A 72,089-nucleotide genomic window follows, 5' to 3' on the forward strand; every position below is an offset into this window, starting at 1 on the left:
CACGAATTCCCTTTCCTACGGACCATGGCCAATAGTTTGCATCGATTAATCGCAGAATTATTTGTCTATATGCAATTGGAACTCATACTATTTTCACATATTTTTCTTGGAGTTGGGCAATTGGGGATTGGGATCGATCCTCGTCGGCAAGGGGCTCGCAAGCATTTGGCATGACATTTTTGCATTATGCTCAACTTGCGCAAATTATTTTGCGTGCAGGTACCTAGTTTTGAATGGTGCATCATGCTACTAGTGTAATCTCTAGGCATATGTCGTCGTTTGACAGAACTCGTATATATGGTTTGCGTAAATCCAGGAAGTAGTCCACCTCTTTTGTAGAATTATTATAATTATACTATGTACAACTGATCGAGACCTTTTTGACAAACGTTGGTAGAAATTAAGGGTGGCAACTGGTCGGGTTGGGGTCAGGTGGAGCAAGAATGCACCTGATCTGAAACCCAAGACATCAAATCCAACCTGGTCCCAAAATTCTTACCAGGTGCAAAATCAACCCTGACTCTAGCCCTAACGAGGACCCAACATCCGATGGGGGACCTGAAACCCAGGGAGGAATGGTCTAGATTTGTCTTTCCCAACCTCCATTGCCTCGCAGCTCCTGACAAAGGCTGGTCATCCCTGAGACGACGAGACCCCAACCTCGCACGAATATGCGGAGGGCCGTGCACCCACAGGGCAAGCACGAATCCGCGTGGCGCGGTGATGCGAAAACCCTAGCCGAGCTGCACCTCGTGTCGGCGCAAGAGAAAGCGACGGGGCAAGGCAGGCAGGGGTGAAGGGGGATCACAGGCCTAGGCGGGTAGCGGGACCCAGAACGTGAGAGACCGAGAATGGGAACACGTGGAACACAGCGAGCTTGAGCACGTCGTGACCACTACCGAGGGAGACATAGGAGAGCACTACAGTGAAGATCTTGGAAACCGGGGAGGATGGTGAGGCCGAAGAGGGGTTGGTGGCATCGATGTCGCTGAGGAGCAGTGACGGACCCAGAACAAAAATGATCGGGTGTCCCACTTATTAGGCTAGAGGCTCGTATGTCCCACTTGTTAGGCTAAGGGTGTCATATGAGCCTGGTATATATGATGTATCATTGAAAAACAAAAAATTACTTGGTGTCTTGTGCACCCCTAGTCTTGAATGTGGGTCTGCCTTGCCGAGGAGGAGGCGCAGGGAGAGTAGGACGTTGATGCACTCGAGCGCGGCGCGGGCTCAACCACCTTGGGAGAGGCCGGGTCGAGCACAGGGAGGAGCATGGAGACCAGAGAGGGCGGCTTTGGCGGCGAGCGCGGGGATGCCAGGGATGGGGGAAGGCAAGGTCTCAATCAATATGGGCTAGATCCAGGTCCAATGACTTCGATTTTGAGTGTGGGCTAGTGGAACTGGGCTGGGTTTGGGCTATATCTAGGACCTATGGGTGCAAAAGCTACCCTCGGACCCACTTGGAACCAGGGCCCCGACCCGATAGCCCCACATATCAAATTTCACATATAAACGCACCCTTGCCAAATCTGAAACCCACGGGCTCCGATCTAACCCAGTCTACTGCCACCCTCAGGAGAAATCCACCCCTAGGACGTCCCTTTTAAGCCTAGCAATGATGAACACTCCCCCGGAAGCTGAATCCCTTCTGGCCAACCTCTCTGGAGTTCATTGATTGTGAAATCACGTTTTTCAGTCGCGTGTAGTATAGGAACCTCACTGGAGTTCATAGATTGTTAAATCACCATTTTCAGTCGCTTGTAGTGTAGGAAAACTTTATTCAGAAGTCAAGCTGGAACTGAACTTTCTGCTTGTGAGCCTAACAATCGACCCGACATTCTTAACGAGATTGTGCTAACCAAGCCAATAACAAGCCGACTTCTGCTTGCCAGCCCTGTTACACGAAACAACAATCTTTTGCTAAGAAAACTAATTCCAAATCGTTTCCCTTTTGTCAAAAAAGGGATACAATTTAGGTACTTCGTAATTGTGACACCGAACCGAACACACGTAAAACAAGAAACAAAACGAAAAAATGGGAGCAAAACACCGATCACTCAGGCCAGATGACATCGACTGCGAACGGCGTCCGCACCGAGTGCGCGGCATCCGACCAGGTGACGGCGCCGTGCGCGTACCCCCTTGCTCGCGCCCGCGCCGACGACGTCGAAGCTCACCTCGTACCTCGCCGTCGTCCACCTCCTCGAGAACACCAGCCGGTCCGGGGACACCCGCACCGTCAGGCCGGCGGGTGCCTCGAGGGCCGCCACGTACGTCGCGTTCGACGGCCCCACGTTCATGGCGGTGCGCGACACGGTGACGGGCTTCCCCCTGAGGAGCCGCGGCACGGAGATGGACGGGTAGTTGACGCCCGCCGCGATGAGGTCCGGCGAGGGCGCGCCCGCGGGGCAGGCGAAGCGCGCGGATCCGGACACCTTGCGGACGAGCTGCTCCTTGTAGCCGTAGAAGCAGAGGAAGTCGAGGTAGTCCTGCGTGGTGATGTCGAACACCAGGCCTGGGCTGAGCGCACGCAGCGGGCTCATCTCTCCAGCGCCCATGTCGTGCCCCGTCGCCGCCGCGCCCGTGCTGCTCGCCAGCGGCCGCCCGAGGTTGTTCGTAGTCGCTGCGTTTGCGCCGACCAAGGTCATTTAAATTCGAAACGCGAACGCGAATGCTCCGCCAAGATTCCTTACCTGTGGTCATGAGAGCTGATCTGATCATGGACGGCGTTCAGCCCGGGTACGCCGACTTGACGAAGGCGGCGGCGCCGGCGACGTGCGGGCAGGCCATCGAGGTGCCGGCCTTGATGGCGAAGGCAGAGGGCTTCTTGCCTGGCGGGACATCGCCGTTGTCCGCGGACGGGATCGTTGCGGCGAGGATGCTGACACCGGGCGCCATCAGATCAGGCTGCCGCCCAAGATTAGAAGCGTGGCACAACGCGTCAGAACACGATCAAAATGCAAATCGCTCCAAGAATCTAATCACAATTTATGCTACTCAAATGATTCACTAGCATTACAAAACCGCGAAAACTAACTCGATAATTAAAGCAAGAAATTGAATGGATAAATTAGACCTTAAGGATGGACTCTGTGAGGCCGGAGCCACGCGCCGAGAATGACGCCACCACCGGCGCAGGCTTGAAATCCTTGACGTCCTCGGTCGGGAGGATCACAGCCGTCGGATTCCTGCGCCAGCACAAGATAAACGGTCACTCAGTCAGACTCCTCTCAGCGATAAAAAAAACAAATCGTTGCGCGGCTGGCTGGCTCACTTTGTGGAGTCGATGTACTCGAGGATCTGCGCGCCGGCGTCGGTGCTCACTTGGGAGAAGGCGAAGCCGCCGGCGACGAACGGGATGTCCTTCTCGGCGTCGTCGATGAGCACCAGCCCCCTGGCGCCCGACCCCTCGGCGACCAGCTTCTTCACCCGCCGCGACACCATCGGGTCCGTGCCGACGCACGCCACGATCTTCCCGGCCACCTTCTGCGCGTCCAGCGATCCAGGGTAGCGGTTGCTACGTGCCAATTCGCAGCCGCGGTCAGATGGATCAGCCTGCAACCGTGCGAAATGTGGCGCATTGCATCGGTAGTCGTGGCGTGTACCTTGCCTCGGCGACCGGTGCATAGTAGGCTGCCGCCTGGGGCCCAAACACCAGAGAGTACTGGCCGCCGCTCAGGCTATGGTTGGAGAAGTTCATTGCTACTCCCTGACACGAACCAAACGACCAAGCGATAAGCATGGTAGTGGCAATGCGATGGCGATGACAGTGTGGTTACCTTCACGACGGTGCCGTTGCCGAGTGCGATCCTGGACTGGAAGGTGCGGTCGATGGAGGAGGCAGCGACGGTGAGGATCCACGGCACGGAGTTGACGACGGTGTAGGGGTTGGGCCCGTCGTTGCCGCCAGAGCAGACCACCAGCACGCCGCGCTGGTGCGCGTGGAACGCGCCCAGCGCGATGGGGTCGCTGAGGAAGTCCAACTGGAACGCGGAGGTCATGCCGACGGAGATGGAGATCACGTCCACGCCGTCGCCCACCGCATCGTCGATGGCCTTGAGCACGGCCGACGCCGAGCAACCGCCCAGCGAGCACGCACGGTACACCGCCACCCGGCTCGCGGGCGCGCCGCCCTTGGCCGCGCCCCGGGCGAGCCCGTAGAAGTCCGCGTCCGCCACGACCGCCCCGGCCGCCGTCGACGCGGTGTGCGTGCCGTGGCCCACGGTGTCCCGCCGCGATCCGGTCTTGGCCGGCGCCTCCCCGGCGCGGCGGGAGGCGTTCGACACCGACTAGAGTTGGACGCCGTAGTACCGGGCGCCTATGAGCTTCCTGTGACGGCGGCACACGGCACGACACAATTTATGTGTTACAGAAGTTTCTTTACAAAGACAGAGCACAACGCAATCATTATTACTTGTTGCAATTGCTCTTCTGAAGTCTGGGCCTTCCATGCACACGCCGCGCCACCGCGCTGGCACCTCCCGCATCCCGGCGTCGTTGAAGCTTGGAGACTCCGGCCAGACACCTGACGGTGGCACGAGAACAAATGGCGCGCGTCACAACAGGTGCAGGTGTGTCAGTGTCACTGCCTCGTCGTTTTAATTCATAACGTGACACACCTGTATCGACGATGCCGATGATGGCATCGCCGGACGCCCGGCGGCCGGAGCGGAGCCCGGACTGCACCTCGAGGAAGTCCCACGAGCGCGTCGTGTGCAGCTGCAGCGCGCGGTCCCGGAACACCGACACCACTGTTAGAATCTCACCGGAGAGATGACGCTCACGTCGCCGGAGAGATCACGGCCAAGAACACACAACTCACGCGAAGCACAGAGGACACGATCTTGATTTTTTGCTGCTTAACTTGGCTGCTTTTCCAGGGACTATTGTATTGCTTAAATAACCGATTACAAGGAAAGAAATCAAGGCCTCAATCAGGCCAGCATGCACACCAACCACACAACGATCATGTACCTAAAATAAGCTAGCAACTAAGGAAAGCAAATGCTAATTCTAGGCACACAAGGATTATTCTCAACAATCTCCTCCTAAGCCTTGTTGTGCTCACTATTGATATTGATCAGGCCGATCTTAGTGCGAAGCTCGTGAAACCTGACTCTGCCGAGTGGCTTTGTCAGAATATCACCCAGTTGCTCTTCGCTCCTGATGAACTCCACCTCGATCAGGCCATTTTCTGCGGACTCCCGGACTAGATGATACTTCACTTCGATGTGCTTGCTCTGTCCGTGGAGTACCGGGTTCTTGATCAACGCAATGGCGGACTTGTTGTTCACCCTCAGCATTGGCACGCTCGGCGCAGACCCCTGCACCTCGGCTAGCACTCGAGCGAGCCACAACTCCTGACAAGCTGCATTCGCCGCCGCGATATACTCCGCCTCGCAGCTGGATTGAGCCACCACTCTCTGCTTCATGGACTGCCAGGTGATTGGACTGCTGGCCAAGAAGAAGATGACTCTGGTTGTGCTTTTCCTAGCATCAACATCTCCTGCGAAGTCAGCATCACTGAAGCCTGTCAACAACGCCTCATTCCCCTTCTTCCTGCCGAACAAGAGTCCCCAATTGCTGGTTCCCGCCACATAACGAAGAATCTGCTTCACAGCTGCGAGATGATCCTCCCGTGGCTCCTCCAAGAAACGGCTCACGTATCCAACAGAGAATGCAAGGTCGGGGCAAGTATTCACCAGATACCTCAAGCTCTCGACGATGCTCCGGTATGCGGTGGCGTCCACCAGCAGCTCTGTGCTCAGCTTGGTCAGCGTCAGGCGTGCTTCCATGGGTACGTGGCCGGGATTGCATCCCGCCATGCCGCTCCTCTCCAGGATCTTGGCGGCGTAGGCTCCTTGACTGAGCAAAATCCCGCTCGCGCTCTACTTCACCTCAATGCCGAGGTAGTAGTGCAGCAGGCCGAGGTCGCTCATCTTGAACGCGGCCGCCATCTCCTCCTTGAACGCCTTGAGGTCGCCGCAGCTCGAGTCGGTGATCACAAGGTCATCGACGTAGACCCCGACCACCAGCTGCGCGTCCCTGCTCTGCCTGACGTAGATGGCATACTCCGACGGGCTCCGTCTGAAACCGAGCGACAGCAGCGTCGAGTCCAGCTTCGCATTCCAGGCGCGCTGCGCTTGATGCAGCCTGTACAACGCCTTTCGCAGCTTGAGTACCTTGTGCTCCTTGCCAGTGATGACGAAGCCGGCCGGCTGCTCGATGTAGACCTCCTCCTGCAGGTCACCGTTGAGGAACGCCGATTTGACGTCCATGTGGTGCACCTCCCACCCCTCGTGCGTCGCGAGGGCGATGAGCAGGCGCACCGAGTCCAACCTGGCCACCGGCGCGAACACTTCGTCGTAGTCGATGCCGTGCCGCTGCGCGTAGCCCTTCACCACGAGGCGCGCCTTGAGCTTGGCCACCGCCCTGTGCTCGTCCCTCTTCACCTTGAAAACCCATTTCACTCCGATTGCTTTGCGACCAGGTGGGAGGTCGGCGAGGCACCAAGTGCCATTCTCCTCGATCGATTTCATCTCCTCCATCATCGCCTTCCTCCAGCTTGGATGGCGCTCGGCCTCGGCGAAGGAGGTGGGCTCATCGGAGCTCACCGCATGCAGCTCCTTTGCAACCAGTGCGCGCGGTGCGAAGCAGCGCGGCGAGGCCGATCCGATGATGTCGTTGATGTCGCGGTACCGGAGTGACGCGTCATCATCGTGGTTGGCATCCAAATTGTTGTCGTCGATACCGTGCGGTGAGCCGGGTTCCACCTTCGCGCCACCAGCCCCGCCGGGAAGCGGCGACTGCTCTCCCGGCGGTCCTCCTCCAGGCGCCTCAACAGCGTCATCAGCCTCTGGCGTGGCCTGGCCCGTGGTGGTGTACTCCACCGTGAAGATGTCGTCGCTGCCGGCCCGCTCGCCGTCGTCGCCACCACTGCCCCAGTCCCACTGGGCTTGCTCGTCGAACACCACGTCGCGCGTCACGTGGACACGCTTTGTGACTGGGTCGTAGGCGCGGTACGCCTTGGAGCCGTGCTCGTAACCGATGAAGATCATTTTCCGGCCACGATCCTCCAACTTCTTCAGGTGCGGCGCTGTGTTCCGGACGTAGACGATGCAGCCGAACGTCTTCAGGTGGTGCACCGCCGGCTTCTTCCCGTGCCACGCCTCGAACGGTGTCATGCCGTCCACGCTCTTTGTCGGGCACCTGTTCAGCACATACACGGCGGTGCTCACCGCCTCGCCCCAGAACCATCCGGGGAGCCCCTTCGCCTTGAGCATGCTCCTCGCCGTCACCACCACCGTGCCATTTCGGCGCTCGACGACGCGTTTTGCTGCGGGCTGTAACGCGCGGTGTGCTGACGGTGCACAGCCTCAGCCGCACAATACTCCGCGAACTCAGTCGCGGTGAACTCGCCTCCACGATCGGTGCGGAGCGCCTTCAGCTTGAGGCCGGACTCGTCTTCCGCCCGTGACTGGATCTCCTTGATGGCAGCCGCTGCACGATCCTTTGAAGGAATCGCGGCCACCCACATATATCTGCTGAGGTCGTCAACCAACAACAGGAAGTACCTGTTGCCTCTGGGTGTCGCCGGAGAAATTGGACCACACAGGTCGCCGTGCACCAGCTCCAGGAGCTGCCGCGCACGGTATTCCGCCTGTGCCAGGAAAGAGGTGCACCGCTGCTTTCCGGCCTGGCAAGCCTCGCATAGCTGCTCCACTTGCCCTACCTCCGGCAGTCCACGCACCAGCTCCTCCCGAGCTAGCTTCCGCAGCGCTGCCATGTTGACATGGCCGAAGCGCTCGTGCCAGCGCCATGCCACCTCGTCGCCGCGCCCTTGCATCGCCAGGCATGACGGCTGCGCCAACTTGATGCGGAGCATGTACAGCTGGTTGGCCGCACGCGTCACCTTTGCCAGCAGTTGACCGCCGGGCTCCCGGATCTTCATCACCCTGGCGTCGATGTCGATCTTGTAGCCGACCTCGTCGAGCTGCCCGATGCTCACGATGTTGGTCGTCAGCCGCGGGATGAAGTAGACCCCGGAGAACGACTGGATCTCGCCGGTCTTGCACATGAACACGACGGTCCCGCGGCCCTCGATCCGTGCCATCGAGTCGTCGCCGAACCGCACAGTGCCGAGCACCGCCGTGTCCAGCTTCGAGAACGCGGCCCTGGACCCGGACATGTGGTTGGTGGCTCCGGTGTCCAGGATCCAGGTCTCGGCCTCCCGCTCCTTCTCTTCTCCAAGGTGGGCGAACACCTTCTCCTCCCGAATCTTGATCTGGGCGCTCAATTTCGCCGTCGCCGCCTCAGATCCGCCGACGCCATGCTGCTGTCCCGCTCCCCGCGGCACCGGATCAGCTTGCTGAAGCAGGACGACAGTCGATGGGGGAGGCGCCGGCGACCCTGTCGGCGATGCGCTTGTGGATTGCGGCGGCAGCGGAGTGGATAGAATGGGCGAGGCTGTCACGAGATGGAGCAAGGCCTCCTCTTCATCCTGGACCACGTGGGCCTATTCCCGTTTGGGCTTCGATCGGCACTCACGGGCCCAATGGCCCAATTTCCCGCATCGCCTACATTCGTCGCCGTTGGGCTTGTTTGAATTCGACGGCCCGCTCGATGACGAGCCTCCGCGTCCACGGCCACGCCCGCGCCTGCCTCCGCCTCGGCGTGCGCCGCCGCCACTCGTGCCGCCGCCAGAGTGGTTCTTCGCCTTGCGCTTCTTCCGCCGCGCGTCCCACTCTTCCACCGTGAGGTACAACTTGCCCTCGTGCTGCATCACCGCCGCCGGCTCCTCGTCGGCATCCTCCGCCGCCCTCAGTCGCCCGGTGAGCCCTTCGACGGTGAGTGTCGACACGTCGAGCAGAGTCGTGATCGCAACCACGATCTGCTTGAGGCGCTTCGGCACACTGCGGATGATCTTGTTCACGATCGTGACCTCCTCCAGCTTTTCGCCCAGGGTAGCCAGAGTCGCGGCCATGCCGTTGAGGCGCAGCACAAAGTCCTCGATGGACTCGCCGTCGTTGAACGTCGCCAGATCGAATTGGCGTCGAAGGTTCTGCGCCGCCGTCTTCTTCACGCGGTCATCCCCGACCCGCATGGTCTTGATGGCCTCCCACTCCTCCTTCGCCGTATCCTTGTCAGCGATCGTGGACACCATCTCCGGTGGCACCGCACCACACAGAGCGTCGAGCGCCATCATCTCCTCTTGCGGATCAGCGCCACCATCCTCGATGACACTCCAGAGCGCCCTGGCCTTCAACTTTACCTTCATCAGGAGCGCCCAATCGGAGTAATTTGTCTTGGTGAGGACGGGGTAGCTACTCCCGCCGCCCACCTCACGAATCACCCGCTAGATCACGTCGTCGTCCTTCGAGGTGCCGTCGTCGGGCTTCTTTCCCGTCATCTTCGATCCCAGGCCCGTACTAGTCGCTCTGATACCAATTGTTAGAATCTCGCTGGAGAGACGACGCTCACGTCGCCGGAGAGATCACGGCCAAGAACACAAAACTCACGCGAAGCACAGAGGACACGATCTTGATTTTTTGCTGCTTAACTTGGCTGCTTTTCCAGGGACTATTGCATTGCTTAAATAGCCGATTACAAGGAAAGAAATCAAGGCCTCAATCAGACCAGCATGCACACCAACCACACAACGATCATGTACTAAAATAAGCTAGCAACTAAGGAAAGCAAATGCTAATTCTAGGCACACAAGGATTATTCTCTACAACCACCCTCTCGTGCCCTGCCAAGAACGAAACAGAGGACAAGTGGACATCACGTCGCCATCGATGCTTCGCTCGAACGATCAGTGCAAGGCAAAGAGTAATTCAACAGGCAGGCAATGAATGGACCGGGAACTGAACCGGAGAGCGCGGCGGCCTCCTCCTCGGTGAGGTCGGCGGCGAAGCCCTCGAACGCCTGGTGGTAGCTATGCCTCAGCGCCACCCTCCCCTGCTCGTCGCGGGACGATGGACGTCAGCATCTGCAGGTGAGCCGCCTGGACGCCTCCGGGTCTCCGCCACCGCAGCCGCCGGACGGGCTCCCCGTGTAGACGACATACGACTGAATTGCCAACACCATCGATCAGCAAGCATAATTCAAGAACTCTCATGGTGGAAACAAGCAATCATAATCCTAAGCTATTTGCGGCTTCAGTTCTTGCAGCTCAGCTGCCAAGTGCAGCAACCCAACAGTAGTACTACCTCTTTGATGTGGTCCGGTACAGCTGAGAGGAGCGGTACCAGGAGGCAGTAGGCGAGGACGAGCATGACGAAACGCGCGGTGTTCGCCATTGATGCCCACACGATCAGCTCGGCAACGAGACCGGTATTCGTGTGCAAAGCTGAAGTGGACGGTGACCACTCGGAGCGGTAGAATTGCAGTAGCAGGGACTGGCACAATTTGTAGCTGGATCTGTGCCTCGCTTTTGACAGAAATCGGATTCACCTGAGCTCTAACTGGTCTCTTTTTGGTTCTTTGGTGGAGTGGCTTTCGATGGGATCGTGTTGGATGGAAGCTTCGCTCGTGGGGATACCGGATACATTCGCCGTCGTCTCCGTGCGGCCTGATCGACCGCGTGTCTGGCTGAAACGATGTCCATATGCCGCGGAAATTTGCTTTCTGGAAGAGATTGCTTGGCGCCGAGGAATGGAATATGTGCAGCGCAGTGCGATCTGACGCTCTTTCACTGGTGGAGATGGAGCCTTGGTTTCACTTTCCTCCTGCACTAGGCTTCAGTGATTTTGCTTTGCCGGTAAACATTTCGATTCATTTTCTCTCTTCTTTATCGAAGATTTACTTAGTTTATGTTTAGAAGCGAACATTTGCTGTGTACAATTTCGTTGCCTCTCTCACTTGAAAAAAAAGAAAATCATTGCCTCTCGGTGAGTGTACTGAATATCTTGAAGTGGTTGCTGATAGGGAAGATATCTAAATGATACAGTAGAAATATTGCAAGGAAAGTGATGGATCGATCATAAAGCCAAGGACCTGTGCCGTGTCATGCATTCCTGCCTTTAACCACATGTGTGTTTTTGTCGAAAAAAAGAAAATAAAAAAATGCAGCCAAAGGCCGGGCAAGTCATTTTCAAGCAACGTATCATATATCCCTGCCTTGAGTTAGTGAACTTCATTTTCTGGTAGCTGAACTTTCATATCCCCCAGCATGAGAACACATTTCACAACAATGGCATTGCCCCCAGCACATTTCTTCTTTCTTTCACACCGATCATGATGTTTTATAAATCTTACATTATACCAGGATCGAGTGCGATGATTGTTTCTCTTTTCACTGGGTTGGATCCGAGGTTGCGATAAGATCATACCGATCATGATGAAATGGTGGGGGGCAAAGCAAGAAAGTAACACCAGAGATGTGAATTACACTAATAAGCACATGAGCAAAAGCGTTTCCACAGACAGAGCCCCTATAATTTGCTCCCATCACGAACACAGCGTCTCGAGTCTTCTGTTTTCAATTGCCATCTTGTTGCCACGGATCAGACCATGATCCGGTCACCTTGAGGGGAAGCAAGCCCGATTCGATCAGCGACGCTCAGTAACCAAGCAGATGAAGTATCTGATTCTCTTCCGTCCAAAAACTGAGACCAACAGCATCTTGTCTTCTAATTTTGAGTCAATCAAATAGAAACTTTCCTCTTCTTTAGTTATGTCAGTGCAAAGCAGATAGATTACAGATTGGTGATGCTCTGATGGAGATGGCATGAGTTTCGAATATACTAGTTAAAATGGCCTTTTCATTTCAGATAATGAAGAGGCAAAGCTTCCTTGCAAAAGAAGAAGAAATAAATGTAAAACACTGAACAATCTGGGATCATACAATGATTGTTCTTTTCTCGAGTATCAAGGGCCATAAAGAGAAGCATGGGGGCAGGGTCACATACCATGAACATGTACTGTAGCCAACTGAGTAAGCAAACAAAGATTCCTCTTATCACCTTTGCTTGCATAGCCAACGGAATCCACCCTTGTGAGGCTGAGACTGCTGAAACATGGTCAGTTATTGCAGGTAAGTTTGGTAATTATCTTCAGAATCTCAGTACAGGTAACGCAGATTCTGATATTTCACTGTGTGTCTGACTAGAATCGAACAGATTCTGAAAACTGCAAACACATTGCATAGCTCCCGACAATACATCTCCAGAGGACTCAGGAAAGGTAATTTCACAAGAGGGTTTATAACAAAATATCGACGAAAATGGCTCCTTTGGATCATTCATGTTGTGCCTGTCGATGATAAAAATTAGATTTAACTTCAGCTGTTTTGTTTCTAAGCCAATGCATGCACCTTTGTACACCTTCCTGTATCATATAGCTGAAGTTTTCGGAAACCCAACAAAATACAGTAGGAAAGAGCACAAGCTGTATAACATATGCAGGAAAGCAGAGGAGAATTGCTGATGAGTGATGAGCAGCGGTTTCTTATCCTAAACCAATGTGCCCTCAAGTCAGAACCTACTGTGTATTTCAGGACAGGCAATGTTCAAGCCTTCAAGGACCATCTGGTTGGCATTCCAATGGCATTTATCATGATGTTTGACAAGTGACAGCTACAAGAGATACCCCTAACTTGCTCATGAAAGAACAGATAGTTATGCAGCATAGACTTAGAGATAGTTCTGGTCCTGAACCACATCTAAAGCACATCAATCTTATAAGCATCCAGGAAAAAAATTAGAGACAATGATAACACTAGACTGTATGAAGATTCAATTATGGGAAAACAGAATCACATTTTACAGGCATCGTGTTTCAGATTCTGAACAGCAAAATTGGGGAAAAGGGGCAAGCACAGTGTATCGATAAAGTAAAGGCAGAGTGGTGTCCGATATCGATGCCACTCATACATTCTTGAGCTTCTTCATCTTGGACGGTGGCCACCTGCCTTTTTTCCTCAGCCGCCTCTTGCGGACAAGCCGCTTGCGTCGCTGCCTCAGCTTCTTGGCCAGCTTCATCCGGGCCCTCTGCTCCATGATCATCTTTTGTTTCGACTCGAGTGGCATTTCCTCGATCTTAGTCGCCGGTTTTGGCTCTTCTGGTTGCTCTGCATTAGCCTCACTGGCCTCCGTGGCGGCATGAACAAGAACTGGCCTCTTCTCAGTGAAAGAAGAATGGGCAGCAATCACATTCAGAGGACTCTGCAGGGAGGTGAGATTCTTGCATTGCAACCTTGGGGCTGCAGCAACAGTAGTGACAAAGGGTAAACCACTTGATAGGATCTAATGCATTTTCAAACATGGCAATTCTGAGCACAAGTGTGCCTCATGGGCTCATGGCCCATAGACGATCATAGCATATGTGATACAAAGTGCAAGTGTAGTGTTCTTACTAGTATCACGAGATGAATCAGGTGGAGAGGCAGCGTGGATCTATACTCATCTTATCATCTATAGCATGTAACAACTGATTGTGCTTAGTTTCTTACTAATATCATCAAATGTGGCTTACACTCATAAAGTAACCAGTGATTTCGCGGTAGCATAAATTAGGAAAGGAACAAACTTTGTGATTCTACTGATTCTTTTAAGGCACAATTGATATAACGTCCAGCATATTTAGAGCGTAATGCACAGAAACCCCCGAGATATTGCTACAGACCAATTGCTCAAAGACATTCCCGATTGAGACAAGAACATCGCTGAGACGGAGAAATGCCACGGATCAAATGCCGCACACGCATACTAATACACCCCCACCAATTTCGCCACCATAGTATCACCAGATGAGTCTGACAGAGAAAGATTTTGGACATATACTCATCTCTAGCAACTAGTAAGTGTAATGTGCTTCGTTGCTTCCTAATATCAGCTGACCGTGTCCTACAATGAAAAAGAAAGTGGTGGTAGAACAAAATCGGAAAGAAGCAAACTTTGCTAGTATACTGATTTTTTAAGACCCAGTTGATATAATCTCCAGCATACTTAGAGAGCAATGCGAGAGTGCACAGAAGGACCAAACACTCCGCTGCAGACCGAGTGTTCGAAGAAATCCCCCAACGATCCAAGAACATGACAGAGACGCAAAAACGCCAGCGGCGCGAACGGCGCACACTCAGAACCAATACTAGACCACCAAACTCACCACCACAGTTTTCAGTAGGGGACTACAGCTACACACACAAGCCACCGTCCCAAGAATCAGCCCCAACCAGCATACGGGACGTTGGACTCGGACAAGACGCCGGGGATCGAGGAGGCGTTAACGGAGCTTACCGGGGTTTGAGACATTTCCAGCGGCGGTTAAGAGAGTCCGGGAGCGAGGAGGGGAAGGGGAGGCGAGGAAGGAGACGGTAGGGGAGAGGAGGAGCGCCATGGGTGTGGATGTGGCCTTCTTGGCCTATGAATGCTATTGCACCTGGGAGTGTGAGGGATAATAACCGGATAAGCCTGAGCGGGAAGAGACCAGGCAGCCGTCTGATCCCGAATGGACGGTAAGATTTAATAATGCTTGACAAAGGGCGAGAAGCCCCTTGTTTCCGCGCTCCGTGAGTGTGGCCCACATGTCATTGAGAGAGAAAGAGCATGCAAAAGGAATTCGGGCAGGTCATGTACGGTTGCCAAGTCACAGTGAGCAAATTTTGGTCGTCATTCGAACAACAGACATATGTACGTAACTTAAGCATGCTATGAACCATAAAAATGTAAACCTCCTCGCTACCAAAAAGGGATCAACTGCAGTTGCTATTATCGCTAGGGCAATATTCAGACCCGCCCGAGTGTCACTACTGCCATACAAGCAGCTATGGTCCAATGGCACCATGTTAGCAATGTCTTTTGTTGTCATCACGAGGGAGAGGAAGAGGAGCACAACGAGGAGGAGGATAAGGCCGATCTTGAAATTTTAACATGTTGTTCTGCACACGTGGTTTATCAAAACTATTTATGTATATTGAGATTTATACTGGAAAGATAACTGAAAGAATTAAGAGAATCAATGAATGAATGTATATTAGGCTGGAGAGATGAACGACTGAGATAAATCGTGTGTGCATATATGCGTGCGAAATCAAATTTTCTAGATAAGGCTGAAGCATTGTTAAAAAAGAACATAGATGGGATTATACCATACTTGCTCCTTGCAAGCGAAGATCACAACTCACGACGAGGAGTCTAAAAAAGGGCAATCTAGGCTAACACTCCATGCACACTTGTTTTATTATAGTTACTAATGAGGATTTAATAATTAATAATTAAAGATTTACGAGAAATTACTACTAAAGAATTCATTTGTATAGACGGTTGGTAACACCTGTGCAGGACGTTTTTCAAACCGTCTATAGAAAAAATTCTATACAAATCAAGTTTGTACGGACGAGTTTTAAACTGTTTGTACAAAGATTTGTATAGACGGCTCGTAACTGAAGCCATCTGTACTGTTCCTATATTACAGATGGCTCGAACCATCTGTGATATATGAACAGTACATACGCCTTCAATAACGAGCCATTTGTACTAGAGATTATCACAGACGGCTCTAAGTTTCGAGCCGTCTGTAAATATTGTTCAGTACAGACAGCTTCAGTTTTGAGTTGTCTGTACTGTACATTTGTACAGATTATTGTAGGCGTAAAACCGTATATACTATGCATTTATATATTACTGCATTAATATATTCCTGAATATAAATTGACACATCAACAACAAATCATTCACAGATCATTTGCATTCAAACAATAACAGATCGAACAACATACACATATCATACACGCAGCAATCGAACATCTTCATTCAATGTCATAAAGTTGTACACCTAAACAGAAGTAAAATTTCAATATTATAAATCCTCACAACATTGCAAAACATTCTTCATTCTTGAGTTAACACCATACCTGACAATATATGAACCAACAAATTAGCTTTAGCACACTAAATTAAAAAGAAGTAATGAGTTCATTTGCTTTATTTTCTATATCATTAGCCATAAAAGGTATAATACATCAATAGACTGCAAGATCCAAGCATTTTTAATATATTGAAATGACCAGCTTCTGTTAAGATTACAAACCTTAGCTCCTAAAGTTGTTGCGATCATGAAATTCACCGCTCTCCTTTATGATCTCCGCAAGTATGAAATGGATGAGCCGTTTTTGAATATACATGAGACTGTCCTTCACGAAATTATTTATAGGAAATTTATATGTCTGTAGAAGGAAATTAAAATAGTTAGGCACAACAATGAAAATTGTATTTTAATATACTATAATTACACTAACCGGCGGATATACTAGTGGACTAGAGCCAACGATTTGCAGCATATACTGGACAACATAGAGCCCACAGAGGTTGGTGCCCTGCGACTGCCTATGACACTGCAGAAATTTGTGCATGGTACATTTAGTTCTATATAATGCATATTATAATGGTAAATTGATGTGCGACAGAGGAATTATTACCGGAAACTTATGTTGGTGGGTCGTCGATGGTTTATCTCTCTTTACAATCTTGCCCATCAAAACATACTTCACGAACGCGCTTGTTAACAAATCAGTCAGATCTGAATACCTATATGGGCCATAGTACATCGTGTCACAGTATATACAGTGTTGATTGTGTGTATAGATGCAAACTAGTATTTAATGGTCTCGGTAGTTGTACGGTAGAAAAATAAGGTCCTTCGATCCATAGAGAGCAACCATGGCCTCCGCGACGTATTTTTCAGCCTCCCCCAGAGACCAAGTGATTGTTGACCCACATACAACATGTGGGTCAAGAAATCCAATTCTCGGATTCTCTCTCCTGACTTCTTGAATTATAAGTCTACACATAAGAGTAATATAGATGAATGAGCATATCAATGAGTTAGACGGTTCATTAAGTATAAACCACGATTAGTAACACTTACAGTGTCCATCATCTCACTAGACCGACGTCCAGCTTGTCAAGATGGTAGAGGAGGAATAAACATAGGGCACGCCTAAGCTTGCTGAGGCTGCGTTGGCATGCCTACTTCATTGACGTGAGCTATGGTGTAGTGACCCGTGGGAATTTAGTTTTTGCCATGCACACCTCGCTTTCACTTCTGCACCTGAGTTTCTTCTGTTTGCTCCTGAGAAGTGGCCTCTACATCTTGTTAAGCAGTGACCACCTCTTGTTGTCGAGGAGAAGAGGCTGGAGGCAGTTCGCGTTCATCTCTAGACGCTATCTTCAAAATAGGAAATCACATGCTTATTGGGAACTTATTATAATGGTAGAAGTTTGTTATTGCTATTGCCACTCTTCTAGAAAATAAATCACTTAGCTCAAGCTAACTATCACTTAGCTCAAGAACGAGGAAAGATTCAGTAGAAGGATTTTGCTAACTATCACTTAGCTCAAGCTAGTTTCAAAGAAGAACAGCATGGAGAAGTATCCTGAGAACAGCAGGGAAGTTGTAATATGTGCCATAATAAGAGCATGAATAACCATATTCCATAAAAAGCATAACAAGAACAGAACTGATCAAACTTGATATATATGAACTTGAAAGAAAGAGTCATCAGAGTATAATCAAAGATGCCAACCATCATGTATATAAAACAGTACTGAACAACAAGCTGAAGGGTTAAAATGTGCTCTCAGATAGTTCTAAAATTCTGCTCCCTAGCGGATCATAATACACATCACAACTGGGCATTTAGCTAAGGTCACACCTAGAAAAAGAATCTGCCATTCATTCTCTGAAACTAAACAAACTTATTGGACAAAGCTACTAAACAGGTTCAAAAAAGTAGAATGTAACAAAAACTGCAAAAACCAAGCTGTAGAGCAATAGATGGAACTGAATAGACCAACAATTCTACAGCTCCACCAATCTAGTAGCAATTTATCCAGAATTTCAGGTTACCAGAAAGTGCACAGAGAAGCAACCGAGCTGCAAAACTCGGTATATAGGGGTTACTCAAAGATTCCCATGTCACAACTTTCACAACTAGCTTAAGCAAAATAGTAACAGAGAAGTTTACAGGCTCAATCTATTGTACTTAGCCTAAATGCCCAATTTCAGTAAACATTAACATCATCGAGCATACATACGCAGATAACCATGCTATTCAGGACAAAGAGATTAAAAAGTAACAATGAAAATTCATGAAAGGAGTGGGTGAGAGAGGTAAGGTAAGTAGGTAAACTAAAAATAAAACAATTTGATGCCGAGATCCCAATGAAATCATTTAACTGGACGACAAATCACCTTTCTCACAGCAAAAAAAAAAAGCATAAATGTTATATTAGTCCTAGACTAGAACGAGTGATTAACTGAATTTCGTAACATTAGCACATACTGGATTCCATAAAAACGAAACCATATGTACATAAAACAATGTATAATTGTAAGTTTGAGCTATTTTCGCTCAATCATCCAAAAAGTAAAAAAAGAAGAAGGCATATATGTGATGAGCCTTGTCATGTTGAAACATCATTTGATAGGATTCAAATCAAGCTAAAACATTTCAATCAATTCTTTAAAGGCTGGGGTTATAATGTATACAAGAAACTTATGATACTAGAACAGTTAGAGAAGGATAATGTGTTATCAACTAACTAAATGTGTATAAAAATATTTTACATAGTGAGTTGCTAGAAATTTTAGAGGATGAGGAATTATATTAGCTTAAAAGGATCATTAGACTCCTCCACAACAGTCTATGACAAAGCTTAAAGCCAATCTCATATAAACTATACAATTTAGTAATTATAAATGCTTCATTATGTGTACTACTTAATTATCAAAAACTCAAACTGGTCATTTATTTGAACATTCAAACTTAGAAATGTAGACACCACAGAGAAAGGAACCGATAACCTGTATGATCCAAAACTGTCATACTGCATGAAAGTTCCATAGGCCAAAAAATATGCAAGGGATGTAATTTTTGCAATTTTTTAAAGGAAAAATTGCTCTCAGATAATAAGAAACAATTGTCCCCAGGACTTTGAAAGTCATGCTTCCTAATTGTCCTAGTGAATTCATCATCAATTGGGGAATGTTCCTAAGCATCAACTAGTAAAAAGACCTGGACTTAGAATAGTAGTAGCAAACCACTACCGAGTCAAAACTGAAATTGATTCGAGCCGTACAAGACAGTGATAACAACTTAGACTTAGCAATTCATCCAGTACCAAAAAAAATGTGAAGCATATACAGAGATCACTACAATACCGAAAAAATTACCAGGTGTATCTCAATGCATAGAACAGAGTCGAAACTAGAGAATTCACAGGTATATACTAGATTACTCAGAGAACATGCCCAATTTCAGTAATCCTAATCATCATCGAGTAAATACCATACAAGGCTTGCACTGTCTAGAGTATCATCTAGCATAATCAGGCATCACAGAGCATAATCATGCATATAACAAAGAAGAGAGGACCACAGCTCGGTCGGAGCATCGGCTATGACAGCTCGACCGGGAGGGAATGGCTGCTCACCATCGTGGATGGATGGAGCATGGTCGCTGGGGGCAGGGAGGTCGCTGGGAGGAGCACAATTGCTGGGGAGCACTGATGCTGGGGAGAGGGAGGTCGCCAGGAGGAGCATGGTCGCCGGGGAGCACAGTCGCCGGTGTAGGGGGGAGGGACGTATATCTTTATCTCTCTCACGAGGTGAACGATAACATGTACCATTATATCAAAAAAAGATGGAGGAAAGTACATCTCAAGATGACATAGTGTCTTCACCACATCGGCCTGTAAAATATCAAGTACTTCGAGATCGATGACCTTCTGAGAGATTGTGTTGAAGAAGTAACACAGCTTGGTGATTGTGTCTCGAAGATAAGTCGGTTGGATATTTTGGATTGCAACAGAAAATATCTGTGTCATCAACATGTGGCAATCATGGGACTTTATGCCAACTAATTTCAAATCTTGCATCGAAACAAGTTTTGAGATGTTGGCGGAGTAACTGGATGGATCTTTCACACCATGCAAGCACTAGCACAGTAATATGAGATTCATTGATCATGCATAAAAAAAGGGCGGGTAGCGTGAAATTCTCTCTTTTGTACGCATCCCATACTTGCGCCCCTTCATTCCACAATATTTTTAGATCTTCCACTAATGGTCTTAGGTATACATCAATATCATTCCCAGGTTGTTTCGAGCCTTGGATAAGCCGTGACATTATCATGTACTTTCACTTCATACACAACAAATGAGGTAGGTTGTAAATATTGAGAACAACTGGCCAAGTGTTGTGCCTGCTGCTCATGTTCCCAAAAGGATTCATCCCGTCCGTGCTCAAAGCAAACCTTATATTCCTCAGCTTTGCACCAAAATCATTAAATATTGTGTCGATGTTTCTCCACTAGGGAGAATCGGTAGGGTGCCTTAGCTTTCCATCTAGCTTGCGGCCCTCCTAGTGCCATCACAATAATTTGATCTCTTTTCGATTAGCAAACAAACGCTTAAGATGCGGAATTATAGGCAGATACCACACCACCTTAGCAGGAATTCCTTTCCCCACCTCGCCATCGTCTGATTGACTCTTACGCTTGTATCGAGATGCTTTGCACACAAGACATGAATGTAAGTCTGATAGATGTTTATGGTAGAGGATACAGTCGTTCGCACATGCATGTATCTTTCTACATCCATCCCTAATGGACAAAGAACCTACTTTGCTTCGTATGTGCTTTTGGGAAACTCGTTTCCATATGGAAGCATGTTCGATAAGAATTCTAATAGCGCCGTGAAACTCTTGTCCTACCAACCATCCCTTGCTTTCAATTTAAGTAGTTCAAGCACAGATGACAACTTTGTGTATTCCGATTTGCATCTAGGGAACAACGGCTTCTCCGAGTCCTCAATCAAGCACATGAATTTGTTAAAGTCTCTCTAAGTACTCAAGTTCACGTCTGCATCGTACAACATCTGATCCAACCTATCATCGTCACCTGCAGCACCATAATCATCATCATTTGCACCAAATTCCTCGTCATCTTCTCTTCTTACGTCGATTTTAGGTTCTTCAACGATACCAACGTCTTCATGTAACACATTCTGCTCTTCACCATGTTTGGTCCAACGCGTGTAGTCCGGTTTGAAGCCCCCGATAATCAAGTGTGCTTGGATTTGTAGGGCTGCGTTCTGTCTAAGAAAATATCTTTCATTTCTACAATCGCAACAAGGACAATATATAAATTCAACACCCTTCTCCAATCGATCCTCCTCGGTAGCTCCCAGAAAAGCTGTCACACCATCAAGGTATCCATGGTTCATACAAGAAACATAATCCAACCACGATCCATCTACAATGTACGAAGTAAATTAATGTCAAATCAACCTAATAAAGAGAACAACCAAATTTTTCGTCAAAAAAATGGAGCTACCATGCATGCATGCATGAATGAACCATACAAATGACAATTAATTTGAAAATAATTAATGATTACCGTTATATTATATACATGAATACCTAAAAATAAGGGCAAACATTAATTCAAAACTTGTCATTAAATACTATAGTTATTGATAATTTTATGTTTATATACCAAAAATCCAAAATTTATCTACAATACTAGATTAAAGCTAGCCATTTATAGTAACACATAATTAAACCTTCATCTATACTTTGAGCTTCAAATATACCTAGAACAACTAATATATTCTAGATCATCATGAAAAAAAATCTAAATCTAGATATAGATATAGTTGATCTCTCAAGACTAAATTAGAACACAAATCTACATCATCCAGTGAATATAAAAAACTATGTCATTATGGAAAAAATCTAGATCTAGATCAAGATCTAGCTAGCTCTTCAAACCAAAATCTAGACCATCTAAACCCAAATAGAACGTAATGCTTACCTTGGAGTAACAAATGATAATGAATCTTCAAGTTTTCACCGAAATCTAACAAAATTTTTGGTCAAAATCGTCCTCTCCCTCCAAAAGTTACGCACTGTTCGGCCACCATTGTTCTGCTTCGATCTGGAGGTAGGAGATGATGTACTGTTCTAATAGTACAAACAACTTCATGTTTGGAGCTGTCTATACTAAAGTGTCCCACCTCTCCCCGGCTATTTTCTCAGGCGACTCGTGTTTGAAGTTGTCTGTATTAAACCCTAAACTCTAAACCCTAAAGATTATCACATAAGACTTTAAATACGGGGGCCAAACATGAGCCATCCGTAAAATTAATACGAGCCATCTGTATTAATATTACACATAACTCGTATTTGGAGCCATCAGTGATATTGGTTTTACTACAGATGACTCTAATTACAAGCTGTTTGCAATACTAATACAGATGGTTCCCAATAGAAACCGTCTGTAATAAAAGTGTCCCACCACCTCCAGAGGGGTCTCGTCATTATCACAGACGGTTCTTATTTAAAATCTTCTGTGATAATATTTACACAGATGACTCCACATACCCGTCTATACAAGGGCGTCCTACTAAATCATTTATGTATTAGTGAATATGGTATATCCTAAGAATAGAGTATCATCATACATGTATCTGCTACCTTATATGACAGGTTTAATAATCACCTTAAGGTAAACAAGCCATGTGTGAATATTTCAGGTAGTTTATTGTATTCTACATGAAAAATAACCTTGGATTTGAAAAAATCCTCCAGATAACACAATTCGGGAAGGTTACGCTTGAGACTCCGAGTATGGTATGTCTCCCTTTCCCGACTATATAATGAGGGGAGGGGTACATCGAGAAAAGGGGAAAAAAGCCGAATGGAAGCCATGACAAGCCAGAATGAGAGCTAAACAAAAGCAATACGAGGTCAAATAGAAGTAGAAACAACCCATTGAGATCCACAACAAATTCAAGCCATGATCAGATTTATCTAACAAGAGCTTTAGAATTTAGAACATGAGAAAATTTGCCAAGATTAATAGGAATAGATCAAAATACACCCCATCATTGTAATTGTCTTCTCCTAAGATTAATCAAGGCATAGGTATCCTCCCCCACCCCTTCTATCTCCTCACTGCATGTTCCCCGTAATCTCTCACGTTGTCCACTGCCCCGCCTAATGAAATGCACAAATCGTAGTGCCCGAGCTCGATGACTTCATGGTGTGGTCTGGCCTGCCCTACCCGCCAGGCTCCAGCCCGCCATAGAGGCTCCCCAAGACGGTGTGTAATGCCACCACCTTCTCCGCTGACAACACCCACCTCCTGGCCACGGTGGCGTTGCCCTCAGCCACCATCTACAACTACCACATGCTTGTCGTCATCAGGTGCTTTGAGCTCTCGAGCCTCCTTGCCGCCACGTTGTTGCCCACAGGGCCCTACCTGCAAACCTTCCAGAAGTCATCCTCACCACAGGAGAAGAATGTCATGGTCTGGCACGTTGACACGGCCACCACCCTCTACCAGCACTACCAGAAGAGCATGTCCAAGGCCACATGGTTCGTGTTACTTGAGCTTTGGTCACACTGATAAAGTTATGCTGCTTGAACTTTGATGCTTAATTATGCATGTAGAGCCATGCCAAATAAATACATAATTAAATTAAATTATGCTTGTATATCTGTTAATGTATACCTAGCTATTTAATAGCTTGTAGTGTCATATCACTCATTTAGTAGGTAAACACTTTGTCGAAAGGAGTGAAAGGCATTTGCTTGTTAACAACACCCACCATGTTTTCTCTTGCAATCCTTTATTAGCGGTGAACTGGCAATCATTGATTTGATATGTTAGCTATGTATGAACTCTTGCACATTTGCGTATACATCCTTTTTTATTGATGTTCCTATCGGTGCTTCTTTTTGGAGACTAAAAAAATAATGTTGTCACTCAACAGAAGAGATATTTCCTAGCACCCAGGCCTTAGTGATTTCATTGGCTACTAATTTAGCTTTTTATCATCATTCCAGTAGTATTACTTTTTTTTCTATCGTTCTATATGGAATCTTCATTATCTGCACACACGAGTTTTTTTTGTTTTTTTTAAAAATGGAAAGCAATCTGGGAGAACTTGTATCTATAAATTCAATTTAACCTCAATTTGAGATGGGGTACCATGAGGTTCATTTCAGTTCTTATGGTACATGACATGTTGATTGAACTTGTAGGCCAATAGTTCAGTTTTCCACAAATGAGTCAGTTGCTTGCCGGATGATGCCTAATGAGATACAATTCCTTGATCCAAAAGATTTCACAAAAGGGATTTTGTCTAGGATAAGAATGCCTAGCATAGCTACAATGCAGCTAGCAACTGCGCCAGGATATCATGTTGCTAGATTTGTACCAGAGACAAAGGTCCATATTTTTACTTAGTTTGATTGTGTTTCCACAAACTAGTTTAAGAACCTTAGTGATCTTACCTTTTTTATTTTGGATTTCAAGTAGGGTGTTCTAGCCATACTTCAGATTTTCTCTTGCAATAAGGATGCACAAAATCAAGCTGTTACTCGTAGGAGCTTTTTTCGCTGTTCCACTTTTCAATTGCATTGGAACAAGGGGTCTACTGGGATTCTTGTTCGTGCTCAAGCTGATATGGATAAAACCAACCAGATTTACTATGGTGAAACAAAGTTGAACTACTTGACAACTGACTGGGCCTTTTAAGGAATTGTTCCTTAATAAGTTCTTAGATTTTGATAAGACTATTTCTTTAATTTTTTGTCACTGACCCTATCATGAATTCACAGGAAATGATGGGCCGATGCATGATGTGCAGTGTGGTCTTCTTCGGGTTCTGAATTTGTTGTGGTTTACGGATGTATCGTTACATTTATAGTTTTTACATGTAATGTAGTATTTCAGGTCCTATGTTTACTATTTTCTACTCCCTTTGTCCTTTAAAGTGTTCCTTAACTTTATCTCAGTTATGCCAGCCAGGGCAACAATATTCAACAAAAAAAATGCAACTCTCTTCTTGATCTTGCTTAATGCCTTTACAATATGATAAGATGGAACCCCAAAGGACGATATATCCTCTAGAATAATTTTCAGTCAGTCTTGTTATGTGGTCTGGTTTGAATGTATATGAGCAATTTAGACTTAATTATCGAAGTTGAGCTATCTAAATAAGCTATATACATTTTACAAACCTCATGTTTTGACGTTATCCTTGATCTCATTTTCTCGACCAATTATCGTATCAGCAGGCTTTGGTAATTTGCTTGGTGATATGGTATGTTTCTACGCAAACAAAATTTCTGTTAAACAATATCCTTGGCCCTGAGAATCGGTATATTTTCTGAATGAAGAAATATTACTCTTTTCATTTGTTTAATTGTATGTATGCAGCGAGCATAATGAGACTAGTAGTAGCAGCAGCAAGGGGACATGGATCAAGGATCAAGGGGACGTTCCAAATGCGATCAAAGTAGTTTTTGAAGTCTTAGATGAGTGCATGGTTCAGGTCAATCATGTTTTCATTAGAACATGTCACAAAGGACATTTTGAAGTAGGTGATGACTCTATGCATGTCAAGATGTAGACATGTTTATATTTTGCATATGTGAACTTGACTTGTGTTGTCTATATTTTTATGAAAGATTATATGACTTGATGTAATGAGATGGTCCAAATGTTCAGATTGTTTTATAATGTGTTTCTATATTGCTAATATTCTCATAGGATGTGTGATGATATAGAGAGAACTATATATATATATGATGATTTCTTTATTTCATCACATATAAGAAGTGGCTGTGGAAATTTCAGTGACAAAACATGAGCCAATAATAACATTTAATCTCACATTGTATGATAAATAAAATATCATCGAATAGTCTATCTTCCACGACGATAGTATAATCGTCATAAAATGCAAGACGTTTTATGATGATTTCGTGGATTTTGTCACTAAGTATATTCTATAACGTTGATTCTGTGACGAAGTGAGTGACGTGAGAAATACGTCATTATTATTATTCTGTGATAAAAATATCGTTATACCGTGACAATAACCTATCATCATCGATAGCCATATTTTTTGTAATGGCAACACAATACGTATGATTATTATCCTAAGAAAGACTAAAATCTATATAAAATTACGTGTCCTTCTCTTCAATACGTACAATTAATAATCATATATCCATACATAAAATAAGTATTTGTATAATCAACTTCCGATTACACCACGCTTCCAATCTCAGTAAACCATGACAGATCAAGCAATAGTATTGGGCACTAAGAGCTCGAGAAAGTGAGAGAAGAGAGGTCATGCGAGCTCGAGAACTGAGAAGAATTCTTTTTTTCTTTTGGGAGATCACCGTTCATTATTTAACCTTTTCTGTTGATGTTGAGATGGGCTGGGCCACAAAACTAAAGGAGAAAGGAAGTAAAGCCGGTTGGATTTTGGACTTGGCCCAGTTTACATCTTAAAAAAAAAACAAGCTTTTACAAGTGAAGAAAATTACATCTGAATATCTGATTACACATCTAAACGTAAGATGAAAATTATTTGCTGATATAATATGTGAATTCTTTCAGTTTTAAATCAGGCCTGCGTTAGGAGATCAGAAAATAAAAAGATGACAAATCTCATTTCCATTTTATCATATCAATGAAGCATCTGGTGCTTTGGAATCTACACAAAATTCAGAGAATCCTTTACATCTTATTACATGACCGAACAAAAAACAGAAGGTATGGACTGATACAGTTCATGAATTCTTGAAGTTTTAAACCCAAGCCCGCAATCTGGCAGTGCTCCTGATTTAACTCGCAAGTAACAAACTATATGTACACACATTTACAAACGCCCCATTGCATTGGGCAGGGAGAAAAATGGCTTGAACGTCAGTACTAGCCCAATTACCGACACCAAGTTTAGCATCAGGAACAAGATCTGATCACCTGCATGTTGCATAAATGAAACAAGAACATGCACTTAGTAATTTGTATTTAGCTGCCTAACATCCTAGGCATCATAAGTAATGCAATTAGCAAGCGTGGAAGAGCCATGTATTTGTCGTTTGTATACCTGGTAAGAACAACCCACTTATGTGCTTCTGAGCCAAAGAAAACCTGTAAAAAGGCAAGAAATGAAGTTAAGCGATTGGAATTGCTTGCTTGCAAGCCAAACAAATGTTGATCATATTATTCTGGGAAACAAACATCAGATTTCTAGCCATAGAAAAGAAAAAAAAGTACTTACAGAATTCCTGCTGCTGCTGGAGCTACAGCTTTGAACATTGACATCAGAGTCACAGAGATGCCATTTGCAACACCTCTTTGTTCTTGTGTCTGCACATGTTTCATCAAACAAGTTAGAATCTAGGCAAATGATAGAGCAAATTTATTGAGATAAATGAGCCTATTGGACAGGATTGATGCGTACCACTGCGGTGTTTTGCAGAATATTGCACGCAATAGTAATCGTAGCCTGTTTCATTCAAATAACACATTAGAATCTGTTCATGATAAAATTTCCTTGTAAAATTACTGAGCTTATTTTCTCTAACAAGATTGCTATACAGTTTTATTTGTACTCTTTCTCTTCATAGGAGGCAGAAAAACAATAACATTATCAGCAATTTTGCTAAACTAGAATTAAAAAATGTGGAATTATGTCAACACAGATGAGATTCAAATTTTCCCTATTCTAGCTAGTTGCTGATGGCGATAAAAGAGATCGAAGAAACTGACTCACAGCGAACATATTCTTCAAAAGCGAAGCTATGTTGATAAGTATTTTGAGCTCCGGCCCATGTAGGTTGGCCATGAAGGGATATGTTGCGAGGAGAAGTATCGACAAGATCTACAAATCGAACAACCATTGGAATTTGGTACTTGAAAGGATAAATCAGATTAAAGAATTATCTTAACAAAGATAGGGATTTGCTTCAATACACCTCTTTTAGAAATATTTGTGGGTAACACACCCACAGTTTCCATAAAAAAAATCAATGAATATTCTCTCCTCCACCTAATATTCATATTCACACACACACACAGATATATATATATAACCATCACTTTTTCTTTTTTATATAATGAAATAATGAAAATACAACTCTAGACCTCTGCACCTTCAACTAAACTTAGGTTATTAGGTTGATGCATATTTGTTTCCCCACGTAATATAAACTATTTATTTAGATTCTTAATTTATTTTTTTTACAAGAGGTGTATTGATGCAAACTTCACAAAGATGTATTTCTCACATACCGCCGCGGGACGGAATGGCTTAATTGGTCCAAAATGCTTGGCAAGGAAAGGATAAATAGCAAGTTGATATACCAGAACACCAAAACCTACAAAAATCAAATGAAATTGTTATCAGGTAAATAATTCAACGGCAATGCTTCCACGAAGTGGTAAAGATGCATGCTATTTATGTGCTAATTTAATTCATTTTGGAGATTATGTCTCTCTAACTCTCTTTTTGGCAAGGGATTGTGTAATAATTCTTAGCTTAAAAACTTGGAAAAATATCACATACCTGAGAAGGCTAGCACAGTACCAACATCCTGGGATGTCAAACTCAGGCCTCGGAATTTTCTGCTGCTCACTGCCCAGAGTGAAAATATCTGAAGATGATATTTCAAGAACATATTAGCATTCTCCATGTGCAGCTTATCAGCTATTTCAAGGGATACAATGCTATACTGGCATTCTGTTATATTCAGTTGTTAAATAAGTTACTCTCAATCTCTCATGGTTCAGGGTATGTTTGGTTTCTTTATCCAGCCTTGCCTAGCAAGACTAGAGGACAAGCAAGCAAGGACGGAGCCAGAAAAAAAAATCACTCGGGAGGCCAAATAGGAAGAGCTGAATATTAGGGATGCCAAATACATTTTTTTTATTTTACATGAAAAAATCTAGTAGCATATAGAAGAAATCATCAACCATAGGGGATGCTAGGGCTCCCCTTAGCCCCTCCCTGCTCCGTCCTTGCAAGCAAGCATATTTGTTCCTTTGCTTGGTTTGAATTTGGGCAAGGTGGGCAAGGATTTCCTTGCTTTTGAGAGAGAGAGAGCAAAATTGACTCTCCTCTTCTAGCAAGGTTTGCATTGACTAACCTTGCCAAGTAAAGCTAGCGGGCAAGGGTGGGCAAAGAAATTAAACATACCCTTAAAACTTAGAAATATAGAATAGAAATCACCTCAAGATAAGCTGTGTCATGGAGAGAAAAGATACAGTAGAGGATTACTGCTGACATCAGTTGCCAGTTCTTTAGCAGGTTCTTTGTAGATTCACCTCTAGATTCTTTAGCTTTTCCACCTTCTAAATTCGAGTCGCCAACTTGTGCCTCCAGTTCATCGATAACTTCTACTTTGTCATCATGGTGAAAGTGCAGTGTTTCCTGAGAAAATGGGATAAATGATAAGGAACTTTCTCCGAGTCTAAAGAAAAATTTGAAAGAAATGACTTTTTTGGGAAGTACTGGAAATTTGTACTGAACGGAGGTGGAGGCATATCATTCCAGATTTATTTTCTTGAAGGGATGATGAGAGCTGGATTTTCAATGGAAAAATCATAAGGGAGATGATGTGGTGTACCGGAAGCCAAATGCATGCAATACATGATCCTGCTGCTAGTACCGATATGACGAAGCAAGGGAGGAAGTATGGAAACCTGAAAGTAGATGCAAATTTCATAGGTTTATCTTATGCTAAAAAAGATACAAAATTTAATATAATAGAAATAGTATGAGCAATAAATTTACCTCCCAAATATGGACTCTTCGGAGAAAAGATTTGGGTACTTATGTGCAGGCTAATACAGGATACAGGATAGATAATGTTAGTCATGTATTTTTGCAATTGTTGGTTTATTGGACTATTAGATGCAAATCTTCTCCATACTTGTGAAAGACTTAATCTTAGTTAATAAGCTGGAAAAAGCATGAAGTTAACCAAATAATATATTTACACTAACTTTGTTCCATATGCACTATTTTTGCAATCTTGTTGGATGAAATTTTAAAATTCAACATTATTGTTTGGTAACTGAACAGCTATCCTCTTTGTAACTCTACCGTGTTTACTTGAGTTCTATGCATGAGATGTCAGCTCAGATGAAGTGAAACATGATGAAGGTACACTTTAGTATTTCCAAATTTAGCTTTTCTTGCTATCGCAGTGCACTTATCCAAACCTGTGCAAGAAACCCTCCAATAGCTGGTCCGACAACAAGAGCGATTGCTCGTGAAGATGTAACCTAGGACATAATGTTAGACATAAGTTAGCTACAAGTCAAAACAAACATTACAAACTGAAGAATTTGTTCAAAGGAAGAAGTTGAAGGTTTGAAATGCAAAACACAAAAGAGATAATTCTTACAAGAGAGATTCCTAGAGCTTGGTGCTCTTTCCTGCAGACTTCTGAAGCATAGGCCTGGAAAATGCAGATGCAGCCATGAGCATCTAATATATACCTAAATGTCATTTGCTGATTAGGGCCAGCCATCCACACAGCGAGTTACCTTGATTGGTCCTAGTATACCACAGAGCAACCCAAGTAACCCCCTAGTTACAATTGCCATCCAGTAAGTTGTGCTAAGGCCAAACAGTGTGTTAAACACTATTCTGAAAAAAAAAACAAGGTTTACTTCAGCCCAACTGATTTATGGAGTACTGAGTATGATCTCACAATGTGGCTGAATGCTCATCCATACACTGAAAGGATGCTGATCACAATGCAGGGCTTCCGTCCATACTTGTCAGCAAACATGCCCCATGGCACAGCACTGATTGTTCTTCCAAGGAAATAAGTTGCCCCTTCAAGACAGATTACAGTCAGTAAGACAGTATCTAGTAAGGACAATTACCGTAGTCGAATGGCGATAGTAACTGCGGGCTAACAGACTTGTTTGATGACAATGCACATATGACATGCCGTCGTTTCGGAAAAAAAAAACAATGCACATATGACATTAGCTTTTTGAGAGTATAGATACATCCACGCAAGTGGTGAAATCGATCTCAACCATGAGAGGAGGCACTGCGCTCACCAACAAAACCAGCATAGAACCCAATGTCTTGCTCTTGCTTTGCGACTCTCAAGTCCCTGATCTGTTATATTATAACAAAGGCAAAGGAATTGATAACCATTTTATTTCTGAATTCATTGAGTAGCAGGTTTTCTGCACGTTAATGAAGGTAAATATTGATATTTTAAACATCTGTACATACCATGAAGTACAGATAAGGGAACAATGACTGGATCGGCATAGCTGGAATAGAAAAAAAATTGAGGGGTTAATGAACAATAGATAAAACTAATTTGATGTGATTGAACAGAGAAAAACTGACAAGAAAAATGCAAGTATAATGTGTGACAGATCAATGAAATGTCCAAAAAATGTTTTTTAAATGAGTGATAAAAATGAATATGTTGGCACTTTCGTGCCACTAAAGTTGCCCAATCAATATATCATAGCCTTTGTTAAAAAAAGTATATATCATAGCCACCAGGTGTACTTGCATGTTTTCACTAGTTCGATGGTCCGAACAGACAACCCATGGAGGCCATGCACGATCACTCTGAATCTTACTGACAATGATCCTACAGCTATACTGGTAGCGACAGTCACCGAGCTGCTTGACATTTCAAAAGGGGATGACCAGATCAATGCCTGCAGACGGGACACATTGATGTAGAGGAAGTCCATGTACGGTATCCGACCGCTGGCCTGCACTCCTGCCGAGCCTTCCCATTGCCCAGCAATGGTGCGCCGCTGGCGCCGCCGGACATGATCTCGGCGGCAGGCCGCGCCGGAGAGGTCGCCTGCCGGTGCTAGATGGACGTGCTACGTGACTCCTCCCAGCCGTGCCGGTGCCGCCGTGCGGGTGTTGCTACCTGAAAGGACATCGAGATGGTCGAGTGGGTTCTGGGAGTTGCAGGGCATGATGTTTGTTGGCAAGAGCTGATCAATGGAGTTTAATCGGAGCAGTGATCCGTAGAAGCTGTGATCTTAGGTCATCTCCAGCAACTATCTTAAATTTTCATCCTTAAAAACACTATTACAGCATCTCCTATCACTATTACAGCATCTCCTATCACTATTACATCTCCAGCAGCTACCTTATTTTCTACCTTCTACCTCTCTTTTTCTCTCTCTGGCCCGCTGGCAGCCTCTGTGAACAGACTGCTACAGTAGTTCCGCAAAGTTGCTGGCTCGTTTTCCCTCTCCGCAGCACTGTAGCACCGGAGACCGATTCTGCTCGAGCTGCCACAGTACCTGCAAAACACTGTAGCAGCCGGATCTGCAGAAATACCTCCTCTGATGGAGATGGCCTTAAGATTTTCCTTTCCTGGATTTCCTTTCTTGTTTTAGTTTTTGTCGTCTTTGGTTTAATTGGCTAAATTTAGGTGGCGGGATCAATGGGTTTGGCTGAGTCTGTTGTGCCGTTTGGAACCGACGGCTTCACCGCCAGTTGTATTTGGTACGACTCCGGCTCTTTATTTCACATTATATCTTAAACTTGTAAGTTAAAACAAAATAATTTAAATCTTTATTTTTATACTAAAAGAAATAAAATGACTCATCGAAATATTTTTTATGAATTAACTCTACGAATTTCTAAAAATAGAAATACTTTTTAAATACGGAACAGAAGTCGAACTCCCACCGACTTCCTTCACCTATAGAGTTTTATCACTGGACTACAACACCGTCTGCACCGGCTCTGAGAATTAGAGCCAAATAGATAAGTATGTTATCGATCAGCGAATGGACGAGATGGGACTGGAGACTGGACCATGGCCGCGAAAGGGAAGGCCGGCTTTCTTTCAATGGAAGCAGATGGAGACCACTGAAGCCAGACGGATGACTTTCAATTTGTAGGTATATATAGCATTACAGCTCCTCCGCAGCATCTATAGCTAGATCTGTATCTTTCATGACCACGCAAAAAAGAAAAAAGAAAGAAAGTCTAGGTCCGTCGCGGTCCACGCGCGCATCTCTCTTACAGCTACGTTCCTAGCTTGTGGCGGGCTCTTCACCACTCACGGCACGACCCATGCATCCCATCGAAACGGCCGGCGGGAGAAGAGTCGACGTTGTACGTAGTTTCCGCGAAACTTCCTGACGTGCGGATCACCGGAGTCCGGCCTCCAGAAGCAAGGGTTTCCATTCCGGCGAGCAATGGATGGACAGCACGCCCTACCAGGCGATAGATGCAATTCCTAACTAACAGTCAATAGGTCCATGGAGGGCGTCTTTTTCACCCTGACACCGACTTGCCCTCAGTGCCTGCAGTCGGCCTGACGTACAACATGCATGCCCCGTCCTGCTTCCTCATCACAACGGAACGGAGGCCTATTGATTCCCCCGTTCACGATCTAACGGCTGACTAAAGTCGCGTTACTGTAGCACCCATGACTTTGCTCCGTTCTAACGAACTAGCATAGTTCAATACAGTACAACTAGTGGAATCGTGCGCCTACGCCACAACCAATTTTTGTTGTACAGAATATAACAAAAGAAGACTAAAAAATTAGATTCATCAATTTTAGGCATCTCTATATTTATTTATAAATTTATCAATATTTAACATATTCATTTAATTATAGTGAAAACAATGGTACTTTTATGCATGTATATAATTTTAACATGTATACGACAGTAATACATACCTAATTAAATTTGTTTCATATTTTTTAGTTTTAGATATTTTCCTGTGCATTTTAGATTATTTCAACCAATTTATCAATATAACTATTATTACTTTTCTAGAATTTTCCAAAAAATTATGTGTACATATATACACATATACGTGGGACCCACACAAACTGTAGCTACAGTACTTAACCCCTTAGAATTGCTTCAAATTTAGCCCTTTAATATATGTAATAGATTCGTTCATTGGGCAAACGGTTTATTCATTAAGAAGAGTACTACAGTACTCCTTTTATTTCTCGATCCCCTGGTTAATCACTTATTAGCTAGTTTACTGTTTTTAATCGGGGGGCTCCGCTGCCGTTTCTTCAGAAATTCTTTCGTGCTTGCATCACCTTAATTTACAAAAGGCTACGGTAATATGCGAGTTTTTGTTCGATTCTCGCACTTTCCCCTTTTCTTGTTGTTTACGTTGGTCTAGCTAGGTCCCAAAAGTGAGTGATCATGGACGCATCACCAAGGAAGAAGTTAAATATGTATCTTAGTAGAATAATACACGAACAGATGATGCATGCAGAAGAAAGCTAGCTAGCTCTAAGCTAACGGATGACCAAAGAACCAAGAAGAAGCACGCCATGAGAGAGAGAGTGGAAAGAGATCGATCGACTCACAGGCGGTGAGGCAGACGACCCAGATGTAGAAGAAGTTGAGGTACGGGATGCCGGTGCTGGTCTTGTTGATCTCGTCCAGCCGGCACCCGGGGCACCCCTCGTGGTGCTTCCTCCTCGCAGCACCCAGCAATGGCGCCGCCGCCCCGGCCACCGCGCCGTTCTCGCCGGCGGCCATCTAGTTTCGGTCCTCGGTCTCGCCGGCGCTGAAGAAGGACGGCCCGCTCGATGCACCTCTCTCCCTCTCCTCCCCGTGCCTTGAATAGCTACCTAGCTATAGAGTGGTGATAGTCGCAGAAGATGTAAAGAAGACCCGAGATCTATCGCCTAGTAGCTAACTAATGAAGCAGTAACGTACGTACGTACGTGGCGTGTGGCCTGGAGTAGAAGCTAGCCTGCAGTTTTCGCTAGGCGCCGGTGATGACTCCGTGACGAGCGAGCAAGGGAGGAGGGTGTTCTTATATATATATTATTATAGACGTCCGGTGCACACGGGCAGGGCCAGGCCGCCATCCCTCGGCACACGTGCGCCTTGTTCGCTAGCTACAACACGTACGGCCGGTGAGTCGAGTTAATCCGGCCGGCCGCTCCCGCCGCGGCAGGGTTTTAGACGTAATTAACCCGGCCGTACACTAAACACAGAGGTCATTGATTATTCCGCCACGTGAGGAGAATTTCATGGGCGGGCCAAAATTATTCCAAAGCTCTTGACCTTCCTGCACCAGCTCCTCCTCACCCTTTCTTCAATTCTCTGTGCGCAACGAGAGTAGGAATGGCAATAGGGTACATCGGTTACTTTGTGCGCAACAGGAATAGGGATAGTAATTGGATACAGTGAGTACGGGTAGTGCTCACTTATACCCTATAAGCTGTTTTTTTACCCATTCATATGTATACTACAAATATCTATGGGTAAAGAGTCAATCCTAAACTCATCATCTACGGGAATACCTGTTTACCCGCGAGGCGTTGAGACGGGTTGGGGTGAGGCAACATGACAGGACGACATGACGAGGCAACACGGTAGCGGGGTGACACGACGCGGCGGGGGCGACGAGGCTAGCCGGTGCGGGGCGGACCATGGCGGGGTGGGACTGCATGAGGAAGGGGGTGCGTGCTGGGCAGCTGGGGGCAAGGTTGAAGAGGAGAGAATAGAGTATTTACGATGTAGAATGTTAGAGTTTGATGGAATGATCCACTTATAATGTATACAGGTATATAGGTTTTGTAGGTATAAATATATCTTACTTATACCCGTACCTATCTACTCGTCGAGTTATATTTTTTAGCCACGAATGTATCCGTGAATATCAAATACTATCTATACCTACTTTATTCAGCTATTTACTCACAGATAAAAGAGTAATTACGGATATGTACAATATAAATGAAATGGAAAGCAAAGAAAATATTTACTTACAAAATATTGGCCATAGAAAATCCTCTTAGGCACCCCATTCCCCCACTACAACATGGGAATCCGTGCGGTACCCAGAAAAGACCAAAGTCACTTTTAACACGGCGCACAGAAACAACTTGCTTGAGTTGATAGATATCGATCGATCTAGCATTATTTTCTAAGTAAAAGAAAAGAAAACTAGAAAGTAGTAAAACAGCTTGAGTCATCGCGCCGCCTCCTCGGGCGCCCCCCTTCACTGCGCAACTGCCTCCGTGTGGCCCCTCTCTCACCATGCAGTGATGGGTTTAGGACTTTCAATCTGAGTGTACATACTATAATATATAATATATAATTATTTTTTATAACTATAAATATTAAATTATATTAATATTTAAAGTATAAATTATTCATAATTAGTTAGGATGGTATCATCCTCAACTTGCATATGGTAATGTTAAGCATATGATAATTTTAAGCATATGAGTATGTGAGCATATGAACAAATACACAAAAACAGGACATAAACCGCAAAGAAAAAAGAATGCAGCACATAATCTCATTTTGCGTATAAATAGGATACATGTTGCTGTTAACTTTCTGGAAAACATCGGGGCATTTCCTTCAGCTGTTTAAATGCTGTCAACACAAGCTATATGACACGCATGGTTGTATATATTTAGACATTTAGTTTAAATGGGTTTCTTATTCTTAGCTAACTCCTGTACTAATTATAAGCCTTCCTCCATTTCCATGGCTCTGTTCCCTTCCTCTTCCCCTGCATATATCCTTGCACATCGTCCTTGTTTTGATAGGGTCGTCCAATATTTCTCAGAGTCCTCAATCCTCATGTCCTAAGAGGAATTGTTGAATCCTCCTGAGGCCCCCTTGCTTCTCACAGACTGACATACACCGTTGTGATGTTACAACAGAAGTGCATTCCTCGATTGACTCTCGTTTCCCAAAATTACGGTTCACTGATTTTGTCATATTACACTGCATCGTCACACACACACACACTCAATTAATTGTTTTGATTGCTTATGTTTGATAAGAAGAACCATTTATCTCAGCTAGAAAGAACCTGATTCACAGTTTCAATCTACGTTTACCATAATTTCACTTTGGTTATGGACTGATTTTCTGTCCAGAAAAGGCTATAAATCTCCTTTCTTGCCAACCTGATTCGTCATATCAAGATAAAATTTGCACATCAGGTGGTATCAGGAAGGAACAACCTGTGGTGAAATCAAATTTGTTGGAGGTCTTATCGTGGTGCTCGGAGAGGCGGTCATCGACGGGGATGGCGGAGCCGAAGGCGAGGATCACATTCTACTACTTGAGTGGCTCGGTGAACCTGAGTTGGAAGGCGAGGTAGTTCTTGGCCTGCTGCACGAGCAAGGTGTGGTCGTGGTCATTGGAGATGAGGAACTCTAGTCGGCGACCACCTGGGAGCCTGGAAGGGGGTCTTGCCACTCTGGGAGAACTGCTTGAGGTCCGCAAGACCCGTCTTGCCCATCCACCCCACCATGGTGCCCGCCTTCCATCATTGCGTTGCCCGCCATCGCCGTGCACGTGGGGCCATGGCATGCGCAGCCCACCGTCGCCGTGTACGAGGGGCTGCAATCCGCGGCGCTGAAAGTGCATTTAGGCCCTCTATGTGAGTTTTCATGATTGACGACAAATAATTAAGGGACTAATGTATTCAATGAGTATTTGAATAGGTAAAAGTCCCATTGTTTGAAGCAACACGACATTAGTGGACCCCAAAAATTGAAGGAAGAAGACGGTGAACAATTTACTCTTTAAAATACTCTTTTATTTTTGAAATTGAGTATAGTACCACCATACTATTAAGAGGGGTGCAAAGCTGTAGTTTGATTTTAATCTTAGTGCTCAAAAGGATCTACACTAAGTCTAGAAAGCGACACAAGCTCACGCCTTAAACAACGAGTTGAATCCTTTTGTGTGACATCAGATGTTCCAAAGTTGATATCAGATGTTCCGAGATCATCAGTTGTTCTGAAATTTCAGAACATAGGGTTCTCAGTTTGAGCTTCTTTTTAATATTGGATGTTTCAATGTGAGTCAGAACATCCGACTTTCTCATGTTTAGAGGTCTCAGTTTGGAATTAAAATTCAATATCGGATGTTCCAATAAGTTGGATCGGATGTTTCGATCAAGTCAAAACATTTGGTTTTAGCGAACATAGACATTTTGGCCTCAATTTAAATTTTCCAGATTGGATGTTCCGATGTGTTGTTTTTACCAGATCTGAGTTGATTTTTGAAGTAAAAATATGTTATTTTGAACTGATTGGATGCTTCGATATGGAGTTCAGAACATATGATGTGGGCTGAAAAGGTGTGCAACATCTAGTTTTTAAAGGGGCCTCTTTATATACCCCTTCCCCCTTTTACTCCACACTGCCTGCCCATTTCGAATCAGATAGCTCTCTATAGCAAAAAGCCCCTCTCCTCTCCCAAGAAAGTATTCCACCTTTGAGAGGGATTTGAAAAACAGAGTTTGAGTGCTAGAATTCAAAAGTTGATCTTTGAGCATTAAGTGTCATCTCCAAGCTCTTGTGTTTGCATTATTTTCTCTTGGAGTTTGAGAACTCATAGATGGTAAGGAGTTGCTCACGAGCCACCAACACGTTTGTGGTGCGCGGTGAGAAAGTTTGTGAAGGTCGGATTTTGCCTCTAAAATAGAAGAAATATCACAAGAAAGTCGAGGAGTGCTTTGTGCAACCTTGGGAGAAAAATGTTTGAAAGAGACACGTATCAAGTGTGATTGAGCCCCTCAAAGGAGACACAAGATTCCCCCAAGGATCTGAACTTCGGGAACAACATCATCGTCTCTCTGTTCTTCAATTATTTCACATATTTTCTTTACTTTATTGCAAGTTCATAAATTGCTTTGTATCAATCCTAGGGTTTATATCTCCTATAGGATTGCACCTTGTTACTTGATTTAAAGTAGATTTAAATTTCGTATATAATTTCATTAAAACAAAATTTCAACTTATTTAGGTTTTTTTAAAAAAAAAGGCCTATTAACCCCCGTAGGCCACCATCTCGATGCTTGAATTGGTATAAGAGCCTAATCTCTTTAAATTAGGTTTAATTGTCTAGAAAAATCTAGGATGGTGGGTAAGGAAGTAGGTCCTATCAAAGGAGGAGCAAGAATTCCATATGATTACTCAACGAGTCCTTCCGTGCCTTAATATGTGCATGGTTCCTTCGATAGAGCACCATATTTTGATAGTATTCATTATGCATCATGGAAGCATAAGATGAAAATGCATTTGAAATCTATTAATCCTTCTATTTGACCCATAGTAGAAAATGGCTATATTTTGCAGAACTCAGACAATCCCACTGTCAAAGATGACATCAATGAACACAAGAATGCTGAAGCCGCAAATGCTATCTTTAGTGCTTTGAGTGGAGATGAGTTCAAATGGGTTGCCAGACCTTAGAGTGCAAAGCAGATTTGGGACATGCCCTGTGACATACATGAAGGCACCTCAAGCGTCTATGAGTCCAAGCTTAAGCTTCTCAAGAGCAAATTGGATCGGTTCATCATGAGTGATGTTGAAACCCTAAGTGAGATGTACAATCACCTAAATTTCCTAGTCAATGAGATCAAAGGGCTTGAAAGTAAGGAGAAGACTGGCAATTTCATTATCAAGAGGATGCTCCGAGCAATCACTCTAAGAAATGTCATTGGTGACTCTCATTCTTGAGCGATATTACTTTGAGAAGCTAACACCTTATAATGTCCTTGGAAGGATTCTAGCTTATGACTTGATGCAACAAGACTCCAAGGAAGTCTATGATATCAATAATCCAAGTTCAAGCTCCAATAAACAAAATCTTGCATTAAAGGCCAGAAGAGAAGTTGAAGAAAGCACTAGTGAAGAACAAAGTGAAGACCACTGTTGGGGGGGGGGAATAAGCCAGCATGAGGATAATGGTTGAAGATTACTATCCAGGTCCCCACGGAGCCTTGATCTACGGATCCTCAGCTAAAGGCTCGACCTCTGAGGTCATCAGGTCCCTCCACGGTACCTCTTTGTACTTACGAAGCCTTCCCTTGGCTTAACTGGCTCAACCTCCCGAAGCCTCCGCCTCCCAAAGGCTCAGCCTCCCGAAGCGTCAGCCTCCTCAAAGCATTCACCTCCCGGATCCATGCCTCCCGAGACCCCCGCCTCGGGATGATCGAGCCACCTTCCCGAAGACAGCAGGGTGATTCAGCAGTCCCTAGGAAGATCTACCGAAAGGAGAGCGTCGGTCACGCTTTGCCTGCCAAGAAGTGATCGGCATTAAAGGCCTAGGCTGATGGGCACCACTCTGACACCTTGGCGTGATGGAGGCTATCTTGACACCCCTGATAACGAGGCGCCGGGCCACAATTGGCGACCGGCTCGCTGCACTGGAGGGGGCAGGCACCACGATAGTTACCACGGTGGATGTTTACGTCCCTAATAGTATAGAAAGTAGTTATCAGGGATGAGGCCTAGTAATTTGGTCAGGTCTTAGATATTCGTACATTATGATAACTTGTACGTCAAGCTACACATGACCCTATAAATAGGGGGTCATGGTTGTCTAGGAAAGACAAGGCATAAAAAGACGGACACAGAACACGAATCACAGCAAACCTGTGATCCCCCCAGATCAATTCATTTTCCTACCATCAATATACTTGTGGTGTTCCTTCCTTCAAACTTCATCTCCAAGCTTGAGTCTTCTCCTTAGAAGAAACTCTCGCCATATTTGTTGGGGCAAGATGAACTCTTTCTCCAACAGCACATCGTTCATGGGGACTCGAACACAGAAGTGCTAAGAGAGGTAGGAATCCACCAGGAAAACCACCAGAAAATCGGCTAAAATCGCCGTACCCACCATTGCAAGCATTCAACCGTATGCATGGCTGCCTCGGCCATACGCATCGTATGCATGCTCCAGCCCCACCACTGTGTGAGATGGTGTTCCTCCGACCTTGGTCAACCCAGAACCTTGTGTCGGTACAGGAACTCCAGATGGTGCAGAGGCCTTCCAGCCCCTGCTCAACAAAGACCTCATTACCTCAGGAGAGGACGCGGCCGAAGCCACAGCCAAGCAAGCCGCCTTCCAATGGTTTTGGGCGATCCAGCCCAGGAATGCTCCCAACTAGACTTGGTCCCCAGGTATCCCCTTCGACCACACCCGAAATACCCCGAGCGAGCCAACATCTTCAGAAAGTCTGTCCACCCAGCGCCCTCCTTGGGCCCCTCAGGCAAGAAAGGGTTCCAAGGAGACGGAGGGCTTTGGGAGGCACGGATCCCGCCAGCGCCTCCGATGCCGCCCTCGCAACGCCAACCGCGCGCAGGAAACCCCAAGCCCGCCTCATCTAGGGAGGCATAGTCAGAACCACTTCGGCTCCGAAAATCAGTTCACTGGCCTTCGGCCTCAACGGTCTCCCAGGGGGGAAGGAAACCCTGGGAAAACCACCGGCTTCGGGGCACATCGCCTTCAGCAGCGACCCCAACGACAACTCCAAACTCCGGTGCCCCTGGAGGCATATGAGTGTGTCCTGCACGGACCCGGGCGTTGCCACAACACCAACGACTGTCGCACCCTCATTACCTTCCGGGAGGAATACCTCAGAAGGCAAGTCAAAAACCTAGCTGCAGAAGGAGCCGGTGAAGGACGACACAGAGTTCGGGGGCCTGGGGCAAACTCCCGGGTGAATCCCCAGCCCCTCAACCTTGCACCATCGCCACCAACCCTACTATCAACGGTACCATACCCAGGAACGAGAACTGAGTCGGGGACACGCCATCGCCAGGCTCCGGACAGGTCACCTCCAAGGCCAGGCAACGGCTAAAGGTGAAGGAGGTCAAGCTCCGCCTCTCCCAACCTAGCCACAGGCTTCGAGGCCGCTAAGCCTCACAATAGAGGCCTCATTCCTACAAAGGTACACCCACTGTTAACTACCCAACAGTCTACCTAGTGATCCGTCTTTCATGCGGCAAGATCAAAGTCTGTTGGGGGCCTCCAACTATATTGTTAGAAGTCTTTTTGCGATAGATAGCTGCTAAGTAGATGCAGTAGAACTTAAGTTATGTTCTCATTTAGCATGAGCAGTTGTTTAACCTAGCTATGTTTAATGCTACAAATAGCTTCTTATTGCCAACAGTAGACTACAAAACTTAGCTAGTATAACCATGCAAAATCCCTGCACTCCTGCGGACGCATCATGCCTAGGTTGCCTGGGGGGGGGGGGGGCGAGACTGCCCAGGTGTCCTGGAAGACATTGTGTGGCCACGAAAGTGTAGTTACCATGTATCAAGGGATTTCCTTATTAGACCGTGTTGTGGCACCCTCGGGGGATTTCTTCGGAGGCGTGACAAGCCCACGCACCTAAGCATCGCTTGCCTAAACCTAAGGTCACCTGAAAAGGTTTCCCGGAGGGCAGGTTTTGCCCTGGTGGGAAGTGGAGCCTACACACCACGGGCATAGCATGCCTAGGTCACCTGGAAGACAAGACTATCTAGATTTCCTGGAAGGTATTGTGTAGCCTCGATAGTGTATAGATACCGGTTATCAAGAGACTTCCTTAGTAATGTAGTTGCGATGCCCTCGGGGGATTTCTCCAGAGGCGTGACAAGCCCACACACCAGTAAACATCGCTTGCCTAAACCTAAGGTCACCTAAAAAGGATTCCCGGAGGGCAGGCTTTGCCCTGGTAGGAAGTGGAGCCCACACACCGCGGGTGTAACATGCCTAGGTCACTTGGGGGGCAAGACTGCCCAGGTTTCCTGGAAGGTATGGTGTAGCCTCGATAGTGTGTGGACACTGCATATCAGGGGACTGCCCTGATGTGAGGATGCAGTGCTCTGAGGAATGCTGTCGCAAGGAATCCTCTCTGCACGACATGCTTATATACCGTGGGCGCCGCTTATGCCTAGGTCACCGGCAAGGCAGATTACGCACCAGGGCACATCCTTGGTGGACAATGTTGCGGTGCACCCCGGGCGTTTTCTTGGGAGCATGCCAAGCCTACACACCACGGGCGTAGCATGCCTAGGTCGCATGGAGGGTAAGACTGCCCTAGGTTTCCTGGAAGGTATTGCGTAGCTCCGATAGTTTGTAGGGCCTTTGGTATTAATACATGCCGAGAAGCCTTACCAAAAGCCTCTGGTAAAAATGGAGAGCTTCGCCAAAAACCTCCGGTAAAAAATAGAGAGCTTCGCCAAAAACCTCCGGTAAAAAACGGACAGCTTCGCCAAAAACCTCCGGTAAAAATGGAGAGCTTCGCCAAAAACAGAAAAACCTCCCGTAAAAACGGAGGAGCTTTACAAAATCTCCGGTAAAAACGGAAAACCCTACCAAAACCTCTCGTAAAAATAGAGAACCTTTACAAAACCTTCGGTAAAAACAGAGAACCTTACCAAAACCTCCGGTAAGAACGGAGAGCTTTACAAAACCTCTAGTAAAAATGGAAAACCTTACCAAAATCTCCGGTAAAAATGGAGAACTCTGCCAAAACCTCCGGTAAAAATGGAGACTTTCACCAAAACCTCCCATAAAAATGGAGAGCTTTACAAAACCTCTGGTGAGAACGGAGAACCTTTCACAGGCCTCCGGCAAAAACAGAAGGCCTTTTCCAAACCTCCGCACAACGGAGAGCCTTCACAAAAACCTCCCGCAAAAACGGTGGGCCTTTTCTAAACCTCCGCACAATGGAGAGCCTTCACAAAAACCTCCGGCAAAAACGGTGGGCCTTTTCCAAACCTCTGCACAACGGAGAGCCTTCACAAAAACCTCCGCACCACGGAGAGACTTCCGAAAAACCCCCGCGATGGAGATGTTTCTTCGAAAACTCCGCCGGGCCAAAAGATTTGGAAAGGACCTAGTGGGAAAGGTACCCCGTCATCTTGAAGGCTAATGCCTCCATGCTGAAAGGAGTACACAACCCACTAGCCTCTTAAGAGGCACAATAGGCCAATCAAAGGGGTATAAAAATCCCCCTCCCTACAAGGAAAGGTATGACCCGCGTGACTTCAAAACACGCATGGTAAAAGATAAAATCATTACCCTACCATCTCCTTCAAAGGCACATTTCATACGTCATTTTTGTTATACTTACATTCAATAAAAGCCCACACTGTGTGGCACGGGAAACATAGTGGAACTCCTGACTATCCATTACAGGGACAGCATGGTCGGGAAGCAGCTGAGGGTCGAGGGGGTCGTGGACCCTCTCTCCCGCCTGGCCATCGGCTTCACCTCCGATGCATCATCGCCAGGCTCCGAACAGAATACCTCCGGAGTCGAGCAGCGGCTGAGGGCCGAGGGGGTCGCATACCCTCTCTCCCTCCCGGCCATCGGCATCACCTCCGACGCACCGTTGCCAGGCTCTGGACATAATACCTCTGGAGCCGGGCAGCGGCTAAGGGCCGAGGGGGTCGCGGACCCTCTCTTCCGCCCGGCCTTCGGCTTCGCCTCCGACGCGCCGTTGCCAGGCTCCGGATAGAATACCCCCGGAGTCGGGCAGCGGCTAAGGGCCGAGGGGGTCATGGACCCTCTCTTCCGCTCGGCCTTCGACTTCGCCTCTGACGCGCCGTCGCCAGGCTCCAGACAGAATACCTCCGGAGCCGGGCAGCGACTGAGGGCCGAGGGGGTCGCGAACCCTCTCTCGCGCCCGGCCATCAGCTTCACCTCCGACGCGCCGTCGCCAGGCTCTGGACAGAATACCTCCAGAGCCGGGCAGCGACTGAGGGCCGAGGGGGTCGCAGACCCTATGTCCCGCCCAGCCATCGGCTTCACCTCCGATGCGCCATCGCCAGGCTCTGGACAGAATTCCATATGATTACTCAATGAGTCCTTGCCTGCCTTAATATGTGCATGGTTCCTTCGATAGAGCACCATATTTTGATAGTATTCATTATGCATCATGGAACCATAAGATGAAAATGCATTTGAAATCTATTAATCCTTCTATTTGACCCATAGTAGAAAATGGCTATATTTTGCAGAACTCAAACAATCCCACTGTCAAAGATGACATCAATGAACACAAGAATGCTGAAGCCGCAAATGCTATCTTTAGTGCTTTGAGTGGAGATGAGTTCAAATGGGTTGCCAGACCTTAGAGTGCAAAGCAGATTTGGGACATGCCCTGTGACATACATGAAGGCACCTCAAGCGTCTATGAGTCCAAGCTTAAGCTTCTCAAGAGCAAATTGGATCGGTTCATCATGAGTGATGTTGAAACCCTAAGTGAGATGTACAATCACCTAAATTTCCTAGTCAATGAGATCAAAGGGCTTGAAAGTAAGGAGAAGACCGGCAATTTCATTATCAAGAGGATGCTCCGAGCAATCACTCTAAGAAATGTCATTGGTGACTCTCATTCTTGAGCGAGATTACTTTGAGAAGCTAACACCTTATAATGTCCTTGGAAGGATTCTAGCTTATGACTTGATGCAACAAGACTCCAAGGAAGTCTATGATATCAATAATCCAAGTTCAAGCTCCAATAAACAAAATCTTGCATTAAAGGCCAGAAGAGAAGTTGAAGAAAGCACCAGCGCAGAACAAAGTGAAGACCACTGTTGGGGGGAAAATAAGCCAACCTGAGGATAATGGTTGAAGATTACTATCCAGGTCCCCACGGAGCCTTGATCTACGGATCCTCAGCTAAAGGCTCGACCTCTGAGGTCATCAGGTCCCTCCACGGTACCTCTTTGTACCTACGAAGCCTTCCCTTGGTTTAACCGGCTTAACCTCCTAAAGCCTCCGCCTCCCGAAGCCTCCGCCTCCCGAAGCCTCAGCCTCCCAAAGGCTCAGCCTCCCGAAGCGTCAGCCTCCTCGAAGCATTCACCTCCTGTATCCATGCCTCTCGAGGCCCTCGCCTTGGGATGATCGGGCCACCTTCCCAAAGACAGCAGGGTGATTCAGCAGTCCCTGGGAAGATCTACTGAAAGGAGAGCGTCGGTCACACTTTGCCTGCTAAGAAGTGACCGGCATTAAAGGCCTAGGCTGATGGGCACCACTCTGACACCTTGGCGTGATGGAGGCTATCCTGACACTCTTGATAATGCGGCGCCAGGCCGTAATTGGCGACCGGCTCACTGCACTGGAGGGGGTAGGCACCACGATAGTTACCACGGTGGATATTTACGTCCCCAATAGGATAGAAAGTAGTTATCAGGGATGAGGTCCAGTAATTTGGTCAGGTCTTAGATATTCGTACATTATGATAACTTGTACGCCAAGCTACACATGGCCCTATAAATAGGGGGCTATGGTCGTCTGGGAAAGACAAGGCAGAAAAAGACTGACACAGAACATGAATCACAGGAAACCTGTGATTCTCCCCCCATATCGATTCATTTTCCTACCACCAATATACTCGTGGTGTTCCTTCCTCTCAAACTTCGTCTCCAAGCTTGAGTTTCTTCCTTAGAAGAAACTCTCGCCGTATTTACTGTGGTAAGATGAACTCTTGCTTCAACAACCACCAAGAAAGAGAAGAAATGGTTGTCTTTGTGAAAAAAATTCAACAAGTTTCTCAAGAGAAGTGACTTCAACAAAAATAGTGGAAGAAACAGGACTTTTGGCAAGTCAATGGCAAGACACTCAACAAGAACAAGCTATGATTGCGGTGAACTGAGTCATTTCATCGTCAATTGCCCCAATAAGAAGAACAAGAAGAAGGTGAAAAGAAAGGGTACAATAAGGACAAGTACCACAAGAAAGACAAGAGCAAACACTACAAGAAGAGCTACAAGCTAAGGGTCAAGCGCATCTTAGTCAAGAGTAGGATTCCAACACCTCTGACACCAACTCCGATGAAGAAGAAGGTGTTGCTACAATTGCTCTTGCCACTTCACCACAAATCAAGTCACAATTCGAGGATTCAAGTGACATCAAGTCACCTATTTTCCTCATGGCAAAAGGGCATAAGGTATTACAACCAACCGAACTTTCAAATGTTGATCTAACTAGTGAGCATGATAGTGATAGCGATAATGACTTGCTAGATCATCTAGATAAATTATCTTTGCTTAGCATGTGTGATTTACTTGAGACAATAGAGGGGCAATAGGACACTCTCAAAAACAAGAAGAATTGCTCATCTTTGAAAAAGAGAGAAACCTTGAATTCGGGAGTGCCCTATCTAAAGAGAAGGTGAAATATGATAATTTGTCTAAATTGTTTGAGTTAGCTAAAGTTTCAAATACAAAAATTTAGAGCTCAAACAAGTCACTTCAAGAAAGTTTTGACCGCTTGAACAAAGCAAATAAGTCCCTTAAAGTGGAAGTTGAAACTCTCATGAGTAGTATCACCCTTTCAAATGATGCAAATTGCTCCCCTAATGTCTCAAATAAAATTGCTTACTCTAGATGTAAAGATATTGATATTGATGCTTGTGCTACTAACTCGAAATCTATGCAAGCACTAGTAAGTCAAAATGAGAGGCTCAAGAGACTTCTTCAAAATGGCTTTCTAGAATGCCATAAGGGCAGTAAGACCCTAAAGGAGGTTCTTGGCTCTCAAAAGGAAAACTTGAATCATGAAGGAATTAGATACACTCGATCCAAAAGGGAAAAGGATAAGACTTGGGCGCAAAAACTACTAAAAAATTGTCATTAGCGCCAGCTCAAAAACGTCATCCATGGCAATTTTTAAATTGGCATTGATAGTCACTGACTATTAGTGTCAGTTTTTGACTGGTACTGATAATGAGTATCAGTGCTGGCTCATGAAAAAAATCAGCACTGATACTGAGACTATCAGTGTCGGTTCATAACAAGGAACCAACACTAATACTCAACTATCAGTGCCAATTTTTGGTACAAGCCGATACTGATAGTCTCTGTATCAATGCCAGTTTTTTGTCATGAGCCAGCATTGATGGCCCCTCCCCCTGTACATAATCTAGCCATTATCGGCAACATCGCAAATAATGTCACATACAACACATACAGCAACATAAACATGCATTCAAGTTTCACATGCACATATAATTATCTCAGCATATATAATATCACACACATACACAATTCATTCACATCTCATCTCATTCATGCATACGTAACTATGTTATTTCACATATCATTGACTAGAAATCATAACTAATACAAGTTTGCAACAAAAGTTCATAATTAACATAAGTATGCAACAAAAGGGTAAGAAGCAATGTCATTCAATTATTCTGGTTGACCGAAGACCTTGAACTATGCTTTTTACCTTTTGAAGAATCAGGTAATGAACTTCACAGGCTAGGTGAAGGGACGGCATCTGAATAGCACCATTTGAAAACATGGTACCACCCGTACTCTAGAACGACTTGGTAATTGATGAACCCATAGAGTTGTTCCTGAATTGCGTTGATTCTCTACAGCATTAGGATGCTTGTTTCTAGCTCGAGGTGCTACAATTACCAGAATTGAAGAAATTAATCTATTTGAACATGTTAGGAAGTGAAAATTAATTATCAATATTTATACCACTTACCTCACCTTTGGTAGTGGTATTATATTCTTTTTTCGGTCCATCCATGCATGAAGTCACACTAAAGGTCAACTATATGTGAACACTCGCAAGAATAGTTGTCTGATTGACAAAAAAATGAACTACACTTAAGTTTTATTAATTCAACAATGATAAGGCCTCTTTGATATTATATATATATATATATATATATATATATATACATATATATATATATATATATATATATATATATATATATATATATATATATATATATATATGGATTAAACATTCCTTATAAATTTCAATCCAAGGAACTCAGTAACATGCAGCCAGCAGGCATCATCACATACATATCAAAAGTATGGGTTAAGCAGGAGAAGCTATCTTGAAAAATGGACATAATATGTAATTCATTGTAGCAACAACCACTAATCACTCTAGTTGAACATGCTACCACAGAAAAACTCATTTTACAATGTTTGACCTAGTTATTGTACTCTTGTCTTCTCAATGCGAATATGAATTCTAGATAAACCATTCAGAATTTGGGCACATGATGAGTTGTAGAATACTGATCCATATAATTAAACCAGCTGAGTGTGACTTATCCATAGAATGAATTCAAAGCATATATCCAAATGTTCTTAATAGATAAGCCAAACAATAACATTACGGTTCAACATTTTGGTTTTTGACATAACATTACCAAAATGAATTGAATAGGGGTTCTGGGCATATGACATGCGGTTCAACATTTTTCACATGATCTACATGGCATAGCAAAACTTATATCCATGGCGGCGGGTTGCGTAGCAATGCCATGGCTTGGCGGCACAACTATGGCTGCGTGCGTGTTGGCCAAGTGGAGAGCGGTGGCACACAGGGAGGGAGAAAGAAGCCACAGCGCTCACCGACGTAGGGAGGGTTGGCGGACGGCGATGGGGATTAGGACGGCGGGGCTCCGGGGACGGGGATGGGGATGATGGGGAGGTGGCGTCGGCGATGGGGATGAGGACGGGGATAGTGGGGCTCAGGGGACGACGACGGGGATGAGGACAACCAGGCTTCAGGGACGACGGCGTTGGGGAGACAGTGGGGCTCCAAGGACGGTGGCATCGGGGAGGCAGTGGAATCTGCAGGCGCGCAAGGGATTAAAAGGCTGTAGCTAAGTGCTCATATATATAGGGATTGAGTATTAGTGTCGGCAGTGGTATACAACCAGCACTGATGCTAGCATCATTGCTGGTTGCATAACCCAGCCGACACTGATGCATGGACTATTAGTACCGATTGTAAAAATAAGCCGACACTAATACTTGAAGAATCTGTGTGAACAAAATGCTACTCACCAGACTATCCGGTGAATGCAATCTTCAGAAACCCTAGGCTTCAAGCTTTGTTCTCACCGGATAAATCGGTGTGAACAAAATGCTAGCGTCGGAGTTTTATGTTTACACTGTACAATTACTCAGAAGCATTTTGGGAAGTCCTTCTTAACACCGAATGTTCTGTTGACCGACCAAAGTTTTGCTCTTTGTCCGGTGTTCACAATCTTTCGCTGCAACTCCTCTCCTCCATTTTCTATACACTGGATGATCTAGTGATGACATTGGAGTATTCATTGGACTAAAAGTCAGAGAGTAAACTCTAATTTGAACTCACCAGATGATCCTGCAATTAAAACAAGCTATCATCAGACTATCCGGTGTTCATATTAATTTTGAGGCGTGGAGGCAGAGGAGGAGCTCGAGGAGCCTGGCCGGAGAAGAAGGAGAGGGCGCGAGCAAGCTCCTCATCAGGCTTCCGCCTGAGGGAGGGGTCGAGGGTGAGGTCTAAGCGTAGCTCCTCGTCAAATTTCCACCCAAGTTTTGAAATCTCCAAGCACAAGGTTGAGCTCCTCGCTGTTTTGTTCGCGTTAAGGGGAAGAAGGCGCCTTTTATAGGCTATAGACTTATTAGTGCCAGCCCATAATACAAACCAGCACTGATACTGAGTATCAGTACCAACTCATGGTTGCCAGCCAACATTGAAGTATTAGTGTTAGTTTCTTCAGAGAGCCGACACTGATACTGAGTATCAGTGCTGGTTCAACCCGGCTCAATCATTGATCGAGCGTAAGAAGTTATGAACCAGCACCGATACTTCATCAGTGCCAGTTTTATCCTAGACGGTACTGATGACCCGGCTCGAATGACTATTTCTGTTGTAGTGAAAGGGGTCAACATCACACTAAATTCATGAAGGCACAAAGTACTCAAAAGTTTAATTATGCTTCTCATGGTACTTTTGGTGTATCATATGTGATTAGGAAGGATTTTTTTTTGGTAGAGTTTTTGCTAAATATGTTGGCATTAGAAATAGAAATATTCATGTTAAGAAATCCATTTGGGTGCCTAAAGTGTTTGTGACTAACATGAAAGGACCCAAGCAAATGTAGGTATCTAAGAATAGGGCATAATTTCTTTTATAGGAATATACCTCCATTGGAAGAAGTTGGGTGATCGATAGTAGTTGCACAAATCACATGACCAGAGAAAAGTCTATGTTTTCATATTTTGACCCAAGTGGATCGCCACATGAGACTATTGTCTTTGGAGACAATGGAAAAGGAAAGGTAATGGGATTAGGTAAAGTGGCTATCTCAAATGATCTTTCCATATCAAATGTTTTACTTGTTAAATCCTTGAATTATAATTTGTTATCTGTCTCTCAACCGTGTGAAATGAGATACAATTGTTTATTTACCAATATTGATGTGTGGCAGTCTTTAGAAGGGATGATTCCTCCTTAATCTTCAAAGGTCAAATGAAGGGCAAACTTTATCTTGTGGATTTTTCATCAGATAAAGCTAATATTGAGACTTGCTTGATGGCTAAGTCCGGCTTGGGTTGGTTATGGCACTGGAGACTAACCCATGTTGGTATGAGGAATCTTAGCCCAAACTTCTAAAGGGCGAGCTCATTTTGGGACTAATGGGTGTTAATTTTGACAAGGATAGAGTTTATAGCGCTTGTCAAGCGAGAAAACAAGTTGGAGTGCCACATCCCGCCAAGAACATCATGATGATAACAAAGAAATACTTCACATGGATTTATTTGGTCCTACTGCTTATGTAAGCATTAGCGGTAATAGATATAAATTTGTAATTGTTGATGATTATTCCCATTTCATTTGGGTACTTTTTCGCATGACAAAGGAGAAACTCAAAGAACATTCAAGAAATTTGCAAGAAGTCTAAAATGAGTTCAATTTGAAGATCATGAATATTAGAAGTGACAATGCAAATGAGTTCAAGAACACACAAACTGAAGAATTTCTTAATGAGGAAGGGATCAAACATTAATTCTCCGCACCTTACTCTCCTCAACAAAATGGTGTGACCAAAAGGAAGAACTGGACACTTATTGAGACAACAAGAACAATGCTAGATGATACTAGACCTTCGACCGTTTTTGGGTAGAATCCATCAACACCGCTTGCCACGCGATGAACCGGTTATATCTTCATCGACTCTTGAAGAAGACTCTATATGAACTCCTCACCAGTAACACCAAACGTCTCATACTTTCAAGTATTCGGGAGTAAGCATTTTATTCTAAATAAAAAGCCTAAAACCTCTAAATTCACTTCTAAAGTTAATGAAGGATTTTTGCTTGGATATGGATCAAATGCATATGCATACCGTGTTTTTAATAAGACTACTGGTATTGTTGAAATTGCGCGTGATGTAACATTTGATAAAACTACTGGCTCTCAAGTAGAATAAGTTGATCCTAATGTGCTAGGTGATGAGGAAATGCCAAGTGAAGCAATCAAAAGAATGACAATTGGAGAAATTAGTCCACAAGAACCCAAATTAGCTCCCACTCCCTCCTCTTCATTAATACAAATGGAGCCACCCACTTCAACTCAAGATCAAGACTTCTCCAACATAATTCGAGATCAAGATGAAGAAGAAATTAGTCCACAAGAGTTAATCAAAGTGTACAAAGAGATCACCCCACCGATAACATATTTGGAGACATAAATAGGGGAGTCTCTACTAGATCTTGAGTTGCTAATTTTTGTGAACATTACTCTTTTGTATCTTCTTTGGAACCGTTAAAGGTAGAAGAAGCACTCGAAGATCTGGATTGGTGATGACAATGCAAGAAGAATTAAATAACTTCACCAGTAATGAGGTATGGTCTTTGGTGAAAAGACCTGACCAAAACATAATTGGCACAAAATGGGTCTTTCGGAACAAGCAAGATGAAAATTAAATAGCCACGAGGAACAAGGCAATATTTGTTGTGCAAGGCTTTTCTCAAATCGAAGGTTTGTATTTTGGTGAGACTTATGCCTCCATTGCTAGATTAGAGTCAATTCGTATATTACTAACCTTTTATACTTACCATGATTTCAAGCTATATCAAATGTACATGAAGAGCACATTCCTAAATGGATCCATCTCAGAATTGGTGTATGTTGAACAACCCCCGGATTTCAAAGATCCCAAATTCCGATTTCATGTCTATAAACTCCATAAGGCACTCTATGTGCTTAAACAAGCTCCTAGAATGCGGTATGAGTGCCTTAAGAATTTTTTAGTCAAGAATGATTTTGAAATTAGGAAGGTCAATACTACTCTCATACTAAAAAGCTTGATAATGATTTATTTGTGTACCAAATATATGTTGATGACATTACATTTGGTTCTACTAATAAAACTTTTAGTGAAAAGTTTAGTAGAATGATGACTAAAATATTCAAGATGTCCATGATGAGGGAGTTGCAATTCTTCTTAGGATTTCAAATAAACCAACTCATGGAACGAACATTCATATGCCAAAGAAAATATTAAGGACATGCTAAAGAGGTTTGATATGGTGAGTGCCAAACCCATCCGCACCCCCATGCAATCAAATGGCCACCTCGGCCTCAATGATGATGGTAAATCCATTGATCAAAAGGTATACAATTCCATGATTGGCTCATTGCTTTATCTTTATGCATCTAGGCCAGATATCATGTTAAGTGTGTGAATGTGTGCAATATTTCAAGCCGCTCCTAAGGAATGCGACTCAGTGGCCATTAAGAGCATTCTTAGATATCTTGTTCATACCCCAAACTTAGGAGTTTGGTATCCTAAGGATTCGAGCTTTAATCTTATCGGTTATTCGGATGCTGATTATGCAACTTGTAAAGTGAATAGGAAGAGTACATTGGGTACATGTCAATTCTGAGGTATGTCCTTAGTCCCATGGTCATTAAAAAATAAAACTTCGTAGCCATATCCACCGCTGAAACAGAATATGTCTCGGTGGGTAGTTGTTGCGCTCAATTACTTTGGATGAGGCAAACCTTGAAAGATTATAAATCCATATGAATCATGTTCCTCTTTTGTGTGATAATGTGATCACCATCAAAATAGCCAACAACCCCGTCCAACACTCTCGGACCAAGCACATAGATATCTGACATCATTTTCTTAGAGATCACGCAACAAAAGGTGATATAGTTCTAAGCCATGTAAGGACTGAAAAACAATTAGCGGATATCTTCACCATACCCCTAGATGAGCATAGGTTTTGTGAGTTAATGAATGAGCTTAATATCTTAGATTCTCGGAACATGGCTTGACTCCTTGCATACCTTGTTTGCATTTGCCTAGGTGTTTTTGAGCTACAGATGGGGAACATATCTTGGTAAAGTGCTGCTATCTCAATGAGCACCCACAAACCACAAGGTGTGAATAAATTGACATTTTAGCAATTAAGAAACTTTTAAGAATTATGCACTAAAAGTGAATTCAAGTACTTAGGGATCTCATTCTAAGTGAATTCTAGTCCTAGTACAATAAATGAATTCATACAAGTCCGAAAACTCGGATAAATCACCATGTTTGGTTCATTTGGTCTCTTATGTTTATTGTTCGGATTTATTGGCCCTTATCTCGCCAATTCTTTCATTTTCATCATTGGATCATGTTGACTCACTTATTATCATTGTTTTGTGTGCTTGAGGGTTCGCTGATCATAAGTGGAGAAAACATCTCAAGTATATCCTCAACAGGTTCCTCCAAAATCTTGTTCCAAATTCAAGTTTCATCTCTCAAGTTTCTCTAAAAATTTGGAAGTTTTCACTATTCAGAACATCTGATTTCTCCAATCAGAACATCTGAACATCCGATCTTCGTTTTCTACCAGAATCACTTCTATTACTTTTCACCGATCAGTACATCCGATCCTTCGATCGGAACCTCTGATGTACAGTTTTCAACAATTTTTAACCCATGGATGGTTTCCATCTTACCCATTCACTCTTTTACTACACACGACACCTCTCTCTCTCTCTCTCTCTCTCTCTCTCTCTCTCTCTCTCTCTCTCTCTCTCTCTCTCTCTCGTGCTCTCGAGCTCTCGCCCCTTGTTCGGCGAGCGGATCTTCCGAGGGCTTGGAACCTCCAATCTTCGTTGAAGGTTGGGCTAGCATTGTATCGGATCCTTCAATCTTCCTCGAATCGCTTCTTTTCTTGAATCAAGGTATCCTCAAGCCCCGGCTTGTCCCTCTCTTCTTTTTGCGGACGAATCTCAAATCCCTTCGGTAAATAGTTTTGTTCTTCATCATAGATATCTTTTCCTAGGGCTTGTCGCTAGTTTGTTGATCGATCCCCAAGAAAAGGGAGTTTTAGGGCTCTGTGAAAATCGGAACATCCTATCGGGCCAGTCGGACCATCCGGTTTTAGCGAACATAGATCTTTCGGTCTTGATTTAAATTTTCTAGATGTTTAGATCGGATGCTCTGATGTGTTATTTTTATTAGATCTGAGTTGGTTTTTGAAGTTCAAATATGCTATTTTGAATTGATCGGATGTTCCAATATGGAGTTCAGAACATCATATGTGGGTTGAAAAGGTGTCCAACGGCTAGTTTTTTGAAGGGATCTCTTTATATACACCTTCCCCCTTTCACTCCACATTGCCTGCCCATTTCGAATCAGATAGCTCTCTACAACAAAAGACCACTCTCCATCTCAGTGCATGCTTGTGTGTTGGCCGACCATGGTTCGATCAATCAATTTGATCGGTCGGTTGCCTGCCTGTTGGGACCTGGGGAATGGACTCGGAGTTGGGCAAGGTAGTGTGTTGGGGCACATTCTCTGCACTGCATGTTGGGCTAATAGAACTGGGAGTTGCCGAGTTAGGCCAATATGATACATAGTGATTTCCCTCCCCCCTCCCCCCCCCCAAAAAAAATTGGGTGTACATATGTACATTCATGACCCTTCTTGGGCCCACCCGGACTCTATGGTTGCAGGCTTCTCCTCCCAATCCCAGTGCTGCTTGGCCTCCTCCCTTTGTCTTCGTTGCTAACAGGGTTTAGCGTTGGCGCCGGGTTAGCTGCTAAGGAGGCAGAGGTCAAGGTGCATGATGGTGGGGAGGGGGAGGGAAGTGTTGGGATGGCCACATGTGCCACCCCATTAGGGTTGGTGGAAGAGAGGGCACCATGACACCGCCACTACCCCCCATGGTGATGGCCTCCTCAACCTCGTAAGGTTCTCATCGCCACCGCCATCACCAGCTCACCGCCTCCTAGATCTAGATCTAGTGCTTCATGTCGCCATTGCCACCTTATGTGTTGCCTTTGACCCTCTGCCACCAGATTGAGGGTCCCCGCTTTGTTGTCATGTGGGCTTGAGGCCTCCAGCTTCTCTTGTGGGTAGCTCAAGGAAAATAGACGGTCGGTGTGGACGGCTGCAGAACTACGGAGGAGGGGTTGATGAGTGTTGGTGTGCACCACCGAGTTGAAGCAGAGTCAGAAGGAGAGATGTGACGATATGGGTCAAGCGTGTACTCGACACCGTTGAGGTGGTGCATGGATGGATCCATGGGCCGCCGCAGTTTTGATCTTTAATTGTAAGAAGATGGAGAGCATCTTATTGGATCGAACTATTTTTTTCTTCTCTTTATCGAATTTAGGCTTGGCAGGCGCAGCAGAGTGCGCCTTGCTATCTAAGCACCTCTAAAATTGCCATTTATTATGGCCGATGCAACAGAACACACCTTGCTATCTAAGTACCTCTAACACCCCCATTTATTATGTGGCAGCTTGAAAAGTTGCTTGACGCTATATGTGCGGTGGATTTAGAGCAATTCATAATGAGACGATCAGATGACTTAGGATCTGTTTGGTTGGGCTATGGTTTTCCAAAAGCTGCTTTTAGCTGATGGCTCTGGAGAAGTTGATAGGCTGTTTGGTAACCCTGTATGGTTAATGGCTTTTAAGTTGAATGGAGTGTATAATATCTATAATATTCTTGGTTGTTTGGAACTAATGTATTTGTTTCTATAAACTATTTTAGGGATTTTTATTAATATTTATTGATTGTTTTAGTTTTATTGGAAATATAAATAATTAAGCAACCATATAATTTATTTTTTGGAAATATATGTGAGTTCACTACAAGAAATTCACTTATCAATGACGAAAAGGCTAGTGACGATGCCTTAAGCTGTCACAAAATATGCATCATTTTGTGATGGTATCAGAAATTTCATCACTAGAAATAGCGGGGCCTGAGTCATCACGTCTTTCTGTGATGATATAAAATTTTCTTCACAAAATAGGGAGTAATTGGTGACGATACGTTGCAGTCGTCATAGTATAGTTCCACTTTCGTCATGGAATGGTACCTCTTTAGTGACGCTCCATTTATTAATCGTCATGCAACATAGTGTTGCATCCATTTTCACATCTGTGACAAATGTTTTTTTTGTCACCGATTGTTTGCAGTATTCCCCAACATATAGCAGTGGTCAAAATTGGTCAAAATAGTGCCGCTCCTCCGCTCGCTCCTCCTCTCCAACATATAGCAGCTGTCGACCCTCGCTTCTCCTTCTGGTCCTTCCCCGTTGACATCAGTTCTCTGTTGCTTGGGCCCAAATCATTCTTGTTGGGTTATAGTCATTACTAGTAGGCCCACTATGTCATAGTCAGACGACGGATCCGTTCAACATATTGCCATTGATCTCATACGTGCTAGACCTTGACCTTACACCTAAGTCGTCGACCCTCTCTTCTCCTCCTTGTCCTTCCCCGTTGACAGCAGTTCTTTGTTGCTTGGGCCCAAATCATTCATGTTGGGTTATAGTCATTCTTAGCAAGCCCACCATGTCATAGTCAGACGGCTGGGCCATTCAACATATTGCCATTGATCTCATACATGCTAGAGCTTGGCCTTACACCTAAGCCATCAACCCTCTCTTCTCCTCCTGGTCCTTCCCTGTTGATAGCAGTTCTCCATTGCTTGGGCCCAAATCATTCATGTTGGGTTATAGTCATTGTTAGCAGGCCCACCATGTCACAGTCAGACGGTCGGGTCGTTCAACATATTGCCATTGATCTCATACATTCTAGAGCTTGACCTTACACCTAAGTTGTCGACCCTCTCTTTTCCTCTTGGTCCTTCCCCGTTGACAGCAGTTCTCCGTTACTTGGGCCTAAATTAATCCTACTGGGTTATAGTCATTGTTAGCAGGCCCACCATGTCATAGTCAGACACATATTAACATTGATCTCATATATGCTAGAGCTTGACCTTACACCTACGGCGCTAAAATTGAGTCACTGATCTACAATGTACGACGCCTTGCTTCTTTAACCCCCTCAGTACAAATGTATGAGCCCTAATGATGTAAATTACATGGAACACTTGGCGTGAATACATTTGCCATAGATGTGAAGAGCCACCTCGGAGATTGACCAAAATTCATACGTTCAAACAAATCCATCTAATTCTCATGATTTTGATGTTAGTACATACATAGCCATGTCAAATCCCAATAAGTCTACAAAATATTTGCAAACTTTCTTCGTAACCTAACAAATTCATTCCAAATTATATATATTATAAAATTCACAATTTAGAGAAAAATTCTTAATTTTTTTTGCCCTGGAACGCAAAAGGCATTGGTCGCGCCAATTTTTTTGGCTCCCGGTGCTTTTCCCCTCCCTCCCCTCTATCATCCTCGCCCATCCTAATTAATTCCCTCCCTTCTCCTGCAGGTTGAAGCGCCTCTCCTCATCTCACCTCCTCCCTCACCAAATCATCTCCTCCCTAATCTCAAACCCTGGAGCTGTCGTCTCCCTCACCAAATGGCTGGCAACAACGCAAACCCTAGTCCCAAACCCTAGATCTGGTATGAGGCCATCGGTGGAGGCCATCGGTGGCGGGTGGAGCAGCACCGTGTGGGCCACCGGTGACGGGTGGAGCATCAACGTGTGGATCAATGGTGTGCAGAGCAATAACAATGACCCAACCAGTGGCAAGGTTCACTGTTCATGTCTTTACATACTTGTCCTCTCTTCTCCTCCTGGTCCTTCCATACTTGTTTGCATCCTATTCATGTCTTTCCATGATGTGGTTTCAAGTTGTATATGTGTTTGAGTGTGAGATGGATTAGTTTTCCCACTTTTAGGGTGGTGTGTGATGTGATTTTTGCATTTTTGTTCCTACTAGTTGCCGCTGATTGTGAGCTGCTAGTAGATTAGCATTTGTTTCTGGTGCTGGTACCGATGGAGAACAAAAGCAACACAACAATGCCTTGAAAAATTGCCTCGTTATTCATTTTTATCACTTACCTCTTTATAAGAATATAAAATAGCATTTCATAAATAGCTCAGGTCATATGCTAAACTAGGTTTCTTAATTATAGCACTTAGTAACAATGCTAGTCAGTAATGAGGCCGAGCGGCGTAACACTATTGCAAGGAACACTGCAAAAATGCAAGAATTGGGTATGCTTCAGACAACATATGAATACAACCAAATGGTCACCTCAAAGAAAAAGAAAAAAGACTACAAAGTTGTGCCCAGTAAGAAAATTAACAGTGATGAATCAACATCGGACTATGACCCTGGTGATGATGACAACCAGGAGTTAGAAGAAAGTGATTCCACTTTAGGAGAGGATGAAGAGCCGATGACGGTGAAAATATCTGCTAGGTCCAAGGTTTAGCTACTAATTCTTATAAACTTTGCATGGATATTGGGTGTTCACATTAGTTAATTTTGTGTATGTCCTGCACATCACTATTTGTACTATATATGCGTTTCTTGTCCTTAAGTTAATAAAATTATAGATGTTTGATGATATAATGCCTATTCTTGTTTCTATTATGTAGGCCCCCAAAGTTGGTTCAATGGCACCCAGATGAAGGAACCCAAAGGAAACAAGAAAATCTCCACGTTTCAGGGAACCTTCTCCACCAGTCAACACACAAGTTCATGAAGCAGTGAATCCAATAACAGTAAATGAGGTTGCACCATCAACCAACACAACTATCACTAAACAATGGAGTGAAGCTAGGGTACAAGAGCATGTACCACCTGTAGGGATCGGTGACGTCCTAAGAGGGGGGAGTGAATTAGGACATTTAGAACTATTTTGGATCCAAAAACAACATAAGATAAACAATATTAATTTCTATCTAAATGTGCTCTAGGTTTATCTAGTGAGTCTACTCTACCAATCAAAGCGCTTGCAACCTATCTAAGAAGGTAAATTGTAAGAATGTAAATACGGAAATGTAAATAAGGTAGAGAGAGCAAACCTAGCACAAGGATGTTTATCCCATGGTATCGATAGCATGAATGCCACCCCTAGTCCATGTTGGAGCTCCACAAAGGATATGCTCCTGGTCGGCACCCGGTCACAGCTCTTGAGCCATTGAGTCATAAAGATAAGGTCTCCACCCAGATGAGCCACCAAGCCACCAAGGCAAGGGTCTCCACGTCCCCGTACACGCTTCTCGTCACCGCTCCACACTAAGTTAGAGTGTCAACAAGCTTGAGCAACCTTGGATCAAGTTGCTGACAAGTCACCAAGACTCCAAGACGTCGGTGTACCAAGAGGTACAAGCTTAGATCACTCCTTGATCCACTCTCTAGGCAGCAATCACCTAGAAATACACTCTCTAGGCCTATAAGTATTAATCACTCTCTAATCTTGTGCATAATTTGCCTTGGATGATCACTTTAAGCACTGGTGGCTTGGATGTCTTCTCAGGTGTATATGAATTTCTATGGACTCCAGCTACCTCAAATGACTGAGTGGAGGGGTATTTATAGCCTCAAGCCCTCACACTAGCCGTTAACCCAACGACTCAGAAAAGTTGTTAACACCGGATGATCTGGTGAGAACAATAGTACTACACTGGATCATCCTCACTCTCACAAACTAGTCGTTGAAACCCCCACTCAAGCCTCTGTGAACACCGGATTATCCTGTGATGACTCACTAAACACCGAACAAATGCACCAGATTATCCTATGTGCATATGTTCATTTTGGAGCTCTCTGGAAATAATAGTCTAGTGTGTTTATTTTGTGAACACCAGATCATTCGGTGAGTATAGCAGAAGAAACTACCCGTTGGAACCCACTCAGACTCATCTGTGAACACCGGATTATCCTATGTGCATATGTTCATTTTGGAGTTCTCTGGAAATAATAGTCTGGTGTGTTCATTTTGAGAACACCGGATCATCTGGTGAGGCAAAAGACTCCACTTCAAACTTTCTATGAACACTGGTGTTGGCACAAAAATATGGATCCTCACGCCAACACACAAGCACCTCGTGTTCAATCCACAGCGGCACACGTAGGATGTACAACAGCGGGGGTAACTATTGTGCTTTCGTGGTAACGAGCGACCGATTTATGAACAAACCGGCAAAGGATAACTAACCTGGTCAGCAGCACCTGGAAAGCCCAGTCTGGCACTGTGACGATGGATCTTCATCAGCAAATCGCACTCGGGAGGGACTCCTTCAAGGCACGGTTAGCCGACGGCTTGTCCTTGGTCGTCGAGATCAAGAACGAGTAGCAGGAGGAGGAGGAAGAAGGAGGAACAGGATTACATGAGCTAGGTAAAAGATGAAAGATAATGTAAATTGTGTTTGATCGATTCGTTGATGTCCTCAATCGGCCATGACCCTCTCATTTTAAAAGGCAGCAGGTCTTAGCCGTAAGAGATCAGGATTCCTAATTCAAACCGAACAAGACTTATAGATATGATTTGGCTATGCCTACCTGATCTCCAAACTTTCTATAACAAACATATATTTCCTATTTGAACACGTAAAACAACCATATATCTACCTGAATATGCTTTAATGTAGTTCGGCCTTCTTAGATTCGACCAACTCTTCCATCTGTCCGGAGACCAACTGCAGGAACAAACTATGATCAATGGTCGCCTGGTCATTGGTCATGACCATTGATCGTGTTCACTGGTCTGAAATCACTGTTCACTGGTTTGTAATCACTGTTCACTGGTGTTACTGTTCACCATGGATCTTGCAGCATGGATGTTGACCATTGCGTTGAACACAGTGAGGAGTTGCCACTACTTGATGAAGGTATGAAATTACAACTTGTTTTCATTACTCTGTCTAACTTACAGACTTACTTCTCATCTATTGTACATTTGTTGTGTTAGTTGCACCATCAATGCACAAGGACCATTGGAAGCCCACCTGGGGAGAGGGCTTAACAGGCTTAACAGATCCATGGGTCGTAAATTGCATATCTCTTTTGTTGAAGGAAAGAAACGACCAGAGCAACCAATGTAGGCAGCAAAGCTAGCTTTAGAGTCTAGCATTGTGGTGCGCGACCATGTACCACTGTACACACATTGGAAGGAGTACAAGGATGCTAATAGAAACTTTATGAAAGATCACATGAGCTATCTTGCTGTGAGTCAACTATTTTTTAAAAGTTGGTTTCTAAATAACTTATTCATTGGGCTGTTTTCAGCACACTAAGTTCATGCTAGGGTTTTACTTGAATAGGTATGCTTTGACATGAATGTTGATGATTTAGGTGCAAAAAAAGTATGTTTTGACCTGCTCAAGAGTGGGCTATGTCAGAAACGCTATAGGCTCAAAACAAATATTTCAATGGTGTTCTAGAGAATGAAGTGCTTTTGAGGAAACCACCAAGTGTTAATCAAGAAGATTGGGCAAAGCTTGCGGAGAAGTGGACTGATCCGAGACATTAGGTATATATGAAATAATGAAAGCTTGTGAAGTTTGTACCTCTCGGAGTTTGATACATGGGCAACCCCCCTTTCTAGGAAACATCTCTAAAGAACAAATGTAATCATGGAAAAGTCAGACTTCACCAAACCATGAGCTTTCGGTGTTATGTTGCCCAAATATTTTCCTTGGTAACCTCAATTGTACAACACTTTATTGCACTACATAGCTAGTCCTAGAATTATAAACTAATGTAATCTATATTGCAGAAGGACCAAGAACGTGGGAAGAAACTGATTCCATTGATCTTTTTAAGGCAACCCACTATAGCAAGACAAAGGATTATAGTGATGATGTGCAGGAAGCAATTGTAAGTATGCTATATACAATTGGATTGTGGTACTATGGATGTGTTTATCATTATGGAGTCACAAAATTTATGATGATGCATGACATATGCTCTCATTTGAATTTGAGGGACATGAACTATAATGCATTGCACATGCTTATTCATTGAATATAGCTCATATATTTTGAATTGTATAAAAACATATGTTAATATAGCTCCCATTGTATAAAAATATCTGTTAATTCTTACATGCACTTTGGTATAGATTTTATATACATAGAAACTATCATGCACCTTCACATCCCTCCCATTCTTTTTTAGGATGACATGGAGTCTGCAAGGGATCAACCACCAGAACAAGATGCAGAACCAAAAAGTGCTGATGACATTATTAGTGATGTTTTGTCTGAGTTCAGTCGTACATTAGCCAAGTTTTTGGATAACATTAGCATTCTTCACAATCTGCTAGCCTAGCTACTGCTACATCTACTGCACGCATAAGAGAGCTTGAAGGGATTCTCCTAGATCAGAGACTGCAGGTGGAGAATTCTGCTGAAAATGAGGAAGCGTTGCGTGCAACTGTTGGTTCTCAACAGCAAGAAATTGAGAGCTTGAAGAAGCAAGTTGAAGTAGCAACTGAGTCAAACAAGAAACTGAAGAACATGTGTTCATTCTGCTTGAGAAGCAAAAGAAAACTGATGACGTTCTTCTACGCCTCATGACCCAATCACTACAAATCGGTACTTTAGGTCTACCTTCTTTAAATATCTGAACATCACTTATCTAAATGGATACTTTTTGCAATCTGTGATGACTGAGTGGTCTTAAAGATTTGGGTGTCTGATCTTTTGAACTACGTTTCTAGTTTGGTAGTTCTGGAGACGTTTAATGTTGTTGAACCTTATGTGATGAACTTATGTTATAAGATGCCTGCGATGTTCTAGGTCCCATGAAGCTCTAATGTTGTGGAACCTTGTGTGATGAACTTATGTTATGAGATGCCTGTGATGTTTCTAGTTCCATGAAGCTTTTCTATACGATGCAAATTGCTATGAGAATCATATATTGTCACAAACTGTCAGATCTGGGTGTTACATGATCTATGCCATTATTATTCAATGACGAACATTTTGTCACAAACTGTCATTTCCCGTAAGCCTAGTAGTGACACTATGTAGTTTATCTGTGACGAAACTTACGGTCACAAAAATGTTGAACCTTTAGTGACCATAAATTTTTGTCATGAAATGCCATGTCCAGAAAAGCTTTTCATGAAGAAATGCATCATTTTCATGACGAAAAGAGCACCTTTTTATGACGTGTCACTTTTCATCATAAAAAGGTAGCTCGCATCGTTTGTTTAGTGATGAAAATGAAAAATGAATGATGAATGTTTTTGACATTTTATGATGCAAATAATTGTCATTGAATGTGCAACAATGAATGACTATGTTGTAATTGTCACTGAATGTCTATCTTTCTGTGATGAAAAAGTTTAGACCGTCACTACATAAAATCTATGATGCCTAGTTTGTGACGGACGTACTTTCATCACTAAATGCATCGGTTTTCATCACTAAATATGTTATGTGACAAAGATGACATTATTCTATGACAATTGTAGTTCATCATAGATACTCAGATTTCTTGTAGTGGTTCTAAAATATATTGTGATAATTCCATTAATTAGATTATTACAAGAGGATGGTAATGAACATTACATGCCACATATTCTCTCATGGACAACAAAACATTAGCAATACTATCACGAAAAACATTCATATCGCTCTCTTCATGTCCTAGTGAACTAGGTTGAGATGATGATGCTTCATGATCATTATGTGTGTAGTCTTCATCTTGATCACGTCTCTCAAAAAGATCACCTCTCTAATAAAGTTATGAAGAGTCATGCACGCTATAATAATCTTTGATTGTTTGCTCGCTTCAGTAATATTCTCCACTTCATCTTCAAAACACCCAATGACCTCTCTATGACATTGTGAAGTAATAAATGTTGGGGAACGGGCAGACTACGCTAGCCTAAAAAAACATTTCTACCAAATTGACCCAGGAAATCATGCTAATAAGAGATCATAGATTGTTACTGCTCGACACGGAGTGCAGCAGAAGAAGAGTTGGAGTAGACAGATCCAACGTCGTAGGCGTCAAACTCCTCGAGTAGCTTCTCGATCAGATCTACGACCAGCCCTGCGCAGGTGGTCACACTCCTCGACCAACTCCGAGCAGGTGGTTGTGCTCCTAGACCAACTCCGAGCAAATAGTTGTGCTCCTCGGCCAACTCCTCGACCAACTCACGTTCGAATCGCCAAGATGATCAGCGCCGCAATAGCAGCAACGCCTCTATGGTATCCACACGTACTGGGCAGAAACGCTGAGCACCTATGTGCTAGCACCGCACGCACGGCTAGGATTTTGGGAGATCGTGTGGAAGGTTGCGACTAGGATTTTTAAGTGGCTCAACCTTGGCACACCCTACCCACATCTCTCCTTATATAGAGCTCGCCAATGGGCTCCCACGTTGGAAGCCTTTTAGGACTCTAATTTCTCATGGATCACAATCCAATCAAAACCCATATACGAATCCAATTCGTATGTTTTGTTCCAACCCATTAAATGTATGACCCATTAGGTTCATGTACAAACGGCTACGACTTAGAAACCCTTTCCAAACCAAAATCAATAGCACCGATCATATCGACTGAACCTTGATATACACATGCACTAATCACTTCGCCTCACGATACCAGTCAAGCTCAAGGCGAGATACGTGCCACCCTTGTGATAGCCCCACCATTCACTCGATCAAATAGTGGATTCATCATGATTAACTCTTTAATCATATTAGTATGGCAATGCACTTTCTCAATCCAACTACCTCGAGAGGCCCACATATATCTCTCCCATTATCAAAGAGGGGCACATTCGATTTTGATCGCTCACACTCCACGACATATTTCATGACAAACCCGAAAACTACCTTTATGACTACCCAGTTACGGAATAGCATTTGGCAGCCTCAAAGTATGCCACTACACATTCTGGGAATCAAAGGATGCTGCAGTTACACTATTTGAGATAACAACTAATGGCATATCATAAATAACAATCCCAGCAGTATCTCAAGGTGGGCCTATCCAACATCATGTTCTCTAACATAAGTGTCCACATTATTAACCTGGTATCTCTATACCTATGATCCATGAAACGTGATCATCAATCAATACATATGCTGGTCTTATGTATCATCACAATGATATGTGACAGGGGATCGACTAAGAATAACATCATGATATAAACAAAGAGTTTCATGAACAAGTCACATACTTGCCAATCAATGTAAACTATAGTCACTCTTGAAATAACATATTATTCGATAGTACATGAACACAGATGTGTGATACAATCATCTCTATGATTACCTCTAGGGCATATCACTTTCCATCTCCCACTTGCACTAGAGTCAATCATGTAAGTATCTATACCCATAGCTCTCATGTGTGCCTGATGTTTGGGCCGCGGGAGTGGCTTTGTCAATGAATCAGAAATATTCAAATCTGTGTGCAACTTGCATATCTTCACGTCACCCTGATCTAAAATCTCTCGAATAAGGTGATAGTGCCGTAGTATGTGCATGGACTTCTGATGCGACCTAGGTTCTTTGGCTTACGCAATGGCTCAACTATTGTCACAATAGAGATCTATTGGACTAGAAGCACTAGGGACCACACCTAACTCAGAAACAAACTTTCTGATCCAAACAGCCTCCTTTGCAACTTCGGAAGCTCCAATATACTCGGCCTCCATTGTTGAATCGGCCACCATTTCTTGCTTTGAACTCTTCCAACTCATTGCTCCTCCATTGAGGCAAAACACAAAACCAGTTTGCGATCTCGAATCATCCTTGTCGGTTTGGAAGCTAGCATTGGTGTAACCATTTACAACGAGCTCTTCCTCACCTCCATAGACTAGGAACATATCTATAGTTCTTCTCAAGTACTTGAGGATATTCTTTACTGTTACCCATTGAGCTTCACCCGAGTTTGATTGGTATCTACTCGTAATACTTAGAGCATAGGAGACATCTGGGCGTGTACAAAGCATGGCATACATGATGGACCCGATAGCAGAAGCATACGGGATTGCACTCATCCTCTCGAGCTCACCAGTGGTCGAAGGACACTGACTCTTGCTGAGAGTGATGCCATGTGACATTGGCAAGAAACCTTTCTTGGAATCCTGCATATTGAACCTTTTCAATACCCTATCGATGTATGTACTTTGGCTTAATCCGATCAGCCTTCTCGACCTATCTCTATAGATCTTTATGCCCAATATGTATGCCACCTCTCCTAGATCTTTCATTGAAAAACTCTTCTGCAATGAACATTTGATAGCATCAAGCATCGGAATATCATTTCTGATCAATAATATGTAACACAAGTGCGCTCCCACTAGCCCTTTTGTAAACACAAGGCTCTTCTTCATTCTTGATGAAAACAAACCCTTTGACCACTTCATCAAAATGAAGATTCCAACTTCGAGAAGCTTGCTTCAGCCCATAGATGGACTTTTGCAGCTTGCGTACTAGCATTTTTTGAATCGACAAAACCTTCAGGTTATGTCATGTACACATCCTCACTTAGGTTTCCATTAAGGAATGCCGTTTTGACATCCATTTGCCATATCTCATAGTCATAATATGCGGCAATTGCTAGGATGATTCGTATAGACTTTAGCATTGCGACGAGCGAAAATATTTCATCATAATCAACACCTTGAATCTGCCTGAAACCTTTTGCCACCAATCGTGCTTTATAGATGCGAACATTTCCATCAACGTCTATCTTTTTCAACACATTTGCACTCAACTGCTTTGACACCATCAGGTGGATCAACTAAGTTCCAAACTTGATTATCGTGCATGGATTCTATCTCGGATCTCATGGCTCCAAGCCATCTCTCGGAGTTAGATCCCACCACTGCTTCTGAGTAGTTCTTAGGTTCATTATTGTCCAACAATAATATATCACGTGGCTCCGTGGTTAGGAACATAAACCTCTCAGGTGCATGACTAATCCTTTCTGACCGCCGTGGGGCTGGTGTCTCCACAACATGTTCTGTAATATCCAATTGTGGTTCAGTAGGAGCTAAAACACTTTCTGATGGTTCCCGAATCTCTTCGAGTTGCACCGTGCTACCATCGATATTCCTTGAGAGAAACTCTTTCTCCAGAAAAATATTGTTTCGGGCAACAAACACTTTGCCTTCTTCACGGTTATAAAAGTAATATCATTTGGTTTCCCTAGGATACCCCACAAAGAAGCATTTATCTGATTTGGGAGTGAGCTTATCTGATGTCAAACGTTTTACATAGGCCTCACAACCCCAGATCTTAAGGAAAGAAGACCGGGATGCTTCCCGATCTATATCTCATATGATGTCTTCTCTACAGCTTTAGATGGAACCCTATTTAAAGTGAACGTAGCAGTTTCTAGAGCATATCCCTAGAAGGATAATGGAAGACCATATTGGCTCATCATGGATCGAACCATGTCCAACAAAATCTGGTTCCTCCATTCGGACACTCTATTCCATTGAGGCGTCCCTGGTGGAGTCAACTGTGGAACAATTCCACATTACTTTAAATGATCACCAAACTCATGGCTCAAATATTCACCTCAATGATCAGAACGCAAAAATTTAATTGCCTTGCCAAGTTAATTTTGTGCTTCATTCTGAAACTCCTTCAACTTTTTAAATGACTCAGACTTGTGCCTCATTAGGTAGATGTAACCATATCTACTAAAGTCATCGGTAAAAGTAATGAAATACTGAAAACCACCTCTAGAGATAGAGCTCATTGGTCCACATACATCAGTATGTACAAGGGCCAACAACTCACTCGACCTCTCTCCTTGACGAGTGAAAGGCGCCTTAGTTATCTTGCCATGTAAACAAAATTCGCATGTATCAAATGATTCAAAATCAAATGAATCAAGAAGACCATCTTTATGGAGCCTCTGTATGTGTTTCTCATTTATATGACCTAAGCGATAATGCCAAATAAAAGTGGGATTCAAATCATTAAGCTGAGGTTTCTTTGTATTAATGTTATAGACAGGGACATCCTCAAGATCTAGAATATATAATCCATTCACCAATGGACAATTTTCATAGAGCATACTATTCAAATAAATCGAACAATAATTATTCTTTATTATGAAATCATATCCATCTTCTTACAAACATGAAGAAGAGATAATGTTTTTTCCCAAGGCAGGAATGTAATAACAATTATTTAATTCCAAAACTAATCCTAAGGGTAGCGATAAGGAATAAACATCGACAGCCAATGCAGCAACTTTTGCACCATTGCCGACACGAGCATCCATCTCACCTCTTGCATACTTCCTTGTCCTTTTCAGTCCCTGCAACGATGTGCAAGTATGAATCATCGATCTGGTATCAAATACCCATGAATCTTTAGGACGAGTAGCAAGATTAATTTCAATAAAATTTATACCTAAAGTGAAAGTCTTACTTCCCTTCTTCTTCTTGAGATCTTCCAAGTATAGCTTGCAGTTCCTCCACCAATCGCTAGGCTTATGGTAGTGGTGGCAAGCATCAGAAGCAGCAGGGCCAGCCTTGGACTTTCCAATAGGTTTAGGCTTTGAGCTCGAGATCTCATCTGACGCTTTAGCCTTGGCCTTGCGCTTTCTCTTCTTGCTATCTTTCTGAACCATCATCACATGACTAGAGTTTTTCTTAATACTTTCCTCAGCAGTCTTAAGCATCCTATGCAATTCAGCCATGCTCTTCTCCATGCTATTCATATGAAAATTCAAAATGAATGGCTCGAAGCTCGCAGGGAGCGACTAGAGAATTACATCCGTAGCCAACTCAAGACTAAGGGAAAAACCAAATTTTTGCAGGCTCTCAATGTAACAAATCATCTTGATCATATGAGGACTAACTGGACAGTCTTCCGTTAACCTGCACGCAAATAAGAACTTGGAGGTGTGGAACCTCTCGGCCCTAGCTTGGTTGCCTCAGAGTCCCACAATCATATCGTGAGCATCCGTGTTCTCATATTGCTTCTGAAGCTCGGAGGACATAGTAGTAAGCATGAGACAGTTAACATCGAGTGAATCATTGGTGTGCTTCTCGTAAGCCCTCCGATCAGCGGTAGATGCATTATCAGCTGGGTCATCAGGATAGGGAACCTCTAAAACATACTCCTTTTTCTCTTGTATGAGAACAATTCTCAGATTTCTATACCAATCAATAAAGTTTGTTTCAGATAGCTTTTCTTTTTCAAGAATCGAACGCAAATTAGAACTGGAATTGGCGTTAACAGTATGTGCCATGATCTACAACAGAAATAAATATGCAAAGTTTAGCACTATATTTATGTAAACCTTTCATTAATCAATTTAACAAAAGATACTCCCACTATATGTTTTGAAACCATTTTCCTCTAACGACATATAGTGGAACAAGATCCATATTCAAGTAAGTTCTAGTGAGCTTTGGCATCACTGCTAGAAATTTAGGTGACATAGGTAAGCAACATCTTACTAATCACATCCCTATGTGACTTTTGTTTGTTGGGTGGCATCGAATACCCTGTCCCCAACACTATGCCCCAAAGTCTAAAATCGTTTTAATAGCTTTGTTAAGTAAACCAATACTATACGTGTGGATATCCGACATCCACCCTAACTGGTTAAGGTAAAAGATGGCACCCTGCTTTGGCAGACCTGCCAAACAATGATCAAAACCTAAGTAGGTGCAGCTATTGGAAGGGCATCAATTATTCTTAATTTTTTTGAAGGAATCTATTCTATCATGTAAACATATCCATCTCGTAGAAAATATGAATAAACAGCATGACAAGAATATAAATAAGCATCACAAACAATCATATTAACTGTGACACAGTATGACCCCTTCACATGGTGATCTCTATCTCCATGGTCCCTGTCCTCCGATTCATCATGCTTCAAGTCTTCATGATTATGTATTAGTCTATTACACCTAATAACACTAGACAAATTACATGAGAATATGAAGCATCACATGTCAGCACCCAGGCCGTTATACAATAACATGACAGCCTTTGGCTACAATTAACCATGATAAATAGGTCATGAAAATTACAAACATGCATCACATAAGGTCATACTAGTCAACAATATTTTCTGCAAAAACGAGTTAAGCGTGGAATTGAATTCTAATGTTGCAACATCAACATGTTATCTATATAAGCTCTAGGCTCGGTCCCGCTAGCCGGTTAGTGGGTGGGGGTCGAGGGGGAAACCGCCCCCGTTGGTTTCAGGGCAGCGCCCTGAAAACCTCTTATAAATTCATAGATCGTATCTATGAAATCGCTATGAAAATCTCATCGAATTGATCATATCAAGCCGATTTCGAGTCATTCACAATGGCTCAACTTTCATTGGATCAATCATATTGATCATCGCGTGAGGTTTTTAGAAACAACGACAACACATACAACCTCAATCTACTGTTCTCCCGACCACTAAGTGGCACGCTGTCAACCCCGATGGTGATTCCAACCCGTAGGGGCAAGTCGCACGCACGGCCAGGTGGGAGATCGAGCTAATCTTTTTGGTCGTATGGTTCCATCGACTCACACCTCATTCGATCCCAATTAAACCAAACTGTGCAGCGACCAATCCATCACATAAACTGATCACTAAAATAATAGATCCAATCTATTACTACCACACATCACATATATATGACCGATCCAGATCAAAACTATGCAAGATGGCTCTGATACCACTGTTGGGGAATGGGTAAGCTACGCTAGCATAAAAAATTCTACCACATTAACCTAGGAAATCATGCTAGTAGGAGATCATAGATTGTTACCGCTCGAGCAACTTCTCAATCAGATCCATGACCAGCCCCGCTCAAGTGGTCACTCTCCTCAACCAACTCCGAGCAAGTGGTCGTACTCCTCGACCAACTCTGAGCAGACGTTCGTGCTCATCGACCAACTCCAAGCAGGTGGTGGTGCTCCTCGACCAACTCCGAGCAGATGGTCGTGCTCCTCGACCAACTCCTCTAACAACTCACATTCAACTCACCGAGAATATCAGCGCTACAATAGCAACAGTGCCTCTACGGTATCCACACGTACTGGACAGAAACGCCAAGCGCCGATATGCTAGCACCGCACGCGCGGCTAGTGTTTTGGGAGATCGTGCGGAAGTTTGTGGCTTGGGCTTCGGAGTGGCTCAACCTTGGCACACTCTACCCACGCCTCTCCTTATATAGAGCTTGTCAATGGGCTCTCACGTTGGAAGCCCTTTAGGACTCTAACTTCTCATGGATCACAATCCATTCAAAACCCATATACGAATCCAATTCGCATGTTTTGTTCCAACCCATTAAGTGTGTAAACCGTTAGGTTTATGTACAAACAGCTATGACTCGAAAATCCTTTCCAAACCGAAATCAATAGCGGTCCCCAGCAGGACATGTTGACTCCCGAGTATACATAAAAGATCATATCGGCTGACCTTTGATATACACATGCACCGTTCCCTTCGCCTCATGATACCAGTCAAGCTCAAGGCGAGATATGTGCCACCCTTGTGATAGCCC

At 44.2% G+C, this 72,089-nt stretch overlaps 2 protein-coding genes and 2 pseudogenes across 3 annotated transcripts; 1 reads left to right on the plus strand and 3 right to left on the minus strand.

Annotated features, from left to right (window-relative positions):
* Positions 1–1,823: 1,823 nt before the first annotated feature.
* On the minus strand, positions 1,824–10,891 carry LOC133910189 (CO(2)-response secreted protease-like; annotated as a pseudogene).
* A 1,824-nt stretch (positions 10,892–12,715) lies between these two features.
* On the minus strand, positions 12,716–14,401 carry LOC133910179 (large ribosomal subunit protein cL37-like). The gene is made up of 2 exons (XM_062352695.1): positions 14,241–14,401; positions 12,716–13,204 (listed from the first exon to the last, which is right to left on the minus strand). Exons 1-2 carry the CDS (start codon positions 14,338–14,340, stop codon positions 12,870–12,872), a joined length of 435 nt encoding a protein of 144 aa, XP_062208679.1. The 5' UTR covers positions 14,341–14,401; the 3' UTR covers positions 12,716–12,869.
* An 8,619-nt stretch (positions 14,402–23,020) lies between these two features.
* Positions 23,021–25,240, plus strand: LOC133931201 (uncharacterized; annotated as a pseudogene).
* Positions 25,241–26,465: 1,225 nt separating this feature from the next.
* LOC133910201 (protein ZINC INDUCED FACILITATOR-LIKE 1-like) lies at positions 26,466–34,599 on the minus strand. 2 transcript variants are annotated; one of them, XM_062352722.1, is made up of 18 exons: positions 34,533–34,599; positions 34,174–34,444; positions 31,074–31,114; positions 30,893–30,953; positions 30,557–30,659; positions 30,365–30,467; positions 30,223–30,276; positions 30,038–30,100; positions 29,607–29,656; positions 29,440–29,515; positions 29,043–29,243; positions 28,380–28,467; positions 28,106–28,191; positions 27,588–27,695; positions 27,276–27,320; positions 27,093–27,181; positions 26,919–26,962; positions 26,466–26,791 (listed from the first exon to the last, which is right to left on the minus strand). In XM_062352722.1, exons 2-18 carry the CDS (start codon positions 34,346–34,348, stop codon positions 26,688–26,690), a joined length of 1,491 nt encoding a protein of 496 aa, XP_062208706.1. In that variant the 5' UTR covers positions 34,349–34,444; positions 34,533–34,599; the 3' UTR covers positions 26,466–26,687. The 2 variants fall into 2 exon arrangements, with proteins under 2 accessions (XP_062208706.1, XP_062208699.1); XM_062352715.1 differs by having other exon boundaries at positions 34,174–34,595.
* Positions 34,600–72,089: the final 37,490 nt, after the last annotated feature.

This window comes from Phragmites australis, chromosome 1 (genome assembly GCF_958298935.1).
Source record: "Phragmites australis chromosome 1, lpPhrAust1.1, whole genome shotgun sequence".
Classification (NCBI taxonomy): Eukaryota; Viridiplantae; Streptophyta; class Magnoliopsida; order Poales; family Poaceae; genus Phragmites; species Phragmites australis.

Bases quoted from the DNA above. Each gene is read 5' to 3' on its own strand.
- LOC133910179 (XM_062352695.1), bottom strand. From the start codon at position 14,340: ATGGCGCTCCTCCTCTCCCCTACCGTCTCCTTCCTCGCCTCCCCTTCC. The intron at 13,205-14,240 runs GTAAGCTCCGTT...CTGTTGCTGCAG, and splicing joins TGGAAATGTCTCAAACCCCG to CCCCAAGGTTGCAATGCAAG.
- LOC133910201 (XM_062352722.1), bottom strand. From the start codon at position 34,348: ATGGCCGCCGGCGAGAACGGCGCGGTGGCCGGGGCGGCGGCGCCATTG. The intron at 29,657-30,037 runs GTTTGGATAAGT...ATCCTGTATTAG, and splicing joins TTGGAGGGTTTCTTGCACAG to CCTGCACATAAGTACCCAAA. The intron at 27,696-28,105 runs GTATGTGAGAAA...TTCGATTTGTAG, and splicing joins AGCCATTCCGTCCCGCGGCG to ATCTTGTCGATACTTCTCCT.